Genomic DNA, 72,089 nt, shown 5'->3' with positions numbered 1-72,089 from the left:
AACACATATCATGTGGCGAATAAAAATATAGCTCCAAGTAAAGTAACCGATAGAAGTAGACGAAAGAGGGGATGCCTTCCGGGGCATCACCAAGCTTTGGCTTTTAGGTGTCCTTAGATTATCTTGGGGGTGCCATTGTCATCCCCAAGCTTAGTCTCTTGCCACTCCTTGTTCCATAATCCATCAAATCTTTACCCAAAACTTGAAAACTTCACAACACAAAACTCAAAGTAGAAAATCTTGTGAGCTCCGTTAGCGAAAGAAAACAAAAGACCACTTCAAGGTACTGTAATGAACTCATTATTTATTTATATTGGTGTTAAACCTACTGTATTCCAACTTCTCTATGGTTTATAAACTATTTTACTAGCCATAGATTCATCAAAATAAGCAAACAACACACGAAAAACAGAATCTGTCAAAAACAGAACATACTGTAGTAATCTGTAGCTAGTGCAAGATCTGGAACCCCAAAAATTCTAAAATAAATTTATGGACGTGAGGAATTTATCTATTAATCATATGCAAAAAGAATTAACTAAATAGCACTTTCCAAATAAAAATGGCAGCAGTTCTTGTGAGCACTAAAGTTTCTGTTTTTTACAGCAAGTTTAACAAGACTTTCCCCAAGTCTTCCCAACGGTTCTACTTGGCACAAATACTAATTAAACACAAAAAACACAACCAAAATGGAGGCTAGATAAATTATTTATTACTAAATAGGAGCAAAAATCAAGGAATAAAAATAAAATTGGGTTGCCTCCCAACAAGCGCTATCGTTTAACGCCCCTAGCTAGGCATAACAAGCAAGGATAGATCTAGGTATTGCCATAATAATAAGATAGATCATTAAAACTCATTTCATATTCTCTATGTTCGGCGGCAAGATTTCTTTGAGGCAAGCAAAAGTAATAAAAAGAGCTAAATTTAATGGGGCAAAAGTCCCCAAGATCAACCTTAGGAGGTATAGGTTCCTCCTTTGGTCCTTCGTATTGCACAACCAATTCATCATTGTAAGCATTCTTTTGACAGAACTTTGTGAGCCTACATTCAAGAGAATATCCTAGTTCATTATTTCGAATAGCCAAATCATCATTAAGTTCAGAAATTCTATCAACTAAAACATTGGTGGGAACTCTTTTTCTAAGATTTTCATTGAAAGCAACATAGTCTAGAGATTGAAAACGCATTATTTCTTCTTGATCAAAGAGGATGGCCTCTATGGGAGGATGACAAGCGTCCACCCTATAATGCGCAAAGATTTCTTTGGCCTCTTTTATTATGAATCTAAACTCATGAGCCAACAAGATAGTAGCGGCACGCTTATCAGAAGAATGTTCAATATTAGAAAATTCTAGGAAAATCCTTTGTATGCAAGGGTGCATGTGCATGAATTGTCTTTCAAGTTCAACAACAAGCATGGCAATAGCGTCTGCAAGACTACTAGTTCTATGAAGGATGGAACTACCCATGGAATATAAAGCACCGGCACAAGTAAAGAAATCTTGAATAACTCCTTTTCCAATAATATTACCACTACCAACATGGAATTTTTATGTATGTAAGATGGGTGGTTCTTTAGCAGGAGCATCAGAATTTTTCATGATATTATTATTATCCATATCGACAATAATTTCCCCAATTTCAGACATAGAGGTAGAAGGTAAAGTACTAGCCATAACGACAAGCAAACGAACTAACGCACAAGCAAACAAAAGGCAAGCGGACAAAAAGAGGCAAATAGAGAAAGATAGGGAGGATAGAGAGAGGGCGAATAAAACGGCAAGGGTGAAGTGGGGGAGAGGAAAACGAGAGGCAAATGGCAAATAATGTAATGCGGGAGATAAGGGTATGTGATGGGTACTTGGTATATTGACTTTTGCGTAGACCTCCCCGGCAACGGCGCTAGAAATCCTTCTTGCTACCTCTTGAGCACTGCGTTGGTTTTCCCCGAAGAGGAAGGGATGATGCATTAAAGTAGCGTAAGTATTTCCCTCGGTTTTTGAGAACCAAGGTATCAATCTAGTAGGAGGCTACGCGCGAGTCCCTCGTACCTGCACAAAACAAATAAATCCTCTCAACCAACGCAAATAGGGGTTGTCAATCCCTACACGGCCACTTACGAGAGTGAGATCTGATAGATATGATAAGATAATATTTTGGTATTTTTGTGATAAAGATGCAAAGTAAAATAAAAGCAAAGTAAAAAGCAAAGGAAATAACTAAGTAGTAGGAGATTAATATGATAAAGATAGACCCGGGGGCCATAGGTTTCACTAGTGGCTTCTCTCGATAGCATAAGTATTCTACGATGGGTGAACAAATTACTGTTGAGCAATTGACATAATTGAGCATAGTTATGAGAATATCTAGGTATGATCATGTATATAGGCATCACGTCCGAGACAAGTAGACCGACTCGTGCCTGCATCTACTACCATTACTCCACTCATCGACCGCTATACAGCATGCATCTAGAGTATTAAGTTAATGAAAACAGAGTAACGCCTTAAGCAAGATGATATGATGTAGAGGGATAAACTCATGCAATATGATGAAAACCCCATCTTGTTATCCTCGATGGCAACAATACAATACGTGCCTTGCTGCCCCAACTGTCACTGGGAAAGGACACCGCAAGATTGAACCCAAAGCTAAGCACTTCTCCCATTGCAAGAAAGATCAATCTAGTAGGCCAAACCAAACTGATAATTCGAAGAGACTTGCAAAGATAACCAATCATACATAAAAGAATTCAGAGAAGATTCAAATATTGTTCATAGATAGACTTGATCATAAACCCACAATTCATCGGTCTCAACAAACACACCGCAAAAAGAAGATTACATCGAATAGATCTCCACAAGAGAGGGGGAGAACATTGTATTGAGATCCAAAAAGAGAGAAGAAGCCATCTAGCTACTAGCTATGGACCCGTAGGTCTGAGGTGACCTACTCACACTTCATCGGAGGGGCTATGGTGTTGATGTAGAAGCCCTCGGTGATCGATGCCCCCTCCGGTGGAGCTCCGGAACAGGCCCCAAGATGGGATCTCGTCGATACAGAAAGTTACGGCGGTGGAATTAGGGTTTTGGCTCTGTCTTTGATCGTTTCGGGGTACGTAGGTATATATAGGAGGAAGTAGTACGTCGATGGAGCAATAGGGGGCCCACAAGGGTGGAGGGCGCGCCTGGGGGGGTAGGCGCGTCCCCCTACCTCGTGGCCTCCTCTTTCGTGTCTTGACGTAGGGTCCAAGTCTCCTGGATCTTGTTCATTGAGAAAATAACGTTCCCGAAGGTTTCATTCCGTTTGGACTCCGTTTGATATTCCTTTTCTTCGAAACCCTAAAACAGGCAAAAAAATAGCAATTCTGGGCTGGGCCTACGGATAATATGTTAGTCCCAAAAATAATATAAAAGTGGATAATAAAGCCCAATAATGTCCAAAACAGTAGAAAATATAGCATGGAGCAATCAAAAATTATAGATACGTTGGAGACGTATCAGGCGACGGTGTTGGTGATGTGATCCGCACAGGGCTTCGCCTAAGCACTACGACAATATGACCGAGGTGGTAAACTATGGAGGGGGCACCGCACAGTGGCTATGAAGTGGGTGGCGGGTGGGAAACAAAATTTCTCATCATCAACCTATGGCTCGAACCGAACATAGTTCGGCTGTGAGTCCCTTTCCAAGGACAAGTTCTTTAAAGAGTTTAGCACATCACCCAAAGGTGAGTGCTGGAAGATGTCTGCGGTGCCAAATTCGAAAATTGATAACCGATCCAGCTCGGTGTCCGCAGGCGTACATGGTCCGGAACTTATAGTCGGGGACAAATCCGAAGTTCCATTGATGCAGATATTGCGAGGCGCCGAGTCCGTGTGCGGCTCCAACGCCGCGGACTCTGTGGCTTCGGATGGCACGATATGCTCTGGTTGTAAGGCCGTTGCAGCAACAGGGACCATCTCCTGGATGTGATCCGATGACAGATTTAAGGCATGTTCCTCGGAGCGAGGGGGAGCGATCGTTGTGGTATCAAATCCATTGAAGATCAAGTCTCCACGGATATCCACAACGTAGTTCAAGTTTCCAAATCTGACATGGTGGCCAGGGGCGTAGCTATCGATCTGTTCCAGAGGGCCAAGCGAGTTGGCCCGCAATACGAAGCCGCCGAACATGAAAATTTGTCCGGGGAGGAAGGTTTCTCCTTAGACAGCGTCACTATAGACGATTGAAGGGGCCATCGAGCCCTTCATCGACGGCACAGTGGAACTCTCAATTAAAGCACCAATGTTGGTGTCAAAACCGGCGGATCTCGGGTAGGGGGTCCCGAACTATGCATCTAGGATCGATGGTAACAGGAGACACAATGTTTACGCAGGTTCAGGCCCTCTCTATGGAGGTAATACCCTACATCCTGCTTGATTGATATTGATGAATATGGGTGTTACAGGAGTTGATCTACCATGAGATCGTGATGGCTAAACCCTAGAAGCCTAGCCTATATGAATATGGTAGGACTAACCCCTCCGGTTTATATAGACACCGGGGGGATCTAGGGTTTACATAGAGTCAGTTACATAAGAAGGAATCTTCATAATCGGCTGCCAAGCTTGCCTTCCACGCTAAGGAGAGTCCAATCCAGACACAGGTACGGTCTTCGGCCTTCATGTCTTCACAGCCCATCAGTCCGGCCCATGGATAACAGATCGGACGCCCGAGGACCCCTTAGTCCAGGACTCCCTCAATGACCACAAAAGATATTACTCATATAAATAGAACAACCATTATTCTCTGATTTAACTAAATAACCATATCGCATCAAACAAGATCCGGATATAATGTTCATGCTCAACGCTGGCACCAAATAACAATTATTCAGGTCTAAAACTAACCCCGACGGTAGATGTAGAGGTAGTGTGCCGACAGCGATCACATCAACCTTGGAACCATTTCCCACGTGCATCGTCACCTCGTCCTTAGCCAATCTTCATTTAATCCGTAGCCCCTGTTTCAAGTTGCAAATATGAGCAACAGAACCAGTATCAAATACCCAGGCACTACTACGAGCATTGGTAAGGTACATATCAATAACATGTATATCAAATATACCTTTCACTTTGCCATCCTTCTTATCCGCCAAATACTTGGGGCAGTTCCGCTTCCAGTGACCAGTCGCTTTACAGTAGAAGCACTCAGTCTCAGGCTTAGGTCTAGACTTGGGCTTCTTCCCTTGAGCAGCAACTTGCTGTTCTTCTTGAAGTTCCCCTTCTTCCCTTTTCCCTTTTTCTTGAAACTAGTGGTCTTGTTAACCATCAACACTTGATGATCCTTCTTGATTTCTACCTCCGCAGCCTTTAGTATCGCGAAGAGCTCGGGAATTGTCTTTTACATCCCTTGCATATTATAGTTCATCATGAAGCCTTTATAGCTTTGTGGCAGTGATTGAAGAACTCTGTCAATGACACTATCATCAGGAAGATTAACTCCCAGCTGAGTCAAGTGGTTGTGGTACCCAAACATTCTGAGTATGTGTTCACTGACAGAACTTTTCTCCTCTATTTTGCAGTTATAGAACTTGTTGGAGACTTCATATCTCCCAACTCGGGCATTTGCTTGAAATATTAACTTCAACTCCTGGAACATCTCATATGCTCCATGACGTTCAAAACGTATTTGAAGTCCCGATTCTAAGACGTAAAGCATGGCACACTGAACTATCGAGTAGTCATCAGCTTTGCTCTGCCAGATGTTCATAATGTCCAGAGTTGCTCCCACAGCGGGTCTTGCACCTAGCGGTGCTTCTAGGGCGTAATTCTTCTGTGCAAGAATGAGGATAATCCTCAAGTTACAGACCCAGTCCGTGTAGTTGCTACCATCATCTTTCAACTTAGCTTTCATTAGGAACACATTAAAATTCAAGGGAACGGTAGCACGGGCCATTGATCTACAACAACATAGATATGTGAAAAACTATCAGGTACTAAGTTCATGATAAATTAAAGTTCAATTAATCATATTACTTAAGAACTCCCACTCAGATAGACATCCCTCTAGTCATATAAATGATCACGCGGTCCATATCAACTAAACCATGTCTGATCATCACGTGAGATGGAGTAGTTTTCAATGGTGAACATCTCTATGTTGATCATATCTACTATATGATTCACGTTCACTACAAAAAAAGACACTTCCGTGATGATACGTGTTTGTCACAGTAGGTCACGTTTTCTGTCATGCATGCACATCCATGACGATTTTATGACAAAATCAAGATAGTCATACCTGTGCTGTCGTAGAAGTGTTCCATGACATTACCAAAATTATCATCACAGAAGTGTTCACTTCCATGACGATAAATTGCGCACCATAGAAGTGCTTTCATCAAGGGTGACCGACATGTGGCATCCACCGTAACAGGTCACCGTTAAGCTCTCAGGTACGGTTTTGGATCCGATAACCCATTAACAACCCGAACCAATGAGGATTTTCCATGTGTTAAATTGCCATTAGCCAGAGGAAACACGTGTTGGCTCACCATTAGGACAGATGTGATCCATTCATTGGACAGGAGGCGCCTATGATACGTCGACACGTGGCACGGCCCAACAGAGGCCCATTCCGATGAAAAGGCCGACCCGTTTGACTTGGTCAAAAGGTAACGGGCCGGCCCATGGAAAGCCCATTAACGTCCTGTTCGTATATAGCCCATTTACAACCCACTAACTCACGGCCCGTTACAGCCCATCAGAATTAAGCCTAGTAGCTTCATTTGGGCCATCCAATATGATTCTAGCCCATTGTAACTTCCGGGCCATGTATGACCCATGATGTCTTTCGGCCCATACGAGGCTATTTGTAACTCTTGGCCCATTAACGGCCCGTGGTGAATTTGGCCCGCAATGAACAGTGTACCGCTTTATACCCATTACCGGCCCATTATTCCATTAGGCCATTTCCAACCCATGTTATCTTTCGGCCTTCTTAGGGCATGAGGGAGTCCTGGATTAGGGGGCCTCCGGACGGCCGGACTATATCCTTTGGCCGGACTGTTGGACTATGAAGATACAAGATTGAAGACTTCGTCTCGTGTCCGGATGGGACTCTACTTGGTATGGAAGGCAAGCTAGGCAATACGGATATGTATGTCTCCTCCTTTGTAACCGACATTGTGTAACCCTAGCCCCCTCTGGTGTCTATATAAACCGGAGGGTTTTAGTCTGTAGGAAAACATACAATCATACCATAGGCTAGCTTCTAGGGTTTAGCCTCTCTGATCTCGTGGTAGATCAACTCTTGTAATACTCAGATCATCAAGAATAAATCAAGCAGGACGTAGGGTTTTACCTCCATCAACAGGGCCCGAACCTGGGTAAAACATCGTGTCCCCTGCCTCCTGTTACCATCCGCCTTAGACACACAGTTCGGGACCCCCTACTCGAGATCCGCCGGTTTTGACACCGACATTGGTGCTTTCATTGAGAGTTCCTCTGTGTCGTCGCCGTTAGGCTTGATGGCTCCTACTATCATCGATAGCGATGCAGTCCAGGGTGAGACTTTTCTCCCCGGACAGATCTTTGTGTTCGGCGGCTTCGCACTGCGGGCCAACTCGCTTGGCCATCTGGAGCAGATCGAAAGTTATGCCCCTGGCCACCAGGTCAGGTTTGGAAGCTTAAACTACACAGCCGATATCCGCGGAGACTTAATCGTCGACGGATTCGAGCCCCTGCCTCATGCACCACGCGGTCACGATGAGTACGATTTAGCTCTACCATCGGACAGCGCTCAGGAGATCGCACCGGCAGCCGCTCCGACCCTCAATTCGGAGCCAGTTGCGCCATCCATGAACGGGTGGATAGACCCCGCCATGGAGGCTGTATCCTTTGCGGCAATCGAGCCGAATATCGACCTTACCCTATACGAGAGCCGTGTTGCCAAACTACCGGATCCTTCTCCGGACACGGACTCCGAACCGCCTGCGCCCGTTCTTGTCGAATCCGATTGGGTGCCGATCATGGAGTTTACCTCCGTGGATATTTTGCAGCACTCGCCCTTTGGCGACATCCTGAACTCATTAAGGTCTCTCTCCTTGTCAGGAGAGTCCTGGCCGAACTACGTCCGGCAGGATTGGGATGCGGATGACGAAGAAATTCGCCGCCCACCCACCACCCACTTAGTAGCCACTGTCGATGACTTAACCGACATGCTCAACTTCGAGTCCGAAGGCATCGACGGTATGGACGACAATGCGGGAGGCGAAGAGGAACCACTGCCCACAGGGCACTGGACGCCCACTTCATCACATGACGTATACATGGTGGACACACCTAAAGAAAATAACTACGAGGAACGGAAGGACGCAGTGAAGGGTTGTTCCCTCGAGAAGCAGTCAAAGCGGCGGCGTAAAAGCCGCTCCAAATCCCGCCTCGGCAGAAATAACGATAACATAGACCAGCGTTAGAGCAGGGTGAACCATTGCCCGACCATGGCAACACGAAAAATCAAGCCGAACAACCCAACCCCGTCGAAGATAACAGTCCGGACGACATCACACCGGACAGGCGCCAGGAGCAACATAATGCCCACCAAAGGCTAGTTGCCACGGCGAGGAGTCTAAAAAAACAGAAGCAAAGGCTCAAGGCTGCACAAGACACACTCAAAATCAAATGGAGTGAAGTACTCAACACTGCAGCAAAATACGGCAGTAATCGCCACACCAAGAGCTATCCGAAGCGAAAGTTGCTACCTGAATTTGATGAGGAGGCCTTAGATCCTCCACAATTAAAAAATAAAACGGCCATCCGGTCGAATAGATGACCTCATATCCAACATAAAGCGGCAATCGACGCCGCACATAAACCAGTACGCGATCCGCGTAAGGGCTCGCATCAAAGGGATGGCGCAACCAGATCCATCTATGGACCACGCAGGCGCACTCCAACATACAATGCAACACAACAAACATCCGAACACCACGGTACACCCAAATACAGGGGTGCCTCCCACCCTCTATGTTTCACCGACGAGGTGCTGGATCATGAATTTCCAGAGGGATTCAAACCCATAAAAATAGAGGCGTACGACGGAACAACAGACCCTGGGGTCTGGATTGAGGACTACATCCTCCATATCCATGTGGCTCGAGGAGATAATCTCCACGCCATCAAGTACTTACCCCTCAAGCTCAAAGGGCCAGCTCGGCACTGGCTTAAAAGCCTCCCCGAAAACTCCATCGGAAGCTGGGAAGAGCTCGAAGACGCCTTTCGGGAAAATTTTCAAGGGACATATGTCCGACCACCGGATGCAGACGATTTAAGTCATATAACTCAACAGCCTGGTTAGTCAGCCCGAAAACTTTGGAACAGGTTCCTCACTAAAAAGAACCAAATAGTTGACTGTACGGACGCCGAAACCTTAGCAGCCTTCAAGCATAGCGTTCGAGACGAATGGCTTGCCAGACACCTCGGTCAAGAAAAGCCGAGAACAATCGCAGCATTAACAAGCCTCATGACCCGTTTTTGCGCGGGCGAGGACAACTGGTTAGCCCGATGCAGCACCAGCGACCCAAGTACATCCGAAGTCAGGGATGGAAACGGGAAATCACGACGCAGCAAGAATAAGCGCCGGAATAAAGAAGACAGCCCGAAGAGCACGGTGGTAAACACCGAATTTAGAAGCTCTCGGCCAGGGCAGCAGAAGCCGCCCTCCAAAGGCAACAGAGAAGAATTGTCCAGCCTAAACAAAATTTTGGACCAAATATGTCAAATCCATAGCACCCCTGATAAACCTGCAAATCATACCCATAGAGAATGTTGGGTCTTCAAACAGTCCGGCAAGCTCAACGCCGAACACAAGGGGCAGGATACACCAAGTGAAGACGAGGACGAGCCTCGCAAGCAAAGCACAGGGGAACAGAAGAAATTCCCACCAGAAGTCAAAACAGCCAACGTGTTACATGTGATAAAAGGGAGAGACAAAGTGGCACCTTTAGAGGAACATGCCCCAGGGCCTATCATCGCGGAGCTCCGCCACTGGTCGTCCCAACCGATCACCTTCGACCATCGGGATTACTCGGCAAGTATCCGGCGTGCAGGATGGGCTGCCTTGGTATTAGATACAATAATTGATGGCTACCACTTCACCCGAGTCCTGATGGACGGCGGCAGCAGTTTGAATCTGATATATCAAGACACAGTCCGCAAAATGGGGATAGACCCAACAAAAATTTGTCGCATCAATGCTACCTTTAAAGGAGTAACGCCAGGCCCGAAGGCTCACTGCAGGGGCTCCTTGCTACTAGAGGTTATATTCAGCTTCCCCGACAACTTCCGCAGCGAAAATTTAACTTTCCACATCGCTCCGTTCCAAAGTGGCTATCAAGCACTACTCGGACGCGAAGCTTTCGCTCGCTTTAACGCAATACCACATTACGCTTCCCTCAAGCTCAAGATGCCCGGTCCACGCGGCATCATTACAGTAAATGAAAATATTGAGCGCTCCTTGCGAGCTGAAGACGGTGCGGCTGCCTTGGCCGCCGCACACTAAATGGCCTCACCAACTCAAGCATTTGACAGGTCGTTAAGACCACGGACACGGCTAGACGAGTCCGGCTCAGCTATATGTAATTAATACAGGTTTGATGGCTATACCCCTATTACAATACAAGGGGCTCAACGCGCGCGCAAAAGTGGCAATAAGGCTCACCTTTACTCATTTTCAATTATATATTGTTTATTTAGTATAACTTAACTTTTGCACGACAACTTTTCAATTAAATTCCTCTCTTTTTTAGATGACCATCGTGCTACACCCGTCTAGGATACGGCACAACGGAGACACAGGCGCAGACGTGCAGCAAGGACCCGTTCCAAGGATTCTTTGTAGATTAAGACCCTGCGTAAACCTTTTTTACTATCTCTTGTTGATTTACATCCCTCGGATTCTCAGTACAACTGAGAAGGATGCTGACGTCTTGGCATGTGGCCACGCCAGAATAATGCACGTACCTGGACACCAGGGGCTTATTACAAAGGTACTGTTTAGACCCGGTTTACACCATAAAGACCGAATACCTTAGGGAGTGTTCGGCGTCGCGAGTTTGGCCTTATATGCATCAGCTCCGAATCATGTCTTTGGTCAAATGTTGGGTTTGCCCGGCTCATGTGTTTTGCTTCCTCACGTTCCGCTCTATCGGCTAAGGCGGCACCAGGAGAACTACTGCGATTGTGCCCTGGTTCATCCGGACGAGCACCTTAGTAGAGAAAGCCGAAAACTGACTGTCATGATATAGCATGAGACTGGTCAACCACTCGATGACCTATTGGAATATTCGGGATTCCTCCGCATTAACGAAGGGCCGTTTCCTGGCCAGGCATGTACGCACCCCGAATCCGAACGAGTGCGGAGCCACCAGGGGCTATATAGTAGCCCCACTGTCAAACTCCTATGGCTAAGTGAAAGTGTTAAAGCATTATAGTCCGGTTTCCTAGTTCGCTGTGCTATCACCTCCTTATTAGGACCAAGACGTTGTATTAAGTGTGAATATGCGTCTTCTGCGAACACCCCCACATTATAGCGTGGGGGCTGAAGCCGACGACTGCAATCTTTTAGGTTATATACATGTATACATAAAACGGCCGCACAAGAGGCATCACAATACTTTCGGGCAAAAGTATAAATACAACCTTGATAAATTCAATAAAATGTTGTATTTACAATGAGAATACATGTCACTCAAACATAACATTCTTCGAGCACTGGGCCTCTATCGTACGAGCGCCCTCAAGAACTTCTTCAAAATAGTGCTCGGCAGCCACTCGGCCTATGGCCGAACCCTGCGCCATGACAGTGGTGGCATCCATCTCCGCCCAGTATGTTTTGACACGGGCAAGGGCCATCCGCGAGCCTTCTATGCACGCCGACCTCTTCATCGCATTAATGTGCGGCACCGCACCAAGGAACTGCTGCACCAAGCTAAAATAGTTGTTCGGCTTTGGCCTTTCCGGCCACAGATGATCCACGATAGACCTCATGGCGAGTCCGGACAATCTATTGAGTTCGGCCCATTCAGCAAGCTGATCAGTCAATGGAAGCGGACGCTCTGGAACGTTAAATTGTGACCAGAACAGCTTGTCCACTTCACGATCTGTCTGATCTCGGAAGTATTCGGTCGCATCGACAGCGCTCGCCGCTAAGTCCAGATATGCGTCGGCCGAACTCCACAGCCGATCCAGAGGGGCATACCGCGGATCGCCGAACTTCCTCCGTGGCATAAAGGGCTTCCCAGCCACAATGTCCCCGGCCTCACGCAGTTCCTCCTTCTTCGCTCTCATTGCAGAGCGGGTGTCTTTGGTCGCCATGGTGGCCTTCTCAAGGTCCGTAGCCTTCGCCCGATTTTCTTCCTCAAGAAACTGGCAGCGGTCGGCGATGTCTTTTAACTTCACAGCCATTTCGGCCATTTTCTCTTTGCTCTCGCTATGAGCGGCCTTGTCGGATTTCAACTCTTCGGCCGCCTTCAAAGCGGCCGCATTACTACTCTTTGCTTGCTCCTTGGCTCGGGCAAGCTCCACCCGCAGGGCCTCCACGGTGGCAGTTCCATCTGCAGTCACAACATATTAAAGATACTTGCATCATGCTGCTCTTACTATGTGACATTCACTATAAATATCACCTACCATGTGCCTCGTCAAGCCGCTTGTTAACAAGCTCGATGTCGGCATCCGCCGCATCTAGTCGCCATTTTAATTCGGCAACCCCATCAGTCCGGCTAGCCACCGGAGCTTCAGACACCTGCACATAACGGCAGTCTGGTCATTACCTCGGACTACGATCCTCTGTTCGCCGCCGTTCTTGATGACAACCAGAGTCTCAGGGGCTACTATCTACACAGGGCGCACCTAAAAATGTGCGGTACTACCACAAACGCATATCATTCCATGTACCTCAAAGCCCGTCAGTAGACTCATAAAGGCTTAACGCAACCCATTTTCGGCGGACGAAATCCTTTCAATCACCGTACACATTAATGTATGGTGCTCTTCTGAGATAGTCGCTCGCTCTAGCAGACCCTTCAGTACGTCCGACCGCATACCAAGTGGTGCCGGACTCTTTTGATTGCTCTCTTCAAGAGCCGGATACTGAGGTCTTCGGGTGACCATGGGATTACCTTCTGGCCTTGCCGGATCCGGAGAAACTCTCCGTGATGACACTTCAAGGTCGCCCGCTTCTTGAGCCAGGGAGTCCGGAGGAGGCGTTTCGCTCTCCATCATCTCCGGAAGAAGATCCCCCGAAGACGAGCTCTGCTGAGAAGGACTCAGATCCGAACTGCAAGATAGATGCTTCGGTTATCTTCCTCAGAAGTAAGGTAGTATATCTTCACTATTAAGTACTTTTTGATTACTTACAGCTCGTTAGAGGGCTGATCCCCGCACGTACTTTGTGCGGCAAGAGCACCCTTCGAGGCGGGACCCTCTGGTGGAGTTTTCTTCTCCCATTTGGAAACCTTGGTTTCCGGGTCATCAGAGGTAGTCCTCTTCCTCCCCTGGGGCGAGGGAATGTCAGATTCCTTCCCTTGGTTATCCTCCCTCACGGAGGCACCCGTTCCCTTGGTTGGAATAGGTAGCGGTGGGAGCCCGCTTTCGCCCTCTTTATTCCCCCTTCATCTTCCTTTGAGGGCACCAGGCAAGGTGCTGGCTCGAGCATCTTTTCCAGCACCGGATTGTTCAAGCCTTCGGAAAGGGAGGCCGAACATCGGATCATCTTCGCCTTTGTTATCCAGTCCTGGTCAAAAAGCGATTCTTCAGAAATGATGTCATGATAAATGAAAGACAGTGTGTTCGGCTAGAGGATTACTTACTTGGGCCGCGGTGCGGTTGCTGCAACGTTTGTTGGGTTTAATGATGTTACTTAATTGGGATTGAGAATGCTGTCAACCATTCTCAATGTTCAACAACCACCATGATAGTTAAATAAAAATTTATTCCTTTGCAGTAGGGAAAAATTGGCTTTTCGCAAAAACCTTATAACCATAGAGCTTTTCCACCAGCCATATATGCATGTAGTGATAGCCTTTATTCATCATTCTCTATGGTGTGAATTTGCCAGTACATTCAATGTACTGACCCTCTGTGGCTGCAACGTCTCATGTTGCAGGATATCTTACGACGAGTAAGTGATACGTTAGGGTTACGATTTCTACACTCAACTTTGCCGTTGGTGTTGATGGGAATCCACAACCTTGTTACTTCCGCTATTTTGGATTGAGGTAATAGTATTTACGCTACTTTACACATGTGATTTACCTCTGTTATAAATCCTCAAGTACTGTGTGTGTCAGCATACCGATCCAGGGATGACACTTAAGCACAGAGACTTGATCCATTCGGGTCAGGTCGCTACAAGATGGTATCAGAGCACATGTTGACTGTAGGACGTGACCCTAGAAACTGGCAAGCCCATAGCAAAGATTTTTCTCTACAACTTTCCCTTTCAAAAAGATCTTTTACCTCTCTTCTCTTCTGAGCTTATTCAAAAATTCCCTTTAGTGAGACCATACCCCTTTCCCCTTTTGACCACACGAAGATTCGACTGATGAGATCACTCCAAGAAGTACAAGATATCGGACAACTAAGACCGCTTCGGAATGAAGAGGATTTTAATGTGCATCTGAATAATGGAAACTACCACGGTTGAAGACTCCGAAGACTAGGAGAATTTGAAGGCTCTGAAGAATTCCCAGATTTGTATGACCTAGGAAGGCTACCCTTATGGAACTTGGCAGACTATGGAAGTTGTCAATACCCGAGATTAAGGTGTATCGGAGAAAGACTGAAACAAGGAGCATGAGAACTCGACGTTTTGTCAAAGAAAACCCTAAGGCAGGAGATATCAACTATGGAGAGATAGCTCATGGAAATGACAAGAGCAGAAACACAACTGTCCATGATGTTATCGCCCGCTTATGCTATTGTCACCATGCTGAGTTAAGCATGCATATGCATGGAAGGATTAGATGGTAGAAGGCTGATGGAGCATCTATCAGCAAGAGGTGAAGTTTTAACCTTAGCTAGTGTATCACCAGGATCTGGAGTGTTACATCAAGAAGTTAAGATGGACCTACAAGAAGCAGTATTTTGACAAGGAAGTATTTCATGAGGAACTCAGGACCCTGAAGATGAAAGTAGCCAAGCTGGAGGAGCAAAACCTTGAGAAACCGGAGATTCGTCAGGAACTAGACCATGGTTCATTCCAAGGAGGTTGAAACTTAGAAGTTTGAAATACAACTCCGGAATATTAAAGGATGTCACGAGAGATTTCACGTCAACAGAGATGATCTGGCAAAAGAACTTGAGAAGACAAGCATGATCGAAAGAAGCCATTGGAAGAACAAGCTTAAAGTGTACCCAAAAAAAGACAATTCACACCTCATCACTAGAGGAGCCATGTCCCGTTTTACTATATTACTAGAAATGCATTCAAATACAACAAAAATACTAAAAGAATCGGGACAACAAACATAACGTGTACAGTACCAAAACAATTTGCACTTCCCTCAACAATAAAAAAATGTGTGTTGTCTAGCATATGGACTAAATTTGAGTATGTTTTCCCTATTTGAATGGGATTATACTCGGGTTAGTCATACAACCATCTAAATATTATCTTCACAACACATGACATGAATATAGGAGAAGTAAATTCCTATATAAATACGAACTACATATACATACGATCTCATGTTGAATTCAAATCATAGTATATGTATGCTCTAGCTAGATGTTCGGAATCTAAACCATGTATGATACTACGTACAATGTGTTTAACACGCACAACACACACACAAACACCATTTAGACTAGTAAGGTACACGTGTGTTGCATGCATGAGATTTGGAAACCAAATTATGAATAAATACCACATTATACTATGTAAGCTTTGAGTCATATGTGCATGATGTAGATGTTCGTTTAATTCTTATAGTTCATTTCATTCAAAATCATCTAGTTATTATAAGAAAGCTAATCTATTTTAAGATTCATGGAATTGTGCATTGTAAAGCATAAAGTAAAAACAAATAATGGCAAATCATGTAGGAAAACATTTGGGAAATTCTGATACAGAAGATTCTAGAACAAAGAAGAAGTGCTTGTGTTTTGAGGTTTGTGCATTATGTTTAAGTTCAACCATGGAGTCTTCTAGATTGTACATGTGGCAAAATCTGGTGGAATCTAGATGATATCCAACGGCCAGTAGTGCTCAAATTTGCCATCTCTGCACCATCGGATTGGCTTCATCCAACCACCATCTTTCAAAATTAAAGTTATCCGCACACTATATAAGAAATATAAAATATAATATATAGGAGTATAGATATAGATATGTGATGTGAAAGCCACTCATCATCTCCAATTAGAATAGTGTGTCCATGCACGGATGCAATGTGGCCAAAGGATGTCTGCCATCGGTATCTCAAATTCAAATCAGTTTGACCTTGTTCAATGTGTATACAGTACAACATGCTTGTTTCCAAACCACATCATGCATATCTCAGTTATATCCATGCATGCATGGGTTTCAAACATCATGATGTCTTATTCAAATATTTGAATTCAACTTTAGATTGATTATGACCTCACCTAGTCTTTTACACCCACATAGTCGTCTTCTGTTTATAATTGTACCACTAACTTCCTCTCATGCATGCATGCACACACACTACCAGTCGGCATTATCCATCGCACACATGCAGTCTTTTTCTTCCGATCGGTCTCCCATGCACACACACACACCTCCCCCTCTCCATCATATTGGGCACTCTTTATGTCTCACATGCATGCGCAACGATCGATGTTCCTCTATGTGTGTGTATATATAGCTAGGTCTTCCACAGTTTTCCACACAAACCTATCAATCTATATATCCAGTGAGGTATCACCCTCTTTCCCACGTCCACATAGATCAATCTATACCTCTCTATATAGGATTACATAGCTAATACACCCACATTAATTATATATCCAACATCCTCCTCTCATCATCCATGCCTTCTGCTTCATCTCTCAGACGTGCGCACAGTGGCGAAGACAGGAGGCAGCAAGGGCCCTGCCCCCCCCCCTAACATAACTATATATTGAGGCTAATATGAATGTGATCATTAGACAATTGCTGGTAAAATGGTTTAAGTTGATGAATTGGCCCTCCTCGTAAAGGATTAGCAATGCTTGGCCCCCGAGCATATTTATTTTTCATGGCTCCGCCACTACGCGCAACAGCGCACGTTCTCGCCCCCTCTCTTTAAATATTGATCTCGCACTTGTGCACTCCTTCATAGTCTCCCTCCACTTGGCCTCTCTCACCATCTTCTAGCCCCCCACCAGATTTTGCCACATGTACAATCTAGCAGACTCCATGGTTGAACTTTAGCATAATGCACAAACCTCAAAACACAAGTGCTTCTCCTTTGTTTTAGAATCTTCCATATCATAACTGCCCAAACTTTTTTTCTAGTTGAATTGCCATTATTTGTTTTTTACTTTATGCTTTACAACGCATAATTCCATGAATCATAAAATAGATTAAGGGCTTCTTTGATTCAAAGGATTCTCAAAGGAATTTTGGAGGATTCTAATCCTTAGGGATTTTTTCTATCTTGGTTGTTTCATTCGAAGGATTGTAAACCATAGGAATTTTTCCATAGGATTCATTTGCACTAGATTTCATAGGAAACATCCCATCCACTCAAACCTGTTTGAAAGAATCCTGCATTTTTTCTATGCACAATCAAACACTCGTACAATCCTATAGGATTAAAGACGGCATTCCACTCTAATCCCATGTTTTTCCTATTCCCGCATTTTGGAAATCCTACGAATCAAAGAGGCCCTAGCTTTTTTATAAAAACTAATTGATTTTGAATGAGTTGACTATAAGAATTAAATGAATGTCCACATCGGGCATATATGACTCAAAGCTTACGTGCTATAGTGTGGTATTAATTCATAATTTGGTTGCCAAATCTGATGCTGCGTGATACGTCCATTTTGCATCTTGCTTTTATATCGATATTTATTGCATTATGGGCTGTTATTACACAATATGTCACAATACTTATGCCTATTCTCTCTTATTTTACAAGGTTTACATAAAGAGGGAGAATGCCGGCAGCTGGGATTCTGGGCTGGAAAAGGATCAAATATTAGAGACCTATTCTGCACAGCTCCAAAAGTCCTGAAACTTCACGGAAGACGTTTTCAGAATATATAAAAAATACTGAGCGCAAGAAGTTCACCAGGGGGGCCACACCCTGCCCACGAGGGTGGGGGCACGCCCTACCCCCCTGTGGGCGCCCCCTACCTCGTGGGCCCCCTGGTGGCCCTCCGATGGCCATCTTCTGCTATATGGAGTCTTTCGATGAGAAAAAAAATCATAAGCCGTCTCCTTGGACGAAACTCTACCGCCACGAGGCGGAACCTTGGCGGATCCAATCTAGGGCTCCGACAGAGCTGTTCTGCTGGGGTAACTTCCCTCCGGGAGGGGGAAATCATCGCCATCGTCATCACCAATGCTCCTCTCATCGGGAGAGGGAAATCTCCATCAACATCTTCACCAGCACCATCTCCTCTCAAAACCCTAGTTCATCTCTTGTATCCAATTCTTGTCTCCAAGTCCGGGATTGGTACTAGTAGGTTGCTAGTAGTGTTAATTACTCCTTGTAGTTGATGCTAGTTGGTTTATTTGGTGGAAGATCATATGTTCAGATCCTATATGCATATTAATACCCCTCTGATTATGAACATGATTATGCTTTGTGAGTAGTTACATTTGTTCCTGAGGACATGGGAGAAGTCTTGCTATTAGTAGTCATGTGAATTTGGTATTCGTTCAATATTTTGATGAGATGTATGTTGTCTCTCCTCTAGTGGTGTTATGTGAACGTCGACTACATAACACTTCAACATTATTTGGGCCTAGAGGAAGGCATTGGGGAGTAATAAGTAGATGATGGGTTGCTAAAGTGACAGAAGCTTAAACCCTAGTTTATGTGTTGCTTCGTAAGGGGCTGATTTGGATCCATATGTTTCATGCTATGGTTAGGTTTACCTTAATACTTTTGTTGTAGTTGAGGATGCTTGCAATAGAGGTTAATCATAAGTGGGATGCTTGTCAAAGTAAGGATAGTACCCAAGCACCGGTCCACCCACATACCAAATTATCAAAGTACCAAACGCGAATCATATGAACGTGATGAAAACTAGCTTGACGATATTCCCATGTGTCCTCGGGAGCGCTTTCTCTATATAAGAGTTTTTCCAGGCTTGTCCTTTGCTAAAAAAGGATTGGGCCACCTTGATGCACTTTATTTACTTTTGTTACTTGTTGCTCGTTACAAATTATCCTATCACAAAACTATCTGTTACCACTTATTTCAGTACTTGCATAGAATACCTTGCTGGAAACCGCTTATCATTTCCTTCTGCTCCTCGTTGGGTTCGACACTCTTACTTATCGAAAGGACTACGATAGATCCCCTATACTTGTGGGTCATCAAGACTCTTTTATGGCGCCGTTGCCGGGGAGTGAAGCGCCTTTGGTAGGTGGAATTTGGTAAGGAAAAATTTATATAGTGTGCTGAAATTTACTGTCACTTGTTACTATGGAAAGTAATCCTTTGAGGGGCTTGTTCGGGGTATCTTCACCCCGACCAGTAGAGCAAATAGTTGCTCCTCAACCTACTGAACCTACTGAAAATGAAAATGTCTACTTTGAAATTCCTTCGGGTATGATAGAAAAACTGCTAGCTAATCCTTTTGTAGGAGACGAAACAATGCATCCTGATGAGCACCTAATATATGTGGATGAAGTATGTGGATTATTTAAGCTTGCAGGTGTACCCGGAGATGTTATTAAAACGAAGGTCTTCCCTTTATCTTTGAAGGAAGATGCATTGACATAGTATAGGCTATGTGATGATACGGGGTCATGGAACTACAAACGATTGAAATTGGAATTTCATCAGAAGTTTTATCCTATGCATCTTGTTCATCGTGATCGCAATTATATATATAATTTTTGGCCTCGCGAAGGAGAAAGCATCGCTCAAGCTTGGGGGAGGCTTAAATCAATGTTATATTCATGCCCCAATCATGAGCTCTCAAGAGAGATGATTATTCAAAATTTATATGCTCGGCTTCTGATAACAATAGCACCATGCTTGATACTTCTTGTGCTGGCTCTTTTATGACGAAGACTATTGAATTCATATGGGATTTATTGGAAAGAATTAAACGCAACTCTGAAGATTGGGACCTCGATGAAGGTAAGGAGTCAGGTATGACACCTAAGTTTGATTGTGTTAAATCTTTTATGGATACCGATGTTTTCCGTAAATTTAGCACTAAATATGGACTTGACTCTGAGATAGTAGCTTCTTTATGTGAATCTTTTGCTACTCATGTTGATCTCCCTAGGGAGAAGTGGTTTAAATATCATCCTCCCATAGAAGTAAAAGTAGTTGCACCTATTTATGTTGAAGAAAAGACTATCACTTATAATGATCCTATTGTTACTACTTCTTATGTTGAGAAACCACCCTTCCCTGTTAGGATAAAGGATCATGCTAAAGCTTCAACTGTGGTTCGTAAAAGCAATATTAGAACATATACACCTCCTGGGCAAGTTAAAGTCGAACCTAATATTGCTATTGTTAAAGATCTTTTGGCTGATAATATTGATGGGCATGTTATTTATTTTTGTGATGAAACTGCTAGAATTGCTAAACCTTGTGCTAAAGATAAACCTAGACCTGTGGTAGGCATGCCTGTTATTTCTGTTAAAATAGGAGATCATTGTTATCATGGCTTATGTGATATGGGTGCTAGTGCTAGTGCAATACCTTTTGACTTATACAAAGAAATTATGCATGACATTGCACCCGCTGAGTAGAAGATATTGATGTCACAATTAAACTTGCCAATAGAGATACTATATCACCAATGGGAATTGTTAGAGATGTTGAAGTCTTGTGTGGGAAAACTAAATATTCTACTGATTTTGTTGTTCTTGGTTCCCCACAAGATAGCTTTTGTCCCATTATATTTGGTAGACCCTTCTTAAACACTGTTAATGCTAAGATAGATTGCAAAAAGGATGCTGTTACTATCGGTTTAGATGATATGTCTCATGAATTTAATTTCTCTAAATTTAGTAGACAACACCGTGGAGAAGAATTACCTAGTAAGGATGATATTATTGGTCTTGCTTCTATTGCCGTACCTCCTAGTGATCCTTTAGAACAATATTTGCTAGACCATGAAAATGATATGTTTATGAATGAAAGAAGGGAAATAGATGAAGTATTCTTTAAACAGGAACCCATCCTTAAACAGAATTTGCCTGTTGAAATCATAGGGGATCCTTCTCCACCCAAGGGTGATCCCGTGTTTGAGCTTAAACTGTTGCCTGATACTCTTAAATATGCTTATCTTGGTGAGAAAAAGATATATCATGTTATTATTAGTGCTAACCTTTCAGAGCATGAGGAAGAGAGATTATTGGAAACTCTGAAGAAGCATCGTGCTGCTATTGGGTATACTCTTGATGATCTTAAGGGCATTAGTCCCACTCTATGTCAACATAAAATAAATTTGGAAGAAGATGCTAAACCAGTTCGTGATCATCAATGACGGCTGAATCCTAAAATGAAAGAAGTGGTAAGAAAGGAAATACTAAAGCTCCTTGAGGCAGGTATAATCTATCCCGTTGCTGATAGTCAGTGGGTAAGTCCTATCCATTGTGTCCCTAAGAAGGGAGGTATTACTGTCGTTCCTAATGATAAAGATGAATTGATTCCTCAAAGAATTATTACAGGTTATAGGATGGTAATTGATTTCTGCAAATTAAATAAGGCCACTAAAAAGGATCATTACCCCTTACCTTTTATCGATCAAATGCTAGAAAGATTATCCAAACATACACATTTTTGCTTTCTAGATGGTTATTCTGGTTTCTCTCAAACACCTGTGTCAGCCAAGGATCAATCAAAGACTACTTTTACTTGCCCTTTTGGTACTTTTTCTTACAGACGTATGCCTTTTGGTTTATGTAATGCACCTGCTACCTTTCAAAGATGCATGATGGCTATATTTTCTGAATTTTGTGAAAAGATTTGTGAGGTTTTCATGGACGATTTCTCCGTCTATGGATCTTCTTTTGATGATTGCTTGAGCAACCTTGATCGAGTTTTGCAGAGATGTGAAGAAACTAATCTTGTCTTGAATTGGGAAAAGTGCCACTTTATGGTTAATGAAGGTATCTTCTTGGGGCATAAAGTTTCTGAAAGAGGTATTGAAGTTGATAAAGCCAAGGTTGATGCTAATGAAAAGATGCCATGCCCCAAGGACATCAAAGGTATAAGAAGTTTCCTTGGTCACGCCGGATTTTATAGGAGGTTCATTAAGGACTTCTCAAAAATTTCTCGGCCTCTGACTAATTTATTACAAAAAGATATACCATTTGTCTTTGATGATGATTGTGTAGAAGCATTTGAAATACTTAAGAAAGCATTGATCTCTGCACCTATTGTTCAGCCACCTGATTGGAATTTACCCTTTGAAATTATGTGTGATGCTAGTGATTATGTTGTAGGTGCTGTTCTAGGGCAAAGAGTTGATAAGAAATTAAATGTTATTCAATATGCTAGTAAAACCCTAGACAATGCTCAAAGAAATTATGCTACTACTAAAAAAGAATTCTTAGCAGTTGTATTTGCTTGTGATAAGTTTAGACCTTATATTGTTGATTCTAAAGTAACTATTCACACTGATCATGCTGCTATTAAATATCTTATGGAAAAGAAAGATGCTAAACCTAGACTTATTAGATGGGTTCTCTTGTTACAAGAATTTGACTTACATATTGTTGATAGAAAGGGAGCTGAGAACCCCGTTGCAGACAACTTGTCTAGGTTGGAAAATGTGCTTGATGACCCACTACCTATTGATGATAGCTTTCCTGATGAGCAATTAAATGTCATAAATGCTTCTTATACTGCTCCATGGTATGCTGATTATGCTAATTACATTGTTGCCAAATTCATACCACCTAGTTTAACATACCAGCAAAAGAAAAAGTTCTTCTATGATTTGAGGCATTACTTTTGGGATGACCCACATATTTATAAAGAAGGAGTAGATGGTGTTATTAGACGTTGTGTACCTGAGCATGAAGAGAAACAGATCCTACGCAAGTGTCACTCCGAAGCTTATGGAAGACACCATGCTGGAGATAGAACTGCACATAAGGTATTGCAATCTGGTTTTTATTGGCCTACTCTCTTCAAGGATGCCCGTAAGTTTTGTCTTATCTTGTGATGAATGTCAAAGAATTGGTAATATTAGTAGACGTCAAGAAATGCTTATGAACTATTCACTCATTATTGAACCATTTGATGTTTGGGGCTTTGACTATATGGGACCTTTTCCTGCCTCCAATGGTTATACACATATTTTAGTTGCTGTTGATTACGTTACTAAGTGGGTAGAAGCTATTCCAACTAGTAGTGCTGATCATAACACTTCTATTAAAATGCTTAAAGAAGTTATTTTTCCAAGATCTCAGGGGAGAGTGCTGAGGGATGTCAGCATCTGGCAGCATCGCGTTGATTTCGAGCTAGGGCTAATGGCAGAGATCATATTCACGGAGTCGACTGCGGAGGAAAGAACGTGCATGCCTGCGCAATGGCATGAGCAGCCGGTGCAATTGTTCAAATGGGTGGTAGGAGAAGCCAAATCCCGGGACCAGTTGCGGTGGGGCCGCTGGGCATGCATCGTAGGCGAGGTGAGCTACCCTCCTTCCCCGCCAACGATGCAGTGACCTAGTCGGTTGCTGCTGCAGTGAACTTGCAACGACATGTCGGTTTGCAACCTTGACAATCACTCCATCTATATGTATTGTATTCCTGTGAAAATACTTGGTCGTTTGGAAAAAGATGGTAATTGATTTATCACTAGTTTTAAAATGCTTGGTCGTGACAATCAACCGAAACCACAACCAGAAGTCTCCATCGCGTAATACTTTACGGTCGATCGCACCAACAGACGGTCGGTCGGACCCGCGTCTCACCGAAGGGACACGCATCGGCTTGGTCTGACATGTATGACCAGTTACATCACTGACTTGTGTGACCGCATTTGAGCAGTGTAGTACTCCCTCTATCTCAGTTTACAAGTCTTGCACGTGTACCTAGGTCATTAATTTGACCAACTTAATAAGAGGCATACATTACAAAAAATCATTACAAACTTCAAATATTCAGAGTATTTTTTATGTTAAACAATTTATTTTATATAAGTTACATTGACGACCTAGATACATGTGCAAGCCTTGTAAACAAAGATGGAGGGAGTACATGAAATTTATGTTCCACGAAACTCATCGGGAGTTGTTTCGGGCCTCGAAACCAAAACCATCAATTAATCTTTAGCGTGTTCCTGTCACATTCCAAAAGTGCGTACAAATGCTCCCACCTCGTTTCTTGTTTCTTAACATATCAACCAATAAGAGATGTGGGGCATGCATGTTTTCAATGACTCAAGACTACCAAACACGACATGCAGTGGTTAGTTCATTGCATGCAATGCTATTAATTAGCAAATAAACATTAAGTTCTCTCATTCTCCCCTCCTTCTTGGTCACAGTGCACAACCTAAGATGGCTTATTCACCTAGACGGAGGGAGTAGTATAATTAAGTACAAACTTGCTCACACCTAGTACGTATCAAACCTGAACGTGTTCTCACTATGCATGTTTTAGTACTAGTGCTAGTACTAGGTTATAAAAGGGGAACTAGTACCTAGGCGAAAATCACTCTACCTCTTCCTCCTCATAAGTCTTTCTTGTTCGTCCGTCCTTGCCATGGTTGGTGTGCAGAGCTCTAGGTTGAGAAATATCCAAACTACTCGTAACAAGGGAGCGGCCACTAAGACCGCGGGAAAAAAGAGAGGGCTCGCCGCCTCGCAGAGACCTCGAAAGATCTTTCACGGGTAGGCGATGGCTCCCAGGAGCGCCCTAGCCATGGAGGCGAACATGCCGGCATGCCAGATCAGCTCAATAAGCACCTCAATAAGCAGAAGGAGTTCATCCATGGCTTGGTGGAGCTGCTGAAGGAGAGCCTCGACGACATGCCCGCTAAGCTCAATGAGCAAGGGGAGTTGACCGCTGGCTTGGTGATGCTGCTAAAGAAGAGCATTGCCTCGGAGAAGAAGGCGACCGGTGAAATCCCGCAACTTCAGGAGGACAAGGTGAAGCAAGCTTGACCTGCTGAAGGAGGAGAACGCCAGCTGGAAGAAGCTGCATGAGAATAGTAGTTCCTTGATGAAGATGCTGCAGGCCCTCATCACGGAACAGAAGGAGGAGTTGGCGAAGCTCCACATCGAGCACCCAGCTGCTGTCAAGGTACGTAATACGGCCGTGGAAGAGATGATGAAGGCTCGCGTCGAGAAATCCCTCGTCATGGACAGAATAAAGAAGATGGCGGAGGAGACGCGCAAGAAGATGGAGGTCATGGAGGCGATGAAGAAGTAGTTATGACTCCACGGCCAGCAACCCTTCATGTAGTAGAGAGCAGCGCCCCAGACTTGTGTGTGCGTCTTCCTTCTTTTTGGGGGGTGATAATCTTCCTTCTTCTCTTGCTCCTGTGTTTTTCTTTTGCTTCGGGTGTTTCGCCGCACGTGTCACATTCTCTGCGAGGCATGAATAGAATAATGCTAACAATGAGATGACTAGCAAATTAGATCTTTTTATCACCATATGGCACTGGGCTGCCTTGTTTCGTGCTCCTCCATCGTACTACCCCAGTGGAAAACTTGAGTATACCGCACGGTTCTTTGCTCCTCCTCAGGTTGTCGGCACATTTATACGAGCAGTAAAATCACAAGGCCCCACCTTCCAGTAGTAATGAGCTGTCAAATCACAAAGGCCCTCGCCTCTCTTGAAACCGACTAAGCTAGACTGCCCCGCCCTCTAGCCTTTTAAAAAATGTATAATTTTGTACAGTAGTAGTATCGATGGATTGCGCCATGGAGCAAAACTAACAAGATGAAATTAAAGAAAAAAGGTGGTACATACAGAGAGCGCTCGTCGCCAAATTATGCATATAGTACTATTAAAAAAGCTAGTACATGCTTAAATGGGGTGCTAAATTATATTAAAGAAATTAGCATACCTATTTAATTCTTCGGTTCTTATTATTTATGCCACTAGTTGTGTATCCACTTGTGCACGTCGGTGCTAAACAAATGGTTTTTAACCCCTTTCCGTGACGGCATTTGGAACCGTCACTAAGTGAGTGTGAGTGATAGGGGGTCCTTCCCACATGACCCAGAAATCATCGGGGATAGGCCCTCCTGGGACACAGGCTGGGGCCGTGTGTGATCAGGTGAGGCATCGAAACCCAATCATTTTTGTAGGTATGTACATCCCACACAATAATCCGATAAAATCATTTCTGTAGGTATGTACATCCCACACGATGAATCCCAGAAAAACATTTCCATTCGTATGTATATCACACACAGTGAATCCAAGGAATATGTTTTCGTCTTATGTATATCCCACATAGTCAATCCAGGGAAAACGTTTCCATTCATACGTACACCCCACACAGTTTTATTTGTAGGCTCGTGTGTGAAAGGTGTAACTATCACACACGGTCTGCCTTAGTTAACTGTTTGCTTTTATCAACTATACCACACACGATTTGATGAAGAAAACTGTGTGGCATTGGGCTTTCCATCGCAAGCACTTTTACTGCTAGAACCGTTTACAAAGGTCCATGACACATTTAGCAGGTTTATTAGTTTACAATTAATAATTCTAGTATTACTCAAATTCACATTTCACATCAACCAGTTGTTTGCCAATTTCATATCAGGCACATAAATATATTATAACATCACAGTACGGTAGCTACATGAAAATAGCACGGTACAACATATAGCTAGTTCAACTTCATAAGAACAATATATTCATTTCCCTAATCGAGATCATCTAGGCTCGTCTTATCCACCTCTGCTTTTAGTTCAGTAAGAAACTGTTTTGCACGGGCCAACTAGGAAAGTGCCTCCTCCTTCGCCAACACCATCTTAGCAAAGTCTGATTTAAAAAATCTGAGCTCATTCTCCACCTTCAAATTTGTATCTGCATCTTCAAATATTCTTCAGCATTGACAACAATTTCTCTAAGCCTACGTCTGTTCTCTTTCTCATACATGCTCCAGAGCTTCGCAAGGCACATCTCCAAAGACTGTGGCCACTCTTGATCAACCCACTCCAAGTAAGAACACTTCTGTTCATCCTAATAATATTTAAAACTAGATCAGTAACAATTGTAGGGGAAATTGGTTTATAGCAACATAGAAAATCACCAATGCTTATTATGAAAACTGAAGAAACATGTTAATTATGACATATCTTCTCAAAAAGATCAATGTGCAAATGAAATAATTGGTACTGAGACAACAACCAAATTCTGGAACATCAGAAGCTATAATTAACTACAACAACGCTATAAGTTCTTACTCATGTACAATAAATAACAAATTGAACATTTTATGAGGAAGGTAAATATAACTGCAACAGCATAGCGACAGTGTTTGGATGACAACAAATTGATACTAACAGGTGTGTACATGCACAAATTTAGTAACATGGAACTAATAGCACTAAGGACGTCGACTATGTATGCCAAAATTGGGGTAAAGACAACCGTTGCTACATCTCGCACCGGTGCCCTGCTCTGGCGAGCCGATGCAGCGGAAAAAATCAGGGGCCCGGACTCTGGAGCACGTAGTTGCTCCGATGCCCAGTCCCTTCGTGCCATAAAGATTTAGTATTTTACTGCTTGGCTGCTCAGATGTGTGGACCAAAGTTGGCTGCACAAACTACTGAAGCGGTGCCAAATAATTTTCTAATGGCACCGCTGATGATATGGCAACAATTTAAGATACTAGGTACGAACTATGACTCTGTCTTAGGATGAGTTTGGTTAAAGGTGTGGTATGAATGGGTTGGGACCGTGACAATGTCTGAATCACATCTAACAAATGATTTGTAACAACGAAAGAGGGTCTAACCTTCTCTGCACATGCGAGAAACTTCCTCCCACTATCCACAGAATCAAACGCAACTAGCTTCACACATGGAGAATGATGGTGACGACGAGCAAATAGATCTTCAACCACCCCACTCCATTCGTTGCCACTCATGGTCCTAAGGAGCTACAAGAGGAAGAAACGACTCAAATCAATCGTCGGGTAAAAATCCTTCATTCCAAGTCATAGCCTAAGAGAGAGAAGAGAGGCATACCCGGGTGGTGAAGGAGTCGTCGCCGGAGGAGGAACCGCTGGAGAGGTCTTTGAAGAAGACCATGGCGACCCCGGCGGTAGGATGTGAGACGGCGAGAGCGAGGAAGCGGCTATAGCTTAGCAAGGAAGGAAGGAGGAAACAGGGGAAATGTGACTTGTGGTCGGGGAGAAAAGGGGGTGGGGAAGGGGGGCGGGGGTAGATATTTTGGCGGTAGGCCAAAATTTTGGAAATGTGGAGGGAAACTTTGCGCGCGGTGCCGCCGGACCTTTCACTTTGAATGATTGTGTGCATCGCAAACGATTCTTCTGCTTTACGCGCATGGGATGAGTTTGATAATTCAAATTTTGGTGGAAATTTCCCCGGGTACATCATTGCATAATTTAACATCGCTTGCTAATTTGGACACACAAAAGAGCATACAACAGACATACCACACTTACTGAATCGAGCAATTTTAGTAATTAAACAGAGCCAGTTGACCTAAACATTGCTCTAACAAAAGACCAACATTAAAAATAAAGCCTAAGTACGCATAATTTTAACAAATCCGCCGCCGCGCCGGCCTATGCATCGCCGGTGTGAGATGAGATGTCGATGACTTGTCCTGGCTACATGCCGCCGTTGGTGGCCTCCACGCCCCCTGCTGAAGTCAACCGCGTCCTCGTCCTCGGTGCCGCCCTCAAGGTTGTAGTACTCGTAGTAGTGGCTGCGCCAGAGCTTGCGTTGGTACTCCACCGTCGATTCCTCGACGGACAGACTCTTCTCTACCTCGACCTCGGCCACGCACAACTCCTCCTCCCGGAGCTCCTCAATCTCCGCCGCCTCCTGCATCTCTAGCTCCCGCTCGGCGACCTCATGAGGAAGCAGGTGCTCCATAGCCACCGCCGCCTTTTCAGACGTGGGTTGCATGTTGGAGTCCAAGGTAGCCTGGAATATCTTGCCGTGTGCATCCTCGATCTTGGTGTGAATGGCCTAGACCCGGGCTAGGGCGACATCGGCGGCACGGATGGCAGCTCCAGCGCTCTCGGTGTTTGCAGTCGCCCTTGCAGCAGCTGTTGCAGTCGTATCGGCTGTTGCAGCTGCCCTGTCGGCTGCCGCAGACGCCCTCTCAACGGAAGTGGCCGTGCTCAATGCGGATGCGGCGGCGCTCTCGGCGTAGGTGGCGGCGCTCGGGGGTGACGCGGCCATCGTACGAGCCTTCACGAAGCATTTCCATGGCGTCATCTTTGCAAGAAGGGGGTGTGGGAATGGGGATCGGGATTCATGGATTCGGGGGTTGCCGGAACTGGAGCAGACGAGCAGGCGAAGCATAAGTAGGGAGGCTTAAATAGACCCAGATATTTTCATCACAAACGATTCCTAGAAAACAACTGTGTGTGATGTTGTAGATATTTTTTATTAGCTATGAAAGACAAATTTGGAGTAAAGTGGCAACGGATGGTGTTTTAAATGAACAATAAATTTTGTAGTACTAATACAACTGTCATGTCAAATTTTGGAAAATTTCAGGGGTCATTTGACCTTTTTAAGACATTTAAGTGATTTTGTAGCCATTTAATGACCGTAATTGAAATTTGAACTACATGTACATGCAACAGCTAACCCTAACGGTTTGAAAACTCACATATCATGTACTTGTGTGCGATTTAATTCCATGTGCAGTAAATTGGAAGGAATTTTCAAACATATTGGTCTAACAGCTATGACACAATTAAGCATGGAGTGACATGGCATTTTAATTCCAAAAAATAAAAAAAAATCGGAAACACATGAAACCTTGGTTGATGTAATGTCATGCCACCAAAAGATGATGTGGTAAAGAAATTGGCATGTTCGGCGAAAGTTTGGACACACACCCCTCACAAACCGGAGCAACTCACTAGAAGGCTCGTGGTTCCGAGAGGGAACAATGCATGTTTGATGACGAACGGGAGATAGCTTCCTCTTACGGCCTTCAATTTGTTTTCTACGTCTAACGTGCACTACTACAACTGTAATGTGAATTTTTTGAAAATTCTAGGGGTCATTTGACCTTTTAAAGACATTTAAGTGATTTTCTAGCCATTTAATGACCGTAATTCAAATTTAAACTACATCTACATGCAACGTCTAACCAAAACGGTTTGAAAAATCATATTTGTGTACTTGTGTGCGAGTTAATTCCATGTGCAATAAACTAGAAGGAATTTTCAAACATATTTGTCTCACGACATGGACACATGCATACGTATGCATGGAGTGACATGGCATTTTAATTCCAAAAAAATCAGAAACACATGAAACCTTGGTTGATGTAATGTCATGCCACCGAGATGATGTGGTAAAGAAATTAGCATGTTTGAAGAAAGTTTGGACACACACCCCTCACAAACTGGAGCAACTCACTAGAAGGCTCGTGGTTCCGAGATGGAACAATGCATGTTTGATGACAAATGGGAGATAGCTTCCTCTTACGGCCTTCAATTTTTTTCTACGTCTAACGTGCACTACTACAACTGTAATGTGAAACATTTGAAAATTCTAGGGGTCATTTGACCTTTTAAAGACATTTAAGTGGTTTCCTAGCCATTTAATGACCGTAATTCAAATTTGAACTACATCTACATGCAACTCCTAACCAAAACGGTTTGAAATATCATATATGTGTACTTGTGTGTGAGTTAATTCCATGTGTAGTAAATTAGAAGGAATTTTCAAACATATTGGTCTCACGACATGGACACATGCATACATATGCATGGAGTGACATGGCATTTTAATTCCAAAAAAATAAAAAATGATCAGAAAAACATGAAACCTTGGTTGATGTAATGTCATGCCACCAAGATGATGTGGTAAAGAAATTGACATGTTTGACAAAATTTTGGACACACACCCCTCACAAACCGGAGCAACTCACTAGAAGGTTCGTGGTTCCGAGAGGGAACAATGCATGTTTGATGATGAATAGGAGATAGCTTCCTCTTACGTCCTTCATTTTTTTTCTATGTCTAACGTGCACTACTACAACTGTAATGTGAAATTTTTGAAAAGTCTAGGGGTCATTTGACCTTTTAAAGACATTTAAGTGATTTTCTAGCCATTTAATGACCTTAATTCAAATTTGAAGTGCATCTACATGCAACGCCTAACCAAAACGGTTCGAAAAATCATATATATGTACTTGTGTGCGAGTTAATTCCATGTGCAGTAAATTAGAAGGAATTTTCAAACATATTGGTTTCACGACATGGCCACATGCATACGTATGCATGGAGTGACATGGCATTTTAATTCCAAAAATAAAAAAATGATCAGAAAAATATGAAACCTTGGTCGATGTAATGTCATGCCACCAAGATGATGTGGTAAAGAAATTGGCATGTTTGCCGAAAGTTTGGACACACACCCCTCACAAACTGGAGCAACTCGCCAGAAGGTTCGTGGTTCCGAGAGGAAACAATGCATGTTTGATGACGAACGGGAGATAGCTTCCTCTTACGGCCTTCAATTTTTTCCCTATGTCTAACGTGCACTAATACAACTGCCATGTGAAATGTTTGAAAATTTCAAGAGTCATTTGACCTTTTAAAGACATGTGAGTGATTTTCTAGCCATTTAATGACCGTAATTCAAATTTGAACTACATCTACATGCAACGCCTAACCATAGCGGTTTGAAAATCATATTTTTGTGTACTTATGTGTGAGTTCATTCCATGTGCAGTAAATTAGAAGGAATTTTCAAACATATTGGTCTCAAGGCATGGGCACATGCATGGAGTGCCATGGCATTTTAATTCCAAAAAAATAAAAAATGATCAGAAAAACATGAAACCTTGCTTGATTTAATGTCATGCCACCAAGATGATGTGGTAAAAAATGGCTTGTTTGAGGAAAGTTTGGACACACACTCCTCACAAACAGGAGCAACTCACTAGAAGGTTCGTGGTTCCGAGAGGGAAATGCATGTTTGATGACGAACGGGAGCACTACAAAAAAAGACACTTCCGTGATGATACGTGTTTGTCATAGTAGGTCACGTTTTCTGTCATGCATGTACATCCATGACGATTTTATGACAGAATCAAGATAGTCATACATGTGCTGTCGTAGAAGTGTTCCATGACATTACCAAAATTATCATCACGGAAGTGTCCACTTCCATGAAGATAAATCGTGCGTCATAGAAGTGCTTTCGTCAAGGGTGACCGACACGTGGCATCCACCGTAACGGCTCGCCGTTAAGCTATCGGGTCCGGTTTTGGATCCGATAACCCGTTAACAGCCTGGACCAATGATGATTTTCCACGTGTAAAATTCTCATTGGCCGGAGGAAACACGTGTCTGCTCCTCGGTGGGCCAGATGTCGCCCGTCCACTGGAGGAGACATGCCTATGATACATCGACATGTGGCAGGGCCTAACAGGCCCATATAGGTTAAAAAGGCCGGCCAAGTCAAAGGCTCGTAGTACTTACTCAGGTACTAGTGGGTCAGCCCAATAACGGCATGTTTAATAAAGGCCCATTTATGGCCCGAAGCCAGATCTGGCCCGTTAATTGTTCGCCGAATATTTGGGCCCAATTACAGCCCAGTGAATTTCAGCCTGTTAGAGGTCCGATGTAGACATGGGCCAATTTCAGCCCGGTGTGTCTTTCGTCCTGGGAATGGCCCGTGCTGCCCATGGGCCATATATGGCCTGATGCGACATCCGGCCCACTAACGGCCCATGATAAAGGTGGTAACAGTTCAACCCAACGTGACTTTGGGCCTGTTAAAGGCCTGTCGTATAATTCGGCCCGTTGATGCATGTACTAAGCTTTCGGCCTCTTAAAGGCCCATGATATCAGTGGGCCAACTAAGGCCCAAGATATGTTTCGGCCTGGTAACGGCCTGTCATATAACTGGGCCAAAAAAGGCTCGGTCGACATTTCAGCCTGCTGAAGGCCCATCGACGACTAGTGAAAATTGAGGCCCAACATGCATTTCGGCCTGCTAAAGGCCCATGGTTTCTTCTAGGTCATAATAGGCCAGTAGAATATTCAGCTTGTTAATGGCCCAACGTTACCTGGGCCAATCTAAGCGCAGGGTCCACAAAAGGCCCAACTAAAATTTGGGCCGAATATAGGCCGGAGTAAGTTGTGGGCCTGGCGCAAAGTGTGAAGGCCCCAATGGCCATTCGGGCCCAAGAAAGATGCAGGCCGGTCCAATTGTGGCCCGCTAAAAACAAGACCCGTTAGAGACGAATGTTTCGGCCCGGTCGACTACATCAGATTTTTTTTCAGATAGCGAATGATGGCAGTAACTAGTAGGAATTAAGAACAAACCTACTCTATACAATAAAGAAATTACGGCATAGTAACTTAGAATAAACCTACGCTATACAATAAAGGATTTATGGTATATTACATCCACCGGGCATCGAAGTTCGCCACCAGTGATCATAAAGCAAAACGAAGAAGCAGATTACAAAAAATGGGCACCATTGTAGCGTAACAAAATAATACAGAACCGAGACCACTTCCAAGACATTTCAAGAAAGGTTAGCCTTGCGCGGGAACTGCGGTGCAAGCTGCTGAGCAAGGCTATGAGACTGTCCTAGCATGTCGGTCATAGCTTCCAGGTGTAGTTGTTTAGCAATGAGGTTCTCATTGGTGTTCTCCGCAATCTTTCTTAGAGATAGGACTTCAAGTCGAAGTTGAGTTGCAGAATGCCTTTCTGCTAGAACTTGGGACTGAAGAAGTCGAACTGATTTAGATAGCGAATTCTGTGAGCTTGTCTGGCTGCTAGTCTCAAGTAACTTGCACACTGCATCAAGACAAGACTTTGGAGTTGTCTCGCTATCTTCAAGATGTTTTGCCTTCTTTACTGCAATATATGTTGGGTTTGTCTCATAGCCTTCGGCAGACTTGTGCATGCCATCAGTCATATCACCCTGAAACAAGCAGAGAGATGACAGGTTTTCCACATGTATAAACAAAGATGATAACTGTGTTGTCAATTCCATCCAATTTCAAATTAGAAAATAAAGAGTAAGTTCAAAATATCAATAGCATAATCTGGCATTGTTCATAATGCGGGGAGCTTCACCACACTACTGGATTACCATGTCAACATAACAAACATAGATGAAGGGCAAAGACAATAATTGTATCTATTTTGGTTAATGTGCATGGCATGTTGTTCATATCATCAGCCACATTAGTAAGATAAAACAGGAGATGACAAGGTGCAAATGTGGGCTGCTTCACCACACACTGGATTATAGATCCACAAAAACAAGCATACATATAGAGAGTATTGAGTAATGTGCATGGTATGAATAAGGAATTTGGTTTTACAAGTAAAACTTGGAACTTACAGTTCTTGCAAACATGCATTTTGATAGAAACAGTAAACTAAACAGCAGTAAACGATAGGGAGTATGAGCAAATTAAATAGCAGTTGAGGATAAAGGCTTTAGAAGGACTGACTTACATTAACAGTTAACACCGGCTTTATAATGCCCTTCTCCATGTCAAGGGAAGGATAACTCAAGAATTTTAGCACAGAATCTTCTTCATAAGCATTGCATGTACTCTACATTTTGTAGAGAGTAATTATAGATATGATAATACTGGAAGGGATAGAGGATAATGAAGATAAGATGCAGATTCATGCTACATAATCAACTACCAATCCCTGGAAGTACAAGCGTTACAGGACAAAATGTACTGACAAGACCAATGGGCTACACTTCTGCACTGGCATTGTCTGTGCATTCAACTTTTTGGTAAGATTAAATATATATCTGATATCTTTTAGTAAATGGTGGGCGAGGGAGATAAGATGCAGAATGCTACACAATGAACCAATCCCTCTTCCCATAATACAAGAGTGTTTTGAACACTGGTGTACTGTACAAAAGGTTCTTATATTATGGGACGGAGGGAGTAGCTGTTAATGTAAGTACAGTGATAGATGACGTTCAGTCCTTACAAGAGGACTGTAGTGCTAAACCTTTTCAAAAGCATTGGGTTGATTCTATATTTATGTAAGAGTCCATGCGGATCTTATAATGTCCACCAAATGGACGATAACGAAGCTAACATGTGCAGTGATGCTACATAATCAAACAGCTATGAAAGTAAGTATGGTCATACAGGGCAAGAGGTACTCACAAGAGCAATGCAGTTTGCAGTATAATTGTGAGATTATGTGCTCCCTTGAGAATGAATGTTCTTCTGCTAAAAGTTTTCGTACAAGTGAGACGTTAAGGCAAATGCAGAAATGTAGCTCAAATTGTGATGTGATATCATAGACAGTACCTTACGCTGCAGACGAGACCAATGTGTAACAAGATTATTCCAGTCACTGTCGGATAAATGTAGCACCGGAGACTTTACAGAAATTTCGTTTAGATGCTTGCCATCGAAGTGTGCTTGCCTCAAGTAGGAATGATACTTCATCAACGAGTGCTTAAAAAGCGCAACCAACCCTTGCTCATCTTGACAATCCAGTTTGGTCCTCGCCTATTTAAAAGAATGAAATCTTGTGTCTTTTGTCAGCAGAAACATATGCAGTAATTACCATGAATAACATTTGTACATTACTTACACGTAAGTTGTGGAGGAAGACTGGAAATTGTTCTGTGTCTGTGGTATAATCTTTCCATGAAGGAAAGATGCGCACAAAGTTCCTGACAACAATATAAGCTTCATCTTCTAAACTGGGAAGAAATGGAACAGGGGTCCTATTTGCTTCAATTGGGGCTCTCTCTGGTTCGAAAAGGGATTTGGCAACTGGATTTGGTGTACTCTTTGCTGGAATGGGGGTTTTGCGTCGTAGAGCTGGTGCTGTGTCAACTGGCATCATCATACTGTTTGCTGCAGTTGGGGTCTGCTGAGTTGGGGCATCAGAAATGACCAGTGTAGTAGGGCTAGAGTCTGCTAGAGTTGGGGTGTTTTGCGGGTCAGGTGATATTGCAACTACACCTAATGGGCTATTTGATTTATCAGGTGTCACTACCTTTTCCAAATACTTTGCTTGTGCTCCTCCGCGATCAGCAATCGCCCTCTTCCTTTTGAACATCTGATACACAAGAATGTCATTTGAATGGATAAATATGGTATGATGACAGATGGAATATGTACTAAAAATGGATAGGCAGGGCGTATTCACATACACGATGTGTAAACTAAGCTAATGGCAGTGCAACAAAGTAGAAGCAATGCAAAGCATCAGTTGCAAGATATGTGCGACCAATATAACCGTGGAAAGTTAGAGCAAGCACCTTGATGGGTGAATAAGATAGGGCATCTGCCTCTGACTCCTCCACTAGGGAGCTACATTGACTTAGGTCTCCCTCTAGCTCAGAATCACTATTAGGATCATATTCTGAGCATGAATCTGTAGGTGGAGAGCGTTTGCATTACATTGCATCCAGACTTGATTCCAGTCCCTTAATGCCAAGTTTGACAGCCATGGCATTGTTCTACTTTATTCTTTTCATGCGCGCAAGCTCATAATCATTATGATGTTGTTCAGAATCTGAGATTCATGAAAACATAAAAAGTAGTCAGATTATCTATGGAATGCATTGCGGATTCAACTCGAAGAGTGTCTCCCTATAAACCCCTGCATATGCAAAGTTCACCCCCCAACCGTGCTGACCAGACCACACAGAGAAATACAAACCCCTTATGTCTCTATAACAGGCAGACACAGATTTCAAAACTGAAGTAGGAACATCAGAATCATATCAAATTCGTATTTGAACAAATAAACCAAGGAAATATGAGTGGCATAATGTTTAGCTTCAAGGGTGGAGTGTTGGTAGTGTGACACAAAGCAAGTAGGCAGATTGTATTCCATGTAAAAGATCGTAGCCTATGTAAAAGCTAGAAATGACACTTTCTTTCTATACAATGCAGTGTTCGTTGCCCACACATGATGGAAGAGAACACACAAAGAAACACTATTCACTCATGTCTACGGTTCCAGTATTTTGAAACAGGGTGGTCCACCCTAAAAGAATATTGACAACAAATATGAGAAGGCAAGCATAGAGTAGTGAATCAATCATTTACTTGTGAGCTCACTAGGACAAGTATGTAGAATTGTAACTGCAGTAAGAGACCGTCTAAAATTTGAATCAAGAAGTTTGTCTTAGCACTTACTGTTTGCAACTAATTGACGTGAATAATTGGATATCATATTGAATGAGTAAGAAAGACAAGTAAAATTGTCAACAAACCTGGCTTGCAATAGTAATCTGGGTCAATGTCACTACGACCAACAATCCAAAATGACTAGTGTCTGTTCCTAGGGCCGGAATTTTGAAACCTTGTGAACTTTACAGGTACTAAAGATTACTGAAATACATCTGAACCATTAAGTGTAGGTAGCACTCAGCACACAACAAACCCTAATGACAGTCCTGCCTAATGAGTAATGAATCAATTAGAAAATGGGTGACGAGGAGTGGCTGCTGAAGTGCTGAGTGTTGAGGATGTATCTCAGGATAAATCGGGTTGCCTTAGTGGGTGCTACGTGCCTGAGCCCTGAACGGAATGGGAAGGTAGGCATGGCAGCGCGCCCGGGCAGCGGTGACGCTGTAGGGCGAGCGGCTCCTGACCTCCTGCTAGTCCGGCATCTCCTCCTAGAGTCATGTCGTCCGGGGACGACAAGTCGCCGGCAAGGCAGGCGGCTGGAGGCGAGTAGAGATCGGAAGCGCGCAGCAGAATAGAGGGGGATCGGGGCCTGGGATGACCCAAAATCCCAAGGTGGGCCGGCCCATCGTGGGCACCCTGTAGAGATACACACCCGAGCGGCGAACATGCATTTTCGAAACTAAATTAGGAACATTTAGCTGACCAATTAAACGACTCTGTTTTCATAATATCAGATCTGTATTTGAACAACTAAGCTTGTTTAGCTTGATGGGTGGAGCAGTGATATTATGACACGAAGCACGTATTCTGATCGTATAGTGATCATAAAAGGGGGAAACCCTAAGCATTTTTTAGCAAAAGAGGGTTTCCCCTCCGATTTCTATTAAAGAAACCACCACAGAACCAACATGATCAATTAAACCCTAAGCATGATCAATTAAACCGTATTATGACTGTGCCATGGCAAATTTAAAGCTGCAAACCAGAGAAATCATATTTAGCATCCATTGTTTGCTTCGAACTAAGAACTAAATTCTAAGATCTGAAAAGAAAGTAGAGTAACCAAGTTATGATCTATTTTCTGGTTGAGATCAAAAAGTTGAGGAGATATGAAGTACCACCTCTCTTGTGGCATCGTGTAGGCATCAGGGTGCGATGGCTGTCGGTGCATCGGGGGATAAGTCCCGTTGCGGTGGAAGAGAAGGTCATGTGAGCGGCCCCGGCAAACAGGACGACAGCGTCGATGAAGCGAGAGGACGCGATGCAAGGCTCTTGGTCCATCGCCATGGATGAGAAACGTCCATCTCTAGCAGTGGATGACGCGGTCTTGGTAGGCGCTCCGGCATGGTGGAGGGCGGTGGCGATGGATGGGGTGGAGGGCGGCGACGATGGATGGGGTGGCGGACGGACGAGGCTAGTGTGGGGATGGTGTTCTAGCGCGGACGGTGTATGAATGGGAAAATGGAGGGAGAGGTACGGGGAACCATGTTTTTGGGACGCGCCTGTCTGAAATATGGGAAAGTTACAAACTTAGCCCCCATTTAAAATTTGGGCGTCTCATCGGTTGGGGATAGGATGGTAATCTCGCATCTCGCCAATATTTGCCCAGAGCGATTTCAGGCGAGGAGAGGGTGTTTTGGCGCCCATGGTTGGCGCCCACGGTGTATGAACAGGGCTGACAGGTAGGGCGGTTGTGTCACGTCTGAGTGAAGTTACAAACCTGCCCCTATTAAAAATATTTGCCTACATCGATTTCGGCCGAGTCGAGTTTGTTTTGCCGCCCACCGTGTATGAATGGGGAAATGGAGGGAGAAATAGAGTTCTTTCGGACGAGCTTGAATCAAATGTGTTTTGCCTCCCATGTTTGGCGCCCACCATGTCAGAATGGGCTCAGAGGCGGTCGTGTCACGTCTAATTGAAGTTACTAACCTACCCCTATTGAAATCAGTGGAAATCGGGCCGATGGATTGTCCGTGTAATGGGTAGACAGTAATTTCCATCTCCCAAACACTTGGCTGCGGGCAGCCGATCTGGGAGTGGACATTTTGCCGCTTCTTTCGAATTTTGGGACAATAAGCATCCACGTTTACCCTGACAACTAAATTCGAATCCATTTAGTATTCCTATAAAAATCTTTATAAATCATTCTATGCGTTTTTATATATCTTCAAAAGCACGACAAAGATGTATTCCACTGTCATATATGAATATGATTTACAAATGCCGATACTCAAATTCAGAAGCTAGAATCTAGTTTAAGGTGAATTCGAATATTTGGAACACTTTATGTCCAACTCAAATGTCACACGCAGCATAATGTGTACTCCCATTTAGATATGTACACAAGCGATGTATCAAGATTCAAATACCGAGTCAATCAACCAAGAATGTACATAACTAACAGACATATAAACACTTATAGAGTATATGGATCAATAATATCAACTAACATACATAAGCCAGGCCGCTGTACTTTTTTTTGCTAGAACAGCATCCTTTTTTAGCGAAGCTACTATAGCATCTTGGCCCTTTCCGATGCATGCCACTTATGGTCATCTATACTACTATTATTGCTGAATGCACATTCAGCTCGATCGGCATATTTGTAGGTCTGACACAGCAATCAAAATGAAATGTCTCCGAGTCTTATCACTTAATACAGACTTGTGCTCAAATAAAATTACAAACCAAAAAACAAAAAACAATTATTACATGATCTCTAAAACAAATGGTTTGATTGATTACATGAACAAACAACACAAAGGTTATTCAACGATGGAAAGAACATTTCACCTATGATTTACCAAGTGGGACTTTAATTTACCAAGCATAAGTTCCTCCCTCATAATAATTTTCAGTAGCATCATGAAGAAATTCAACAATATAACCATCACATAAAGCATTCTTTTCATGACACAAAAGCATAGAAAACTTATGACTCTCCACATAAGCAAATTTCTTCTCATCAATAGTAGTGGGAACAAACTCAACAAAATAACTATCATGAGAGTGAAAATTAAAATCATGATGACAAGTTTCATGGTTATCATTATTCTTTATAGCATACATGTCATCAACATAATCATCATAGATAGCAACTTTGTTATCATAATCAATTGCAACCTCCTCCAAAATAGTGGATTCATCATTAAATAAAGTCACGACCTCTCCAAATCCACTTTCATCAATATAATCATCATAAATAGGAGGCATGCAATCATCATAATAAGTTTTCTCATCAAAACTTGGGGGACTAAAAATATCATATTCATCAAATATAGCATCCCCAAGCTTATGGCTTTGCATATCATTAGCATCATGGATATTCAAAGAATTCATACTAACAACATTGCAATCATGCTCCTCATTTATACCAAACATTCTATTGAATTCTTCTGTTATCAATTGAGCACAATTTTCCTTTCCATCATTTTCATGAAAGATATTATAGAGATGAATAATATGATGCAACCTCAATTCCATTTTTTGTAGTATTCTTTTATAAACCAAACTAGTGATAAATAAGAAACTAAAAGATTCGATTGCAAGATCTAAATATATACCTTCAAGCACTCACCTCCCCGACAACGGCGCCAGAAAAGAGCTTCGTTGACGGGATGTGAGTGCCGCTTACCTAACCTCCCCGGCAATGGCACCAGAAAAGAGTTTGATGTCTACTACGCAACTTTATTCTTGTAGACTCGTGTTGGGCCTCCAAGGTAGAGTTTTGTAGGACAGTAGCAATTTTCCCTCGAGTGGATGACCTAAGGTTTATCAATCCGTGGGAGGTGTAGGATGAACATGGTCTCTCTCAAACAACCCTGGAACCAAATACAAGGAATCTCTTGTGTCCCCAACACACCCAATACAATGGCAAATTGTATAGGTGCACTAGCTCGGCTAAGAGATAGTGATAAAAGTGTAATATTGATGGTAGAAATATATTTTTATAATCTGAATAAAAAACAACAAGGTAGCAAATAGTAAACGGGCACAAAACGGTATTGCAATGCTTGAAAATGAGGCCTAGGGTCTGTACTTTCACTAGTGCAATCTCTCAACAGTGCTAATATAATTGGATCATATAACCGTCCCTCAAAGTGCGATGAAGAATCACTCCAAAGTTCCTATCTAGCGGAGAACATAAGACGAAATTGTTTGTAGGGTATGGAACCACCTCAAAGCTATTCTTTCTGATCAATCTATCCTAGAGTTCGTACTAAAATAACACCAAGCTATTCTTTCCGATCGATTTGACCAAGAGATCATACTAAAATAAAACCAAAGCAAATTCAGATTCATAATATTCAATCCAACACAAAGAACTTCAAAGAGTGCCCCAAGATTTCTACCAGAGAAACAAAGACAAGAACGTGCATCAACCCCTATGCATAGATTACCCCAATGTCACCTTGGGAATCTGCAAGTTGAATGCCAAAACATATATTGAGTGAATCAATATGATACCCCATTGTCATCACGAGTATTCATATGCAAGACATATATCAAGTGCTCTCAAATCCATAAAAGTATTCAATCCGATAAAACGAAATCTCAAAGGGAAAACTCAATTCATCATAAGATAGAGAGGGGAAACACCATATGATCCGACTATATTAACAAGGCCCGCGATACATCAAGATCGTGACATCTCAAGAACACGAGAGAGAGAGAGAGAGAAAGAGAGAGATTAAACACATAGCTACTTGTACAAACCCTCGGCCCCGACGGTGAACTACTCCGTCCTCTTCGTAGTGGCCGCCAGGATGATGAAGATGGCCACCGATAATGATTCCCCCCTATGGCAGGGTGCCGGAATGGGGTCTAGATTGGTTTTCGGTGTCTACAGAGCCTTGCTGTGGTGGAACTTCTGATCTAGGGTTATTTCTGATGGTTTCTCTATTTATATGATTTTTTGGCGTCGGTTTCACGCGAAGATGGGCCTCGAGGTGAGCACAACCCACCAGGGCAAGCCAGGCCCACCAGGCGCGCCCTGGTGGGTTGTGCCCTCCTCGTAGCTCTTCTGGCCCTCCCACGAAGCTATTGGGGATCGTTGCAGAAATTAAAAAATTTCTACGCATCACCAAGATCAATCTATGGAGTAACTAGCAACAAGAGAGAAGGGAGTGCATCTTCATATCCTTGAAGATCGTGAGTCGGAAGCGTTGCAAGAACGCGGTTGGAGGAGTTGTACACGTAGCGATTCAGATCGCGGCCGAATCCGATCTAAGCACCGAATAATGGCGCCTCCGCGTTCAACACATGTGCAGCCCGGTGACGTCTCCCGCGCCTTGATCCAGCAAGGAGGAGGGAGAGGTTGAGGAAGAAGGCTCCAACAGCAGCACGACGGCGTGGTGGTGATGGAGTGGCAGTTCTCCGGCAGGGCTTCGCCAAGCTCACGCGGAGGAGGAGAGGTGTTGGGGAGGGGAGGGGATGCGCCTTGGATGTGGTGTTGCAGCCCTGCCCTCGCCCCTCTATTTAAAGGGACAAGAGGAAAGGGGGTCGGCCCCTCTAGATGAGATTTAGAGGGGGGCGGCGGCCAAGGGGGAGGGGGCTTGCCCCCCCCCCCCCAAGCAAGGGTGGCGCCCCCCTTTAGGGTTCCCCCAAACCCTAGGTGCATGGGCCCTAGGGTGGGATGGCGCCCAGCCCACTAGGGACTGGTTCCCTTCCACCTACAGCCCATAAGGCCCTCCGGGGCAGGTGGACCCTCCCGGTGGACCCCCGGAACCCCTCCGGTGGTCCCGGTACAATACCGGCATACCCCCGAATATTTCCGGTGACCGTATGATGACTTCCCATATATAAATCTTCACCTCCGGACTATTCCGGAACTCCTCGTGACGTCCAGGATCTCATCCGGGACTCCGAACAACATTCGGTAATCACATACAAATCTTCCTAATAACCCTAGCGTCATCGAACCTTAAGTGTGTAGACCCTACGGGTTCGGGAACCATGCAGACATGACCGAGACAACTCTCCGGCCAATAACCAACAGCGGGATCTGGATACCCATGTTGGCTCCCACATGTTCCACGATGATCTCATCGGATGAACCACGATGTCGAGGGTTCAAGCAATCCTGTATACAATTCCCTTTGTCAATCGGTACGTTACTTGCCCGAGATTCGATCGTCGGTATCCCAATACCTCGTTCAATCTCGTTACCGGCAAGTCACTTTACTCGTTCCGTAACACATCATCCCATGACCAACCCTTTAGTCACATTGAGCTCATTACGATGATGTCTTACCGAGTGGGCCCAGAGATACCTCTCTGTCATACGGAGTGACAAATCCCAGTCTCGATTCGTGCCAACCCAACACACACTTTCGGAGATACCCGTAGTGCACCTTTATAGCCACCCAGTTACGTTGTGACGTTTGGCACACCCAAAGTATTCCTACAGTATCCGGGAGTTGCACAATCTCATGGTCTAAGGAAAAGATACTTGACATTAGAAAAGCTCTAGCAGACGAACTACACGATCTTGTGCTATGATTAGGATTGGGTCTTGTCCATCACATCTTTCTCTTAATGATGTGATCCCGTTATTAATGACATCCAATGTCCATGGTCAGGAAACCATGACCATCTGTTGATCAACGAGCTAGTCAACTAGAGGCTCACTAGGGACATGTTGTGGTCTATGTATTCACACATGTATCACGATTTCCGGATAATACAATTATAGCATGAACAATAGACAATTATCATGAACAAGGAAATATAATAATAACCATTTTATTATTGCCTCTAGGGCATATTTCCAACAGTCTCCCACTTGCACTAGAGTCAATAATCTAGTTACATTGTGATGAATCGAACACCCATAGAGTTCTGGTGTTGATCATGTTTTGCTCGAGGAAGAGGTTTAGTCAATGGATCTGTGACATTCAGGTCCGTATGCACTTTATAAATATCTATGTCTCCATTTTGAACATTTTCACAAATGGAGTTGAAGTGATGCTTGATATGCCTGGTCTTCCTGTGAAACCTGGGCTCCTTGGCAAGGGCAATAGCTCCAGTGTTGTCACAGAAGAGAGTCATCGGGCCCGACGCATTGGGAATAACTCCTAGGTCGGTAATGAACTCCTTCATCCAGATTGCTTCTTGTGCTGCCTCCGAGGCTGTCATGTACTCCGCTTCACATGTAGATCCCGCCACGACGCTTTGCTTGCAACTACACCAGCTGACTGCCCCACCATTCAAAATATACATGTATCCGGTTTGTGACTTGGAGTCATCCAGATCTGTGTCGAAGCTAGCATCGACGTAACCCTTTACGACGAGCTCTTTGTCACCTCCATAAACGAGAAACATATCCTTAGTCCTTTTCAGGTACTTCAGGATATTCTTGACCGTTGTCCAGTGTTCCATGCCGGGATTACTTTGGTACCTTCCTACCAAACTTACGGCAAGGTTTACATCAGGTCTGGTACACAGCATGGCATACATAATAGACCCTATGGCCGAGGCATAGGGGACGACACTCATCGTTTCTCTATCTTCTGCCGTGGTCGGGCATTGAGCCGTGCTCAATCTCATACCTTGCAATACAGGCAAGAACCCCTTCTTGGACTGATCCATATTGAACTTCTTCAATATCTTGTCAAGGTACGTACTTTGTGAAAGACCAATGAGGTGTCTCGATCTATCTCTATAGATCTTGATGCCTAATATATAAGCAGCTTCTCCAAGATCCTTCATTGAAACACACTTGTTCAAGTAGGCCTTTTATGCTTTCCAAGAATTCTATATCATTTCCCATCAATAGTATGTCATCCACATATAATATGAGAAATGCTACAGAGCTCCCACTCACTTTCTTGTAAACACAGGCTTCTCCATAAGTCCGCGTAAACCCAAACGCTTTGATCATCTCATCAAATTGAATGTTCCAACTCCGAGATGCTTGCACTAGCCCATAGATTGAGCGTTGGAGCTTGCACACCTTGTCAGCATTCTTAGGATCGACAAAACCTTCTGGCTACATCATATACAATTCTTCCTTAAGGAAACCATTAAGGAATGCCGTTTTGATGTCCATTTTCCATATCTCATAATCATAGAATGCGGCAATTGCTAACATGATTCGGACGGACTTCGGCTTTGCTACGGGTGAGAAAGTCTCATCGTAGTCAACCCCTTGAACTTGTTGATAATCTTCAGCGACAAGCCGAGCCTTATAGATGGTCACATTACCATCCGCGTCTGTCTTCTTCTTAAAGATCCATTTATTTTCTATGGCTCGCCGATCATCAGGCAAGTCAGTCAAAGTCCATACTTCGTTTTCATACATGGATCCTATCTCGGATTTCATGGCTTCCAGCCATTTGTCAGAATCTAGGCCCGCCATTGCTTCTTCATAGTTCCAAGGTTCACCATTGTCTAACAACATGATTTCTAGGACAGGGTTGCCATACCACTCTGGTGCGGAACGTGTCCTTGTGGACCTACGAAGTTTAGTAGCAACTTGATCTGAAGTTTCATGATCATCATCATTAACTTCCTCTCTAGTCGGTGCAGGCACCTCAGAAACATTTTCTTGAGCTGCGCCACTCTCCAGTTCAAGAGGCAATACTTCATCAAGTTCTTCTTTCCTCCCACTTACTTCTTTTGAGAGAAACTATTTCTCTAGAAAGGATCCATTCTTGGCAACAAAGATCTTGCCTTCGGATCTAAGGTAGAAGGTATACCCAATAGTTTCCTTAGGGTATCCTATGAAGACGCATTTTTCCGATTTGGGTTCGAGCTTTTCAGGTTGAAGTTTCTTGACATAAGCATCGCATCCCCAAACTTTCAGAAACGACAGCTTAGGTTTCTTACCAAACCACAATTCATATGGTGTCGTCTCAACGGATTTTGACGGAGCCCTATTTAAAGTGAATGCAGCAGTCTCTATAGCATAACCCCAAAATGACAGCGGTAGATCAGTAAGAGACACCATAGATCGTACCATATCCAATAGAGTGCGATTACGACGTTCGGACACACCATTACGCTGAGGTGTGCGTGAGTTGTGAAACAATTCCGCATTTCCTTAAGTGCGTGCCAAATTCGTGACTCAAATATTCTCCCCCATGATCTGATCGTAAGAACTTGATTTTCCTGTCACGTTGATTCTCAACCTCACTCTGAAATTCCTTGAACTTTTCAAAGGTCTCAGACTTGTGTTTCATTAAGTAGACATACCCATATCTACTCAAGTCATCAGTGAGGGTGAGAACATAATGATAGCCTCCGCGAGCCTCAACACTCATTGGACCGCACACATCAGTATGTATGATTTCCAATAAGTTGGTTGCTCGCTCCATTATTCCGGAGAACGGAGTCTTGGTCATTTTGCCCATGAGGCATGGTTCGCACGTGTCAAATGATTCATAATCAAGAGACTCCAAGACCATATGCATGGAGTTTCTTCATGTGTTTGACACCAATGTGACCAAGGCGGCAGTGCCACAAGTATGTGGGACTATCATTATCAACCTGACATCTTTTGGCATTCACAATATGAATATGTGTAACATCACGTTCGAGATTAAATAAGAATAAACCATTGACCAGCGGGGCATGACCATAAAACATGTCTCTCATATAAATAGAACAACCATTATTCTCATATTTAAATGAGTAGCCATCTCGCATTAAACGAGATCCAGATACAATGTTCATGCTCAAAGCTGGTACTAAATAACAATTATTGAGGTTTAAAACTAATCCCGTAGGTAAATGTAGAGGTAGCGTGCCAACGGCGATCACATCGACCTTGGAACCATTCCCGACGCGCATCGTCACCTCGTCCTTCACCAGTCTCCGTTTATTCCGCAGCTCCTGTTTTGAGTTATAAATATGAGCAACCGCACCGGTATCAAATACCCAGGAGGTACTACGAGCGCTGGTTAGGTACACATCAATAACATGTATATCACATATACCTTTGACATTGCCGGCCTTCTTATCCGCTAAGTACTTGGGGCAGTTTCGCTTCCAGTGACCATTTCCCTTGCAATAAAAGCACTCAGTCTCAGGCTCGGGTCCATTCTTTGTCTTCTTCCTAGCAGCTTGCTTACCGGGCGCGGCAACTCCCTTGCCGTCCTTCTTGAAGTTCTTTTTACCCTTTCCTTTCTTGAACTTAGTGGTTTTATTCACCATCAACACTTGATGTTCCTTTTTGATTTCCATCTCCACTGATTTCAGCATTGAATATACCTCAAGAATGGTTTTTTCCATCCCCTGCATATTGAAGTTCATCACAAAGCTCTTGTAGCTAGGTGGGAGCGACTGAAGGATTCTGTCAATGACCGCATCATCCGGGAGGTTAACTCCTAGCTGAGACAAGCGGTTGTGCAACCCAGACATTTTGAGTATGTGCTCGCTGACGGAACTATTCTCCTCCATCTTACAACTATAGAACTTGTCGGAGACTTCATATCTCTCTACCCGGGCATGAGCTTGGAAAACCATTTTAGCTCTTGGAACATCTCATATGCTCTGTGTTTCTCAAAACGCTTTTGGAGCCCCGGTTCTAAGCTGTAAAGCATGCCGCACTGAACCAGGGAGTAATCATCACCGCGCGTCTGCCAGGCGTTCATAACGTCTTGTTCTGCTGGGAAAACAGGTGCTTCACCTAGCGGTGCATCAAGGACATATGCTTTCCTGAAAGCTATGAGGATAATCCTCAGGTTATGGACCCAGTCCGTGTAGTTGCTGCCATCATCTTTCAGCTTGGTTTTCTCTAGGAACGCATTGAAGTTGAGGGCAACATTAGCGTGGGCCATTTGATCTACAAGACATATTGCAAAGAATTTTAGACTATGTTCATGATAATTAAGTTCATCTAATCAAATTATTTAATGAACTCCCACTCAGATAGACATCCCTCTAGTCATTTAAGTGATACATGATCCGAGTCAACTAGGCCGTGTCCGATCATCACGTGAGACAGACTAGTCATCATCGGTGAACATCTTCATGTTGAACGTATCTTCTATACGACTCATGTTCGACCTTTCGGTCTTCCGTGTTCCGAGGCCATGTCTGTAGATGCTAGGCTCGTCAAGTCAACCTAAGTGTATTGCGTGTGTAAATCTGGCTTACACCCGTTGTATGCGAACGTTAGAACCTATCACACCTGATCATCACGTGGTGCTTCGAAACAACGGACCTTAGCAACGGTGCACAGTTAGGGGGAAGATTTTCTTGAAATTATTGCGAGGGATCATCATATTTATGCTACCGTCGTTCTAAGCAAATAAGATGTAAAACATGATAAACATCACATGCAATCAAATAATGACATGATATGGCCAATATCATTTTTCTCCTTTTGATCTCCATCTTCGGGGCGCCATGATCATCATTGTCACCGTCATGACACCATGACCTCCATCATCATGATCTCCATCATCGTGTCTTCATGAAGTTGTCTCGTCAACTATTACTTCTACTACTATGGCTAACGGTTAGCGATAAAGTAAAGTAATTACATGACGTTTATGTTGACACGCAGGTCATAAATAAATTAAGACAACTCCTATGGCTCCTGCCGGTTTTCATACTCATCGGCATGCAAGTCGTGATTCCTATTACAAGAACATGATCAATCTCATACATCACATATATCATTCATCACATCCTTTTGACCATATCACATCACACGGCATATGCTGCAAGAACAAGTTAGACGTCCTCTAATTGTTGTTGCAAGTTTTTACGTGGTTGCTATAGGTTTCTAGCAAGAATGTTTCTTACCTACGCCAAAGCCACAACGTGATATGCCAATTTATATTTACCCTTCATAAGGACCCTTTTCATCGAATCCAATCTGACTAAAGTGGGAGAGACAGACACCCGCTAGCCACCTTATGCAACTAGTGCATGTCAGTCGGTGGAACCAGTCTCACATAAGCGTACGTGTAAGGTCGGTCCGGGCCGCTTCATCCCACGATGCTGTCGAATCAAGATAAGACTAATAACGGCAAGTAAATTGACAAAATTGACGCCCACAACAACTTGTGTTCTACTCGTGCATAGAAACTACGCATAGACCTAGCTCATGATGCCACTGTTGGGGATCGTTGCAGAAATTAAAAAAAAAATTCTACGCATCACCAAGATCAATCTATGGAGTAACTAGCAACGAGAGAGAAGGTAGTTCATCTTCATACCCTTGAAGATCGCGAGTCGGAAGCATTGCAAGAACGCGGTTGGAGGAGTCGTACACGTAGCGATTCAGATCGCGGTCGAATCCGATCTAAGCATCAAACAACGGCGCCTCCGCGTTCAACACACGTGCAGCCCGGTGACGTCTCCCGCGCCTTGATCCAGCAAGGAGGAGGGAGAGGTTGAGGAAGAAGGCTCCAACAGCAGCACGACGGCGTGGTGGTGATGGAGTGGCAGTTCTCCGGCGGGGCTTCGCCAAGCTCACGCGGAGGAGGAGAGGTGTTGGGGAGGGGAGGGGCTGCGCCTTGGATGTGGTGTTGCAGCCCTCCCCTCGCCCCTCTATTTATAGGGACAAGGGGAAAGGGGGTCGGCCCCTCTAGATGAGATCTAGAGGGAGGGGCGGCGGCCAAGGGGGAGGGGGCTTGCCCCCCCAAGCAAGGGTGGCGCCCCCCTTTAGGGTTCCCCCAGACCCTAGGCGCATGAGCCCTAGGGTGGGATGGCGCCCAGCCCACTAGGGGATGGTTCCCTTCCACCTACAGCCCATAAGGCCCTCCGGGGCAGGTGGACCCCCGGAACCCCTCCGGTGGTCCCGGTACAATACCGACATACCCCCGAATATTTCCGGTGACCGTATGATGACTTCCCATATATAAATATTCACCTCCGTACTATTCCGGAACTCCTCGTGATGTCCGGGATCTCATCCGGGACTCCGAACAACATTCGGTAATCACATACAAATCTTCCTAATAACCCTAGCGTCATCGAACCTTAAGTGTGTAGACCCTACGGGTTCGGGAACCACTCTCCGGCCAATAACCAACAGCGGGATCTGGATACCCATGTTGGCTCCCACATGTTCCACGATGATCTCATCGGATGAACCACGATGTCGAGGATTCAAGCAATCCCGTATACAATTCTCTTTGTCAATCGATACGTTACTTGCCCGAGATTCGATCATCGGTATCCCAATACCTCGTTCAATCTTGTTACTGGCAAGTCACTTTACTCGTTCCGTAACACATCATCCCATGACCAACCCTTTAGTCACATTGAGCTCATTACGATGATGTCTTACCGAGTGGGCCCAGAGATACCTCTCCGTCATACGGAGTGACAAATCCCAGTCTCGATTCGTGCCAACCTAACAGACACTTTTGGAGATACCCATAGTGCACCTTTATAGCCACCCAGTTACGTTGTGACGTTTGGCACACCCAAAGTATTCCTACAGTATCCGGGAGTTGCACAATCTCATGGTCTAAGGAAAAGATACTTGACATTAGAAAAGCTCTAGCAGATGAACTACACGATCTTGTGCTATGCTTAGGATTGGGTCTTGTCCATCACATCTTTCCCTTAATGATGTGATCCCGTTATCAATGACATCCAATGTCCATAGTCAGGAAACCATTACCATCTGTTGATCAACGAGCTAGTCAACTAGAGGCTCACTAGGGACATGTTGTGGTCTATGTATTCACACATGTATCACGATTTCCAGATAATACAATTATAGCATGAACAATAGACAATTATCATAAACAAGGAAATATAATAATAACCATTTTATTATTGCCTCTAGGGCATATTTCCAACAGAAGCTTCGGGGGTCTCTTTTGTTCCAAAAATATCGTCAAAAAGTTTCAGCTCATTTGGAGAACTTTCATTTCTGCACAAAAAACAACACCACGGTAGTTCTGCTGAAAACAGCGTCAGTCCGGGTTAGTTCCATGCAAATCATACCAAAACCATATAAAATTGTTGTAAACATGGCATGAATACTTCATAAATTATAGATACGTTGGAGACGTATTAGTGTCGTCAAGGTTACCATCCTTTCTTACGGTTAGCGGTGTCAATGGTGAAGATCTTTGGCGAAGATGACTCCGAGGCGATGATGAATGGCGGTGATGTCAATGTCCCACATTCCTAAGTAGCCAAAACACATTAGGAAACGGAAACCGCAACTGAAAATCGGTCAAATGCGGAAGGTGGGTGCTTTTATGATGAGTTTTTTATGGAGGCTAAAGGTGGTGGTAATGATATAAGTGGATGGGAGATGTCAAGAGCTTCCAAATGAGCTAAAGGACACGAAAACAGACTTGGGAGTTGGGAGTTATGGCCAAAATGGTGGTAAAGTTGGGCTGATTGGGGGGGGGGGCCCCGGGGGGGGGGAGGTGCGGGTGCCCGGGGTGGTCCAGGGCAAACAGCCCAGGTGGGTTTCGTGGTGGGAAGGATGGGAATTGATGGGTAGGGGCTAGATCCACTTGCCAAACAACAAATACATGGACCAAAACAACCAAATCTCACAAGATCCAACAAATTGCAAGAAAAATTTTTGGAGCTATTTTTGTGGGGATTTTCGAATTTGGACGAAAAGCAACAAAATCAAGCTAGCAAATGGGGGGATGGAACTCCAAGATGTGAATCAACCTTGCTCATGGTACCAAGATGTTGTAGGGTGAAATCCTAGAGGGGATCTTTTCACACTTGGAGGGGGAAAGGGGCAAGAACACACAAGAACACAAGGGGGAAATCACTCTAACAAACCCAAACAACACATCCACTAGAGTAGCATACAAGAGATCCACAAGAATACATGAACAATTCAAGGAAAATAGCACTAGGTAAAGTTCTTCCCACTCCTAGAAGGTGAGGTCTTGATGTTTATCTTCTCCAAGAGGAGGCCTTGACAATCCAAAGGATTCTTCCCAAGGTGGGGGCTTGATCTCCAAGAGGAGGGGATACAAGGAGCAAAGCTCTCTAGTGTCTATCAAATACTTTGCTGTCTTCTCAAATGAGCTAGGGGAAGAATATATAAAGACTGGGGACGAAATGTGAGGGAGAGAGGGTTACAAGGGTCAAAGACCCCAAGATGCACGCAGGCAACCAGAGGGGTCCGGGCACCCGGACCGGACAGAGGCGCGCGCTTAGGCGGGGCCGGGCACCCAGGCAGGGCTGGAGCTGTTGGGCCGGGCACCTGGGGCCATTTGGTTGGGCACCCGGGCGGCCTCAGCTAGCGCCAGGAAGGGGCTGGGCACCCGGGGCTAGGGGTGGCTGGGCACCCGGGAGGTCCAGTGCTCCCTCGTCTTCGTTTTCTTCTCCTTCCTTCTTCTCCTCGGGTGCTAGTGTCTCCGTCCTTGCTTCCTCACGTGCTTCTTCTCAGTACCTAAGGATGCACAACATTTCTGCTTGAGGTAGGACCCGATTCATATGTGATTTCGAATGAAACTCGAAGAGGAAAGAATTGACCTCGTTCTTGATGGCGCGTGCGCGAGCTCTTGTCATCGGTCCCCTTGGTGCTTGAGGTGGTGAGTGGACGTCCATGGGGGTGGTCACGGGATGCTCCACATCATACTTCTTCAGCCCCCTCATTATTTGCTTTAAAGAACAACATGCTGTCATCTGCAAACAACAAGTGATTCACCGGTGGCGCCGATGAAGCCACTTGAAATGCCACTGAGATTAGATGATTGAACTCTAGATTTCAAAAGGCACGAAATACCCTCTGCCGCCAACAAAAAGAGGTATGGTGAAATTGGGTCCCATGACGGATACCACATGATGGCTGAAATTCATCGAACATTAAATAACACCAAAAAAGATACCGAGGTTACCATGCCCATGAGGGACCTCCTAACGGGCGCATGTTGACCCACCTGGCGCTCTCTGCTCCACATTAATGGGCTGGCCCATGAACACAAAGGACAATGCGAAAAGTATGTAACATCGAGAAGAAAAACACCAAACAACAGCTCTCGTGAGGATTCCGTGGCCATTTAGTTCCACTACCTGGTTGGCGAGCCACTACAACTAGTTGGTCCTTGATGAAATATTGCAGCGCGTACAAATTAAGAACTTAGCAGTGATATTTAGAAAAACGTGATTTCTTTTCAAAAATAAAATGCGAGCAAAACTTGAATGTCAACACATTTCAAAAAACATCATGAAATATAAAAGAAGTTCATGTAATAAAAAAACATTCATGAATTCAAAATAATTCATGAAATTGATAAAAGATCATCCAATTTGAAAAAAAGTTCATTGAATTTGATAAAACGTTCATCAATTTTGAAAGAAAGTTCATCAATTTGAAAAGAGTTCTTTGAATTTGAAAAAAGGTTCATCAAATTCGAAAACAAATCATTGAATTTAAAAAAAATCATCAATTTTAAAAAAAAGGTTCACCAAAATTTATAAAAGTTCTTTCATTTTGAGAAAATGTTTTAGAAAAAGTTCATCGAATTTAAAAAAAACATCAATTTTCAAAATAAGTTCTACTAGGCCGGCCTGCTTAAGCGTTTCAACGTTCCCGGTTTTTGGGAACCTTCTATAGGTTCCAGCCATTTTTTTCCAGTTTTGGGAAACTTTTATAAGGTTCTTGAACAAGTTTTTTCCTTGATCTGTTTTTTTTCATTTTCTTTTTACCCTTTTTTTTCTTTTCTCCCTTTCCCCTTTTTTTTCTTTTGTTTCTATTTCGTTTTTTTCTTTTGTTTCCTTTAATTTTATTTTCCTTTCTTCATTTATTCATTTTTTAAATCGATGTGTTTTATTGTTTTTTCATAAATCCGAAAATTGTTCAAGATTTCCAAAAATCTTGAAAATTTTCAAAAAATATACGGAATTTCAAAAAATGTTCCCATTATAAACAATTATTTATAAATTTTTAAAATTGTTCATGTGGCAAAAAATGTTCTCAAATGTCCATTGTTTCATTAGTTGAAAAAATGTCCATGTTTCAAAAATTGTTCACATTTTTTAAAAACTGAATTTTTTTAACATATTGTTCGATATGTTTTCTTAAAAATGTTTACAACTTTTTTTTGAAAAAAATCTTAATTTCAAAAAATATTCCTGCTTTAAAAAATATTCAATTTTAAAAAATGTTCATCTTTCCATGTTGCAGAAATTTTAAAAATTGTTCACAAATTTCAAAAAATATCCGTGTTTTCAAATTTTGTTTGTGTTTCTCAAAAACTGTTCGGAAGGTTATTTAGGAATTATTTGGAACTTTAAAAAATGTTCCCATTTTCAAAAATTGTTTTCGGATTTTAAAAAATGTTGACGTTTCCATCTTTTAGGAGTTCAAAAAAAATTGCTTTTCCAAATTTTGTTTTGGAATTACTATATATGTCCCCGTTTCAGAAAAGTGTTCACGATTTTCAGAAAATGTGTTTTAGCATTTAATGATTTGTGCTGCCTTATGAAAAATTCCTTTTGTAATTTCCAAAAAAAAAATTGAATCTGCGCTGCTGTTCGGTTCTTAAAGGTTTGTGTTGTGTGATAATCACTGAAGCTTGCTAGCTCAACTGCCTGTATCGCCTTCACTCTCAGGAGCAGATAGATATTGGGTTCCATTCCCCGGGTGGCACTTTTTTTGTATCTAGTCGCTACAGTCGAAAAAATGGCCCAGAAAGCCTGCCAACTGGATGCTCTGTGCGAAGCCCCAGCATTTGGACGCAAAGAGCGTCTTATAGGGGAAATCACTAATTGAGAAATACTCATTGCAAAGATCACTTTCATCTTCCAAAGTTCTGACAAGTGGCGCTCTGCATGTGCACCACTTGTCCCAACCTAAGAGTTTTCCCTTTTTTTTAGATCCGTTTATTCAAAATATTTTATCTCTTAAACTGTGCATCCAAATGTCGAAGCGTTTTCACCGTTGAATTTCTCACGTCGAGATTTACAAAACTAGATCCCATGTTGATAGGTTTTAACGAAAAAATGGATAAAAAACCGAACCGGGAGCATGGGTTTTTCCCTTTCAGAAAGAGGCACGCTCATGCCTCTCGCGAAATCACACCCGTGTCTCTCGCGGAAGAAAAAAACAAAAAACATGTTTTTTTTGTTTTCAAGGGGGCATGATCGTGCCTCTCGTGGAAGCAAAATCGTGCATCTCGCGAAAGAAAAAATAAAAAATGTGTTTTTTTCCGTTTCCGAGAGGCATTGTCGTGCCTCTCTTGGAAGCAAAATTGTGCCTCTCTCGGAAGAAAAAGAAACAGAAAACACATTATTTTTTCGTTTCTGAGAGGCACGGTCACGAAAGCACAACCGTTCCTATCCCTGGGCATATCTCGGGCCGGGCCGGGCCAAAAAAGCCCGGTGCTAAAAACCCAAGTTCGAGCCCGACCTGACCCGACCATCGGGCCTACAAAATCGGGCCCGAGCCCGAGAAAGCCCGACACGGCCCGGTCGGCCTGGCCCGACTACGGCTTAAAACACGTTTTGTGCAGGCCCGAGCCCGGCCCGATGGCACACTCGGGCTCAGCCTGGCCCATGATTTTCGGGCCATCTGGGTCGGGCTACCCATGGCTAGGTCTAACCGTGCCTCTCGCGGAAGAAAAAACGTGCCTCTCGTGAAAGAAAAAAAACAGAAACGCGTTTTTCTTTTCCGTTTCCGACAGGCACGGCCGTGACTCTCGCGAAAAAAAGAAAATACGGTTTTCGCGCATTTTTTTCTATCCAAAATTTAAGGAAGACCGATGGAAAATCGAAACATCGAAAAACTTAAAAAAAACGTTTTAAAAGCCAAAAACGTGTGAAAAAAATAAAAATAAAAATAAAATCCGAAGGAAACGCCCAAAGCGCGACATGTGATGCATGGCTAAAAGCACGCCAAGTGGCGTTGATTGTTATGAGGTCCCCGGAGAAGCGCTCGTCAACTAGTTGCTCTCTCCTATAGGACCTCCCTATAAGGCGCCATTTAGGAATTGCCTGCCCATGACAATAGTCTTTTTTTTAGAAGAGCCCATGACAATAGTCGCTAGTAAGAACTTGGCAGAGAGGCTGGTGGTGGACTGGAGGCCCATGGTATAGCCTCGGGCCCATGTTCAGCATGACTACAGACTGAACCGTGTAGCGCTCCCCGTCGAGCAGTCCACGCCCCCCACCCCCCACCCCCCTTCCGCCGCCTCACGCCGCCGACGAGCTCACCGCCGCCGCCGCCGCCGCCGCCAACGAGCCCACCATCTGAAATCGTTACAGCGCGAGCGAGCCGCCTCTTCATCGTCTTCTTCTTCTCCGGCTGCGGCGACAGCAACTGGTTGCTCCGCCACGCAGTCCCCGTGGGGCGACGGGAGAGATGAGGGAGGTGGTGACGGTGCAGGTCGGCGGCTTCGCCAACTTCGTCGGCGCCCACTTCTGGAACTTCCAGGTACCGTCTCCGCGACACCCTAAACCCTACCTTCTTCGTGACGACAGGCACTCAATTCCCTTCTCTTTGCTTGCTCTTCAGGATGAGCTCCTCGGGCTCGCCGACGACCCGGCCGCAGACGCCGCCTTCAGGACCGCGCCGCTCGACATGGACGTCCTGTACCGCACCGGCGAGACGCTCCAGGTAGAGCCAGGCCAAGAGCTTATCTTAAATCATGCATCATCTCCATCGGATCGTCTTAGTCACACTGCTTAATTTCGTCAGGGCGTCTCCACCTACTGCCCCCGTTTGGTATCTGTTGGTTCTCGAGGTAATTTACTTGTGCCCTTAATTTTTGCATGCGCTGTTGTGCTGAATTCCCTCCAACTCTATAGCAATGTGTGACAAGATGCCTTTCTGGGAATGTGTAACTTACCTGTTATTTTGTCAGTGGTTGTGTACATTACATTTTATAATTATACCATTTGCAGGGTCTCTTGGTTCTTTAAGTTCCTCCGGTGCTCCGAGCCTGAGTAGCGCTGCCTCGGATCAGCTCAATGTCACTACATGGCAAGTGACACTCTTAACTTCTCCTGAATTTGTGTCCGTGCCTCGTTTGCCTACTATGCCCCTCATGCATAGTTGGTTGTTTTTGTGGTCTTTTATACGTCGTAAGCTAAAGAGAAACAGGAGGGTTTTGTCAATGTTGTTTTGGATTGCTTGTGCAACTGGGCCAGAAATGCACTAGATTCAGACTAACTGAAAGTAACTTTGGATATCCATGAATTGTTGTACAAACTGAGGGAGCATATTTAAATTGCCAAAGCAAGAACATATCACATTATCAGGATATAACTTACTGTATATATGTTTGCTTGATACTAATTTTTTTGCAACCTGTAGGAGTAGTGAATTAGACTTAGCCTCTTACCCTCATAATATGGTTATTTTGGAGATTGTGATGATGCATGCACTTATCCAACTGCTCTCACAATTTCTGCATGGTATCTGCATACTCATTCAGCCTAGGAATGAGCCGCTGATAACTGTGCTTTTGTGCAAATCATGCTATTAGTGGGTAATTGCAGGCTAATATTGTCGATCATTAACTCAAGTTAGAGAGCACCCATCTGTGAAAAGTTTATCAAGCTCAGAAAGTACCTTGATGAGTCCATTCTAAATGTTGTAGGTCTGGAAATGTAACAAGATCGGTAGAAAAGCCTCATGGGCGGAACTTGTTTCTGCAAAGCTTAACTGAACAAGAGCCGAACCCAAGCACTAGCAATGGTGGGAACAACTCTCAGAAAAGTGTAGAAGATAAGGACTTAGTTGAATGCTTAGAGAAGGATGTTAACTTTTGGACTGATTATACGAAGGTTCAGTATCACCCTCAAAGCTTGTATGAAATGTATGGGTCATGGACAGACTTTGACAAGTTTGACAACTTTGGAACTGCAAGGGAGGTAGTTTCAGAATGGTCTCTAATGGAGGAGATGAATGAGAAGCTAAGGTTCTTTGTTGAAGAATGTGATCACATTCAGGTCCTATATTTTCCCCAATAAACTATCAGTGAATACTTTATTTGTAGTTATACTATGGTTTATGTTTACTAGCGCAACGCACGATTTTGTATGATTTCCCCCTTATGCATTTTGTTGAGGTCTTGCATTAATCCATAATTAACTACAGGGTATCCAGTTTATTGTGGACGATTCGGGAGGGTTTTCCAGCATAGCTTCTACTTATTTGGAAAACATTGCTGATGACTACACAAACACACCTGTATTGCTTTACTGTGTGAGGGATCCAGTTACTCATGGATCATCCAGAAATCAAAGGGATACCATTACAAGATCTTTGCATGATGCTGTTTCACTTTCAAAGCTTTCATCCTTTTGCAGTTTGATGGTTCCAATAGGACTGCCTTCTCTCAGTCAAAGTATGCTTTTATCCAGACTACCGCATTTGTTTCTGTGCTTTATTCTAGTACGATTAGATGTGTGAATTCTTATATATTTGCTAAACAGGCAGGAACATATTCTGTGCCACCATTTTTTTATTGCATCACACTTTTTCCAGTAGCTTGGTATCACTGTTGTTTAATTTCCTGTGCATTTTGATCTTATGCTGAAAACATTGCACTTAATCACACTTACTGTCTTAATGAAAAGGCGGAACACCTGCCGGTTGGCCTAAGAAAAATCACACTTGCTGTGAAATATCAACTCATTCACTCAGCTTTAAAAGTATTGTGTATATTTTATGGGTCAACTCAGCACACATCACCTCCTACTATAAAGTGCTCCCTCCGTCCCGAATTACTTGTCTTAGATTTGACTAGATACAGATGTATCTAGACACTAATCTAAGACAAACTTTTTGGGATGGAGGTAATACTCAGTACGTACATTACGAAGCATATGTCTACTTATTTATTTTTCACATTATCCAAATTGAATTATTTCATGAGCATAGGAAATAATTTTTATTTCATTTTTTCTCATAGGTTCTTTGTCACCCTTCCTTTCTATACAAGATGCAAAACCATTCCACTCCAGTGCAATTTCTGCAGCAGCGATACATTCAGTAACTGTACCATTTAGACTACAAAACGCTGGGCCGGCTTCAAACATAGCACATTCATCTGGTAATATTGATATGCGCGAACTTGTGCACATAATATCTGATCAGGGTAGGCAGAACATGGTTACTGCTCTGGACGTAGCAATGCCTGCCCCTTCTTTGAAAGGTACACATTGTATGTTCCCTGTTTGGTCCGACATGGGTGGCAACTTAATCTTTCTTTCTAACTGCATACTCTTAATTGCTAGATGGAAATGATCTGTGGAACATGAAAAGCCTCCACACACTGACCCCTGAAATCAGTGACGACGAAGAAGACCCATACTCTGTTGAATCATTGGTGGTTCATGGAGTTCTGCGTGCAGGTTTGCCTAAGACTTTGAAATCCATTTAATTCTTACTGCGTGCCATGCTACATTGCTGCTTGAGCTCTTTATGTGTCTATATTGTCACTTTCTATTAGCTACATTGGTACTTGAATTGTACATTTACATGTAGAAACTAAATTACTTGATGTAAATTTGCTGATGCAGGTGGGCATCGGGCATCAATATCACAAGTGAAGGGCTCCGTGTGCTCAGCTTATGAAGCCAGAGATACAAAACCAAAGTTCTCTCATCTGTCAGTGTCACCCTGCCCGCTCCCCATTCCCCTCCCGTTCCCATCGATCTTCAGGAGCAACATCGGCCAGCACGGCGAGATCCTCAGTAACCACGTAGAGGGAACCCAGACAAAGGGCTCACTCGACGTCGAGTCGATACCGATGGCTGCACGCCTAAGGTCGAGCAACGCGGTACTGCCCTTCATAGAGAGGCGCTCGCTGAGCCTCCAGAAGTTCGGCATTGCCAGGGGCGCTCTGGGGACCCAGATACTGCGCGACTGGGGCTTCGGGAGGGAGGAGATGGAGGACATGGGCGAGCACCTGTCGAAGATGGTCCGCGCTTTCCACCCCGACGGCGGTCTAACATCGGATTCTGACTAAAACCCGACTCGTTTTTCTTCTGTGTGCGGGACATACATACATGCTGTAGAGCTGCTGCAGGGTGTTTTTGCTGGGCTAAAACTCTTGTGATACGTGTGCGGTGGATGTGGGTGCAGCAGCTCTGGCCTCTGGAATATTCTCATGCATGTACTACCTCTACCTGCTTTGCAATTGAACTGAAGATGCGATCTGGCGTCCGAGGGGGGGTTGTCAACTTGTGATGCATATGCCCATGGCCGTTGGTATTATCTCAGCACGGGCGTATGCAATGCCCACACATGCAATTGTTGTGACATTCTGGCCATGTTGATCCTGGATCCAGATCTCCGTTTTCTTTTCCGTTGTTTTCTTAAGGTAAGGCGCCAATGCGGCTTCTGCATCGCACTAGCGGGGGGTTTGCAGAGAAGGGAAAACGATGTGGATGGAGACCTGACCGACCTGTCAAATTTCGGAGGGCTTTGGCATATATGAGCATTGCGAATTTTGACTGTTGTGGAGCATGGAATTCAGCATGGCACGGTACGAGTTTCGCTCCTGTATGATTGAATTGGCCCGTGAAACCTGGTACTGGTGTCTTGGTTTTCTTGACTTGTTTGTGCCTTTGTTTTACTTCACCGCGTCTCATTTTCCACGGGGTTATAATATGGTCCTTGACACTGGTAGTAGATCTGTCTGCGTACAAGAACATGGCGCCTAGCACTTGGCATGAATGAGTGAGGGAATGGTTGGTGGCGAGGCTCACGTGGCCGGCATGTGCAGATAACGCGTGAGGCGAGGCATACAAGACAGTCTCGAAAAGAGAAAATAAAGCACCCCCTGTCATGGGTTAGTGAGTGGATTAGCTAGTCATCGTTAGAGGTTAGACATGAGACACGGGGAAGAGGGCAAAGGAGCTCGAGAGTAATGAGTGCCATGTTTTCTTAATCGATCGCCAGAGCATGTACGTACATCAGTTCATCAAAGAGAAAGAGAGAATGGAGCCGGTGAATGAATTCGGCCCGACGGCTCCACCAAAGGGTGTTTCTCGTGTACCATAGTACTGTAACGAACATTAGGCGCCCCTTTCACAAAAAAACTAAAATTAATACGATATGGGGAGAGTGATCTTTCTTTTTGGTTGAGACTGATAGGGGGAGTGACCCAGAGTATTTGTTTTTTTTTTGTGAGTTGAGTGACCCAGAGGTTAAGCATGTGATTCTCGCGATTCCATCAGTGCGTCCGTGTTCCACGCCGTGTAAAGTGTGCATCAGTTATGTTAAAAAAAGTGTGCAGCAGTTTATGCTCCTCCTCTGTATTTTTGTTCCGGAACAAAAGAATCTCTAGTTTCGTTTTGTCTTATCACGCGTCTGTGCTTGTACAAAATATACACCCTGTTTCTTTGCTCCATTCGCTTTTTTCATGCTGCCAAACACATAAGAGTACGTACTAGTACGAGTTTTTTCTGCGCGGGTCGTCGTCTCATTTATACCTCTCCGATGTTATCAATACATGCCATCTCTCTCTAGGTATCTATCTATCTCTATCCCTACAGTATTTATACGCGAGCATTAATTAATTCACATATACGCGCTGTATCCGGCGCCTCTTTTCTAAAAGGCACCTTCCTTGTACCTTCGTTTTTGTTCTCAGATACTACATTGGCAGCACTAGTGACGTTGCCGGGAAAAGAAACGCATCAGTGACGTTAACGAAAAGATTTTTCTTTTCTTCGCGCAAAAAAATAAATGAAATTTTTTTCTCTCTCTCGGTACGTATACATGGCCGGTGACTTCGGGTACTTCTACTCGTTTGACCCAACGACTCGGCGAGCGAGCGCGCGATCTCATTGGTCAGGGTCAGGTCGCCACGCCCACGCCCACACACACACACTCCCCATCCCCAAACTCCGCAGGCACAAACCCAACCAACGCGTCAATCCCGGCTCGTGCGCGCCGGGGCAGGGATTTTTTGAGCCCAGCGAGCGAGCGAGGAGTCTGCCGGAGCGGCGGCGGCGGCGGCGGGCGAGGGGGGATGGAGAGCTACCTGGAGGAGAACTTCGGGGGCGTCAAGGGCAAGAACTCGTCCGAGGAGGCGCTGCGGCGCTGGCGCAAGCTCTGCAGCGTCGTCAAGAACCCCAAGCGACGCTTCCGCTTCACCGCCAACCTCGACAAGCGCGGCGAGGCGCAGGCCATCAAGCACGCCAACCACGTACGCGCCTCCTCCTCTCCGCCCTCCCTCCCACTTCCGCTGCTGGCTAACTAATTTGGTCCTCTGCGCGGCCTCGCCCGGTGGTTTTGGGCGGGGCTTCCCGCCGGGATCTGCGGCGGTTCTGGGATCTGGATGCTGGAGCCGGGGGTCGGCCTGGCCGCCGTGACCGGAGCTCGTAGGGATTCACGCCGGCCGGCCGCGTCCTCCACCAAGATTTAGCTTCGAGCACCCAGAGTGCTGCTGCTGCTAGCTTAGCTTAGGAGGGTTGGTAGGGTTGTAGCCCAGTGACCGGCTGGTTTAGCTACACACCTCGTGGAGTTCTCAAGTGAATTAACCAACTCCACGGTGTTTTGTTGGAGCATTTTGGGGTGTATGTGATCTGCTTCTGAGATCGGTAGATGGGGGCCATAGCTTAAGCTTAGTGCCAATTTGGCACCTGCCCAGTGCCTAGTTTGCTGCAACGACACCATATGACTTCTTTGCACTGTTTTCAGTAGAACAGTGCTATCCTAGTGCACGGCCATAATGGGTGTTGGGAGTGGCTAGTTTGAAATCCTATTCTACAATAATCACTGTACTAGTACCAAATTCGGTCCTTAAGTGGTCTATAATTAGTTTCTGCTCTTATTTCATGAGGTTACTGAAATTCATGCTATTGATGTGTGACAGGAGAAGCTGCGGGTTGCCGTGCTGGTGTCCAAAGCTGCACTGCAGTTTATACATGGTAATAATTGATCGCACGACTTCATGTTTTCTCGGTTGTTTTGAACATTTCCTATATACTAGTAGTTACTAGTATATAACCGTGCCACTGACAAACAAATATCCCCAGGCCTCAAACTTCGAAGTGAGTATGTTGTCCCTGAAGAAGTCAAGGCTGCAGGGTTTCAGATTTGCGCTGATGAACTGGGGTCCATTGTTGAGGGTCATGACAGTAAAAAGTTGATCATCCACGGCGCCGTTGCCGGAATAGCAGCGAAGCTTGCAACTTCGCCGACAGATGGGCTTGATACAGCCGAGGACAGCATGCAGCGTAGGCAGGACATATATGGAATAAACAAATTCACAGAAAGCGAGACCCGCAGTTTCTGGGTGTTTGTGTGGGAAGCTCTTCAAGATACAACTCTTATAATTCTTGCTATTTGCGCCTTTGTCTCGTTAGTTGTTGGCATTACGATGGAAGGATGGCCAAAAGGTGCTCATGATGGTCTAGGAATTGTTGCAAGTATCCTCTTGGTTGTTTTCGTCACCGCGACAAGTGACTATCGGCAGTCGCTGCAATTCAAGGACCTGGACAAGGAGAAAAGAAAAATTCAAGTGCAAGTTACAAGGAAAGGTTTCAGGCAAAGAATATCGATATATGATCTTCTTCCTGGAGATGTCGTCAATCTGGCAATCGGAGATCAGGTTCCTGCTGATGGGCTCTTCATTTCTGGGTTTTCTCTTTTGATTAATGAGTCCAGCCTAACCGGCGAGAGTGAACCTGTTGTTGTAAATGAAGAAAACCCTTTTCTTTTGTCGGGTACCAAGGTCCAAGATGGGTCCTGCAAGATGCTTGTTACAACAGTTGGTATGCGAACCCAGTGGGGAAAACTAATGGCTACTCTCAGCGAAGGCGGGGACGATGAAACCCCACTGCAGGTCAAACTTAATGGAGTGGCAACTATCATTGGTCAGATCGGACTATTTTTCGCTGTCATAACTTTTATCGTCTTGTCTCAAGGGTTAATCAGCAAAAAGTATCACGATGGTCTGCTCTTAAGCTGGTCAGGGGATGATGCACTGGCAATGTTGGAGCATTTTGCTATTGCAGTTACCATTGTTGTGGTTGCTGTTCCTGAGGGATTACCCTTAGCAGTCACACTGAGTCTGGCATTTGCAATGAAGAAAATGATGAATGACAAGGCACTGGTTCGCAACTTAGCTGCATGTGAAACTATGGGCTCAGCTACTACCATCTGCAGTGATAAGACAGGAACACTAACAACTAATCATATGACTGTTGTCAAGACCTGCATTTGTGGAAATATCAGAGAGGTTAACAGTCCTCAGAATGCGTCTAAGTTGTGTTCAGAACTTCCAGAAAATGTTGTCAGAACTCTTCTCGAGTCTATATTTAACAATACAGGTGGTGAGGTTGTTATTAACCAAGATGGGAAACACCAGATCCTTGGTACCCCAACAGAGACAGCCATATTGGAGTTTGCAATGTCAATAGGTGGAAACTTTAAGGCGAAGCGTGCTGAAACTAAGATTGCAAAAGTGGAGCCTTTCAATTCAACAAAAAAGAGGATGTGTGTCCTTCTTGAGCTTGCTGACGGAGGATACCGTGCACATTGTAAAGGTGCTTCAGAAATAGTCTTGGCTGCATGTGATAAGTTCATAGATGAGACAGGTGCTGTTACCCCTCTTGATAAAGAAACTGCTGGCAAGCTCAATGGTATTATTGATGGTTTTGCTAATGAAGCTCTTAGGACATTGTGTCTTGCTTACAGGGAAATGGAAGAAGGCTTTTCCATTGAAGAGCAATTACCACAGCAAGGGTACACATGCATTGCTATAGTAGGTATTAAAGATCCTGTTCGCCCAGGTGTGAGAGAGTCTGTTGCAATTTGCCGCTCTGCTGGAGTTACGGTGAGAATGGTCACAGGTGACAACATAAATACAGCAAAGGCGATTGCCCATGAATGTGGTATACTCACTGAAGATGGCCTGGCTATCGAGGGACCGGATTTCAGGGAGAAAACTCTTGAGGAACTCCTTGTGCTTGTTCCAAAAATTCAGGTTTGATGTGTTTATAATATCCTGTTGACTTCTAATAGTGTTTACCATCTATCTGCAAGTCTCATCTCATAATTCCGTGTATTGAAGGTAATGGCCCGATCATCACCGCTGGATAAGCATACACTTGTAAAGCATTTGCGCACAACATTCAATGAAGTTGTTGCTGTTACTGGTGACGGCACAAATGATGCTCCTGCCCTGCATGAAGCAGATATTGGACTTGCAATGGGCATTGCCGGGACTGAGGTGAGAATGCTTGATCATTAAAGAGACCAAGCTTAATCTACTAGGAGGTGTATCATACCGTATTGTTTTAATGGAGTTATGCAAATTTATTCAGCCTTTCAGGACCTGAATATTGCAAAGTTCACATTGTATTCTGGTATTCTTAATTTTTCACTCATGTTATTCACTAGCCTAATGCACTCTTATTCAGGTGGCGAAAGAGAGTGCCGATGTCATCATTCTGGACGACAATTTCTCTACAATTGTAACTGTTGCCAGATGGGGGCGCTCTGTTTACGTCAACATTCAGAAATTTGTGCAGTTTCAGTTAACTGTTAATGTTGTTGCTTTACTAGTTAACTTCTCCTCAGCTTGTTTTACAGGTATGCCTCCTAGTCTTGATGATACTTGTTACTTCCTATGACATACCCTCCTATTGATAATTTGCACTTGCAATGATAGGAAATGCGCCACTGACAGCCGTTCAACTTCTTTGGGTCAACATGATTATGGACACACTTGGCGCGCTTGCATTAGCCACTGAACCACCCAATGATGACTTGATGAAGAGAGAGCCAGTAGGAAGAACAGGGAAGTTCATCACAAATGTAATGTGGAGGAACATTTTTGGGCAATCTCTATACCAATTTGTTGTTATGTGGTATCTCCAGACGCAAGGAAAAACCTTTTTTGGGCTTGGAGGCTCTGATGCTGATATAGTGCTGAATACAATTATTTTCAACTCATTCGTCTTCTGCCAGGTATGTCTACTGCTGTAAATCCCCTCTTTTCCACCGGTGATGTGTTTACCAGGACCTCGGTGATAACCTACAGAAGGCAAGGCAATTTGTGATCATTTCAAGAACCCCTATGCGGCGAACTTTAAAAAATAATAATGCAATAGTGTAATGCTCTGATAGTTAGGTAAATAAACACAGCTGGCAGAGGGTTAATATGAATTTGGTGGAAGCGAAGGTGCATAGTTCGGCATGCAGACCTGTTGTGTCAAAGTTCTGAAATAAGATTGCACATTATTTTTAATGGCGAACTTGGACTCTCACTAGATTTGCGTGTGCTATCTCAGGTGTTCAATGAGATAAGTTCGAGGGAGATGGAGAAGCTCAATGTGCTCAAGGGCATGCTGAACAACTATGTCTTCATGTGTGTCCTCAGCAGCACGGTCGTCTTCCAGTTCATCATGGTCCAGTTCCTCGGCGAGTTTGCCAACACGACGCCTCTCACCAGTCTCCAGTGGCTCGCCAGCGTGCTCCTTGGCCTTGTCGGAATGCCGATCGCCGTCGTCGTCAAGCTCATTCCCGTAGGGTCTTCCTGATGAAAAGGGCAACCCACCATGCGAAGGAGGTGTGGCGAAAAGACCGATTCCATAGTGTGTGGACCTGAATCCTCCATGCAGGGTCTTTTGGGATGCATGGAGAGCAAGCCTGAGAAGAGCTGCACTAGACAAGTTTTAAAGCCTACGAGTGTGGCAGATTTGCATCATATTGTTGTGTAAGAAGCATTTGTATCTGGTGCTGTGCTGGGGCTTAGGGCCTGCTCCTCAGCAGATCTGTAAGATTGATGTCTGGCTGGGATTCAGACCAGAAAAGATGTATATTCTGTGGATCGATAAACAGAAACCTGATCATTTCGACCCCTTTATTCCGTCTCGGCATATGACCGAGACCTTCCAGGAATGGGGCGCATGTAGTCCAGAGAGAACTAGTGCCTTATGTTGGATTTCAAGTGTTTACCGTGAAATTCTTGAGCTCTTCTAAGATGGTCCCAAATTGATATGAGATATTTTATGATGTTGTATTCTGTGATTAACCTACATGCATAATATGTAAAGAAAATGTAAGAAGTGAGCATTAAATATGTCAACAATATTTTTGTTCAATCTTGTATACTTATACCGTATTTATATACATAAATATTACCATTGATCGACCAACAGTTTTGAGCAAACGCTCCTCTTACCTCTTGGAAGGTAAAAGAGAGTGTCTTGAAAAATTTGTGTTCTTAGTTATTACTTCCGTTCATTGCAATAAGATGTTCATTTATTTCAGTCTATATGTAGCCCATATTGAAATATCCAAAACATCTTGTTGTTTTGGATTTGTCTAGATATGGATGGATATAACACTAAAACGTGTCTAGATACATCCATATCCGTATCTCGGCAAATCTGAGTCAACTAATTTGGGACGGAGGGAGTATAAAGTAAGTTTGAGAAAAAAATGGCCCTTGTGCCTCCGATGAAATGGTGGTGTGCCACAAATTCATCACAAATAGACATTTAGAGTAGATTCATTGCATAATTACACGATACTAGTAGCACATTAAACATAACCATAATATAATTAAACACTACATTACCGCTACAATGATGTAAAGCGAATTAAAATGAGATAAATATATAAACTATCCCTACTCCTTGTCGGAGGAGAGCTCGATCACCCCCGTGTCGGAGCGGTCGGTTTCGTGCTAGTTGGCGGTAGTGCGAGTCCACAACATGTCATCATCGTCAGAGTGATTGTCGTCGAGCTCGGTGACCATTTGCTTCCACTCGGCATCGCAGATGAGAGGTTTTGGTGGTTCACCGCCGCCACACGCTCGATGAGGGGTTGGTGAGGAGCTCTGCCATGGGGTGATGGCACTCACCTTCGAGCCACGCCTCCGCCGCATGGTGCTCTACCTCCTCAGCTAGTGCGCCATGATATTGCGCCTCCTCCTCCTATGAGAGGAGGCCGATGGCGTTGCCTTCCTCCTCCGACACGCTGATTGCTCTATGCTCATACTAGTGAATTCGGATTCAATGGTAGCGAGCTCCTCCTCCACCTCCATGGCGTTGTCGTTCTCCTCCTCCTTCGAGCTCATATCCTCGCCGACCGCTCGTGTCGCGCGTGCTGTCACATACGTGCGCTCCTCCACGGCGAATTTGGCGTTGGTGTCTAGCTTACTACTAGGTGTATAGCCTAACAAGCAGTTGGGTCCTCAAGTACAAGGGTTTGTAGTAAGTGGCAATTTTTTCCTCGATGAGAAACCAAAAAATCAATCCGTGGAGGTACAAGGTTCTCACAACAATGATAAGCTCTGCAAAGCAAACAAAACTTCACTTGTGTCCCCAATAATACCAAGAAGAGTGTCAACCTTGCTAGCCTTGCTAGTTGTACATGATATTAAAAGATAACGTGATAGATAATATTTTTGTATTTTCAAAATAAATAGTAACTTTTTGTCTCTCGATAAAGGACGCTTTTATTATCTTAGCATCAAGCCGATACAAAGCATTATGAGTAACACCCGACCTCTGCATAATTAGGATGCACACGATAAACCTTGAAAAGTCTGGCAAAAAGAAATGAATCTACATTGACAAAACAACAACAATAGAAACATATAGACCCAGGTTATGCTGCCACCCATGTTGGAAAAAAAACCTTCGTAGCCACCCGATCCAACTCCGTACAAACCGCCTTGAACAATAGTTGACACTCCATTCGTTGTAGTGTCGACCACGTATGAAGAGAGTGCATACACTGGAAAATAACATGTAGAGGAGAATCATTTTTGTCATTATAACGAAATAAATAATAACTAGAAATAAAAGTGCGTGTAAAATTTGTTGCAAGTGGATTTTATGCTAAAAAACTAGAGCAGGGGTCATAGGTTCACCAAGCGTAAGGGCATCTCCAACGCCATCTGACGGGTTCCTGTACCCGGGGTACCTAATGTAAGGGAGCCCGGCCTTAGCCTCGTACAGGGCCCACCAGGCCCAAGAGACGTCAGGGAACCCTAGGGAAGCAAAAACGATGCGCGTGCTCTCCAAGTCTAAGGGCGGCGGCAGAACTAATCTCACTGACCCTCATGTAAACCCTAGACCTCTCCTGCTTATATAAACAGGGGCGGAGCCAGGATATAGGCATAGAGGGGGCAAACGACATGAAGCCGGCACAATTTTTTTTGGCAGTCGGAGCGTATGTAGCAATAGATAATATTGGTCGATAATTTCACTTAAATGACAAGAAGACGAATTTTATTATCAAACTACTCTGAAACTAGAAAAACGCCCGTGCGTTGCAACGGGGCCACATTAACTTTAAAAGTTCAATATCAATTATGTTAATATTACATTTAATATTCTCATACATATTAAGTGACATTGACGACCTTTTTTACCATCAAATTCTCACACACACACCCTCTCCCTCCCTCTTCCTCACTCTCTCTCCCCCTCTCCCTCACTCGGGAGGTGGGACGAAAATAAACCCGGAACGGAGACTACCAACTGAGACATTAGGAGTAGAGATCATTTAATTGATAAGAATAAATAGAAAACGGTGTTAAAAAGGAGAAACAGATTAGAATACATTGAAAAACCAAAAGGACGATATAAAAGGGGATTCGCCCTGCCCCCCGGGCCTTGCCACCGAACTGGCTCAGCGGTCCAGTCCCCGCGTGGTCGTCTTCTCCTGTTCCCTGAGCCGCATCGCTACAGAGCCGGGCTCCCGCCCGACCACCTCGCTGGCATCAAAGGGGAATGGATAAGGGTGACGCCCTTCCTTCCCTGCCCCCATGGCTTCACTCCTCCTCGACGCCCCTCCCAAATCCACTTCTCCTCCTCGCTCGCTCGATCCCGTCGATCTGGACGAAGTCAGACGCCACGGCCACCATGACCGACCCCTTCCACATGGCCACTGCCCTCCCTGCGGGCTAGGAGCTTGTCGAGGAGATCCGAACGCCTTCGCTACTTCGTCTGCGCCAACGAGATCAAGTCCAGCACCCCTACATTGACGTGCTGCCGTCTTCCTCAACCTTGGGCCACCGCGACATTGCCGTTCGATCCGCGCCGCCCCGAGCTCCCATGTCTTCCCCTAGGGCGCCATTGACACCGCCATGATCTCCTCTTGCCTTTCCCCTGTTTCACCTCTCGTTTGCTTTTGTTAGGTATTTCGCCGTGGCCGAGAACCGCCGTCCGCCATGGCCATTGCAGGGGTAGCCCGAGCTCCTCGGATTGACCCCGTTGCACATGCCCGCTCCTATGCACGCCCATGCTCGAGCCTGCCGCTATTCTTCCGCGCCCGCGGGGCCACTCCCTCTCCATGCCCACGCCCGTGCTACACCGCGTCAGTCGCGCCCGCCGCTGCCTTCGCGCTCGCCGCAACCACCACACGACTGTGCCCCGCGCGACACACACCCTGGCCGCTCGCCACACTCTCGCTGGGTGCGCTCGCCCCGTCTGCTGCCGCCTATCCCTTCGCTCGCCCCGCTATCGCACCCCTGCCTCGCGCCGCCTCCAGTCGTGGCCATCTTCTGCCGGCCGCCCCCTCAGCCACGCCGGCCGCATCTCTGTCCTCCACCGTCGGCCGCTCGCCTCGCCTGCTGCGTGTTGCTTCCTGCTGCTATGCGCTGCTCTACCGCTGGTACGCTGCTGCGCCATGCCCTCGACACGCCGTGGGCAAATGTGACGGAGGGATTGTTAATGGAGTACGAGAAGGAGGTGGCGGAGAAGGTGTGGAGAGGCAGGAGGTCTGGGGCAGTGTCACCTGGTTGTGGTGGAGGTGTTTATGCGAGAAGGAGCCGAAGTGGAAGGAGAGGTCACAATTGGAAAGAATCGCAAAAAAAAATCATAACCCGGAGATCTCAGTTCCAAAAAATGCTAATATCGATGGAGGGGTGATTTCCTTCAATAGGTGGAAAACATAGAAAATATTGGTTGTTATCAAGGAAAGATAAAAATTTAGGAAAGTTAGGATTTTTGAGCTGATTTCTATGCAAATGAGGTTTTATTGTTTGGTAACGTGATATCAGTACCTGCCCGTTTGTGACGTGTCTGCTTAGGAAAGTTTGCAAAGGTTAAGAAACTATTTATTGGGAGGAAAGTTGTGACGTGTCTGTTATTTGTTTCCTAAAAAAAATTTCACTAATAAGAGAAATTGATTGATTTAGATAAGTTAGGAAAGTTAGATTAAAATGTATTATTTGTTTCCTGAAAATCTGTTATTTGTTTTCCAAAACAAATTTCACTAATAAGAGAAATTGATTGATTTAGATAAGTTAGAAAGTTAGATTAAAATGTATTATTTGTTTCCTGAAAATCTGTTATTTGTTTTCTAAGACAAATTGAACCAATAAAAGGAATCGATTGATTTGCATAATTTAAGGAAGTTAGATTAAAATGTATTATTTGTTTCCTGAAAATCTGTTATTTGTTTCCTATGACAAATTGAACCAATAAAAGGAATAGATTAATTTGCATAATTTAAGGAAGTTAGATCCGTGATTTGTTATACGTTAGGAAAGTTTTGGTTGTAATAAAGAGTGGAGAGAGAAATAAACCGATAGACTAGGGTGGGAGGGGGTGGTGGGAGGAGAGACGAAAAAAACCAGCGAAAAAAAACCGTGGACCAGGGTGGGAGGGGATGGTGGGAGGAGAGACGAAAAACAACCAACGAAAATAAACCGCGGAGACGATTCACCAACTCATCCATTAAGAGTAGAGATACGACATGAAATGCCATGCAAACATTGTC

The 72,089-nt window shown here is 44.2% G+C and overlaps 2 protein-coding genes across 2 annotated transcripts; both read left to right on the top strand.

Annotated features, from left to right (window-relative positions):
- Positions 1–56,546: 56,546 nt before the first annotated feature.
- On the top strand, positions 56,547–60,574 carry LOC125507975 (protein misato homolog 1). The gene is made up of 9 exons (XM_048672521.1): positions 56,547–56,816; positions 56,898–56,999; positions 57,081–57,126; positions 57,287–57,365; positions 57,985–58,336; positions 58,485–58,734; positions 59,302–59,544; positions 59,627–59,743; positions 59,912–60,574. Exons 1-9 carry the CDS (start codon positions 56,745–56,747, stop codon positions 60,358–60,360), a joined length of 1,710 nt encoding a protein of 569 aa, XP_048528478.1. The 5' UTR covers positions 56,547–56,744; the 3' UTR covers positions 60,361–60,574.
- Positions 60,575–62,172: 1,598 nt separating this feature from the next.
- LOC125507974 (calcium-transporting ATPase 10, plasma membrane-type) lies at positions 62,173–67,314 on the top strand. Its single transcript, XM_048672520.1, has 7 exons — positions 62,173–62,547; positions 63,217–63,271; positions 63,380–65,331; positions 65,419–65,577; positions 65,768–65,939; positions 66,019–66,317; positions 66,641–67,314. Exons 1-7 carry the CDS (start codon positions 62,371–62,373, stop codon positions 66,887–66,889), a joined length of 3,063 nt encoding a protein of 1,020 aa, XP_048528477.1. The 5' UTR covers positions 62,173–62,370; the 3' UTR covers positions 66,890–67,314.
- Positions 67,315–72,089: the final 4,775 nt, after the last annotated feature.

This window comes from Triticum urartu, chromosome 5 (genome assembly GCF_003073215.2).
Source record: "Triticum urartu cultivar G1812 chromosome 5, Tu2.1, whole genome shotgun sequence".
NCBI lineage: Eukaryota > Viridiplantae > Streptophyta > Magnoliopsida > Poales > Poaceae > Triticum > Triticum urartu.
This window is presented reverse-complemented; position numbering and strand designations above follow the sequence as displayed.

What these genes read in the sequence shown, in the direction of transcription:
- LOC125507975 (XM_048672521.1), top strand. Translation starts at nt 56,745, where the DNA reads ATGAGGGAGGTGGTGACGGTGCAGGTCGGCGGCTTCGCCAACTTCGTC. An exon ending in GCCTGCCCCTTCTTTGAAAG is followed by an intron (nt 59,545 to 59,626) that starts GTACACATTGTA and finishes CTTAATTGCTAG; the next exon opens with ATGGAAATGATCTGTGGAAC. An exon ending in TCATGGAGTTCTGCGTGCAG is followed by an intron (nt 59,744 to 59,911) that starts GTTTGCCTAAGA and finishes TTGCTGATGCAG; the next exon opens with GTGGGCATCGGGCATCAATA.
- LOC125507974 (XM_048672520.1), top strand. Translation starts at nt 62,371, where the DNA reads ATGGAGAGCTACCTGGAGGAGAACTTCGGGGGCGTCAAGGGCAAGAAC. An exon ending in TGCACTGCAGTTTATACATG is followed by an intron (nt 63,272 to 63,379) that starts GTAATAATTGAT and finishes AAATATCCCCAG; the next exon opens with GCCTCAAACTTCGAAGTGAG. An exon ending in TGCTTGTTCCAAAAATTCAG is followed by an intron (nt 65,332 to 65,418) that starts GTTTGATGTGTT and finishes CGTGTATTGAAG; the next exon opens with GTAATGGCCCGATCATCACC.